We start from the raw sequence: 72,089 nt of genomic DNA on the forward strand, positions 1-72,089 counted from the left end.
AAAAACCAAAAACACTATGCTTTGCTTCCTTCCGATGAATGAATGAATGAATTATGGGAATCGATTAACCAATTTGCTGTCTATATATAAGTAAAAAAATAACCAATCTTTTTTAATTTTGTTTTTTTGATATACAATCTTTTTTTTTGAAGCAAAATCTTTTTTGATATACAATCTTCTTAAAATATTCACTAAAAGATTAAAATTTATTTTTATATCAAAATATTGCAACTAAATCTTTTTATTTTTTTTTTGGTGAGAGTAACTAAATCTTTTTATTGTTTCTATTTTTTTAGGCTAAACTTTCTATAAGTTTTTTTTTCTTTCCTATCTTTATGCGTATATTTAAAAAAATATGAGAAAAACTATTGTTAAATAATTTTTATGTTGTAATGGTCAGCATTGGCATGAGTAAGTGTTTATAAGCAAGAGACAATCCTCACCTTACAAGTCGATTTTGTAGGGTTGAGTTACACCCAATACACAATTCTAAGATGGTATCAAAGTCTATCCACGATCCGTTGGGCCACCTGCTATCAGGTTTCCGCTATCGGACCACCCACCATTTATTTCCGCGCACCAAGTCCAATAGTGCTTGGTGCGAGGGTGTGTGTCAAGAGTCCCATATCGGTTGAGAGATGACCTAAATAAATGTTCATAAGTAAGAGGCAATCCTCACCTTACAAGCCAATTTTGTAGGGTTGAGTTACGTCCAATTCACGGTTCTAAGAGTTTCTGGACTATTAAATTAGAAATTTGATTAAAAATATTAAAACTTCCCCTCTAGAAATACACAGATTCATGTTTGCTCGGATGATTTTGGCCATGTAAGTGGTTGTCACATTGACTTGTTGCATCTAAAATAAGATAGTCTTGTGGCATGTAACTTGTAAATGGATTTTAGGGACGAAACCGGTAAAATCCAAGTCACAAGAGTAGGGATTCAAAGATTTAGAATAGAATCCGGTACAATTATGAAATTATATGAAGATAAATTGAGAGTTTTTGAGAGAGAAGTGTTTTGTTGAATATTTTGATTGATTTTCAAATGAAGCACAAATGTTTCTTAAATATAACACATAAGGGCAATAAAGTAAAATGACATAAGATAAGCTATTATTTCAAATAAACTATTAATTGATACTTAATTCCTGTCACATGGTATTACCATATGTGTAAATTTTAGGTACTATAGGGATATTTATTATGCAATAAATTAGTGAGTTCAATATTGGAATTTTATCATTTTTGTTATGAATTTTCATAAGGGGAATCAGATTATATTTTGATGTTTGTCATTGACCTAGTCTTACAAGAGACATTTTGCTTATTCAGTTTCTAGTGTTGATACTAAACACAATGAACTTTGAATAACTCTTTTGCGGACTTGGATCCTCTCCATCTATATTTTTCTACATCTCTCTCCTTCCTCTCTATCTCTCACTTAATCTCACTCTCTCTCATGATTATTTTATTATTTTTTAATGACGAGAGAGATTGAAATTAAGAGAGAGATAGAGAGGAAGGAGAGAGATGTAGAGAAATTGGAAGGAGAAGATCCATTTTCCTCTTTTGCTATATGTTTGGCAGTTCACACAATGAGTTTTGTTTCATCAACTGAAACCTTGACTGATGATGCGATATCACAAATCATATATGTCCAACTTTTTTTTTTGTGTTTTGAGGGTTTTGTAGTGTATTCACTAAACTGAATTGCAAAACTATTAAATATTGAAATACATACGAATGTACGCAGTAATAATCTTAGTATAATGGTACAAAGATGATCAGAAGTGTGTTAAAAAGGTAGTGTGAATAAATTAGTCGTACATCAAGACCTTCGAGTAACAGCACATCTAATCAAAATGAGAGCCACATAAATAGAACCGACAGATGTCTTTAGGTCTTAGGAGGCCTGAAGTTAAGGGGATGTGTTTCTTAAATGGCATTTTCATCTTGTTTCCACATTTTTATGGTTTTGTCTGCTTCACATGATATAAGCCTCGTACCCGTGATATCATAGGTTAAAGCATAAATACCAGCTTCACTATCCAGTGAACCTGTAAGAGGGAAAGATGAAAACAGATAAGAACAATTAATATGCTTGTCAATCTTGTGTATATGGTAGAACTAACTAGCATCAATCTTAACATGTAAAAACAGTCTAATATGCATACCAGGTTGTACAATTGTTTGGGATTGCTGGGAATTGTGACCACTCTTCCAATCCCAGAACCACATACTGCCATTGTCACCTGAAACAGGAAAAATAAATCAGAAAATATAGTTGAATTCCGTATGACAAATCAATCTTATCACATGATCATGAAAAAAAGGGAAAATACCTCCAGTAACCATAACACCCTCCTCATTGACAGCCATTGCATTGATAATAGTTTTCTGTTGAGAGCTGCACATACATAAATTAATGAATACTTTCAAAAAAATAAAAAAAATGAAAATTTATCAATTAGCATCAAACCATATTTCTATAACTGATATCTTTGAAGCAATATGAAGTTCTGAGGTTTGACCGGGAGGTAAGTAATAAATACATGAAATTGACTTCTTTGTTGTCTAAAAAAAGTGCTCAGCAAGCTTATTCAAGTTATTCATGTGTTAGCGCATCATTTTACTAAGGGCCAAGGCTCTTTCTGCATCCAGATTTACTGTTTTCTATCCAAGCTAAAAATGTGTGGTCCAGCTCAAATTCTCAATGACTCACACCCTCTTTTAGCTTGAGGGGGGAGTATAGAGATGCCCGGTTAATATTCCTCTTTCTACACGTTCACTTTTTCTAGCATTTGCACTAGTTGCAGCTTATAATTCCAGTTTTATGTTTTTACTAGTTTCATTTGAAGCTTAGCTTATCCTAAAATAGTTGATCTATAACTAACTGTAAGCAACTCCGTGTTAGTTACAGTTATTTAGTAGCATAGTCTTTACAATCTACTAGCGGCCAGACAGGCGCGCCACGCCTGTCTGTGTGATCCATATTTTCTATTATACAAAGTTATGTCAAAAAAAGACATGCATTATGTTGTGGTGAGTTTGTTAATAAAAGATTTTTGCTGCTAAAGAATTCACGTATGTAACCTTGTTTTCATTTGCCTACTGTGTCTTCTACAACATTTCTTCTTCTCCACCGACTCTTCTCATTCTCTATAACAACAAGCCATTTCTCTAGCTCTTCCAATTCTTCCAACATACTTTGCCTCACTATCATCCTTTCATTCTAGCTTGGTTCTACACACTCCCAACCACACAGATCCTCTCCATCTCTTCTCACCGCCACGAACGCAGCCACCATACATCTCTTCCAATTCTTCAATTCTGGATCTCTTCCAAGACTTCGATTCCTCCCAAGCCAATTTCTTGCATTAGCTTTATTCTGGATCTAGAATTGAAAAAACAAGAGGTCTCTCAAAATTAAATATTGTCTTGACCGCCACCGCCGCCACCGCCACCGCCGCCGTTAATCCTCACTACAACACCAGCTCCCTGTTTCCGCATTCATATCAGTTTTCATTCTAATTTACACACTTTCACCACCGATACTTCACCTTAGATTAATTTTGGCTTCTGATCCTAAGTTAATTTTAACAGATCTGGAGTTGAAAACACAAGGGTCTTCATCTTAAATTGAGATAACCAAAACCATTGCAATGATTTTCAAGATATTAGTGTATTTTTTATTAGCCTAATTTGTTGAAAGAAATTATTGGGAAGATTCCAAAAGGACAGAACTTACGGCGATTCCGAGAGAGACCGAGGAAGGAGATGGTTGCAGGAAAATATCATGTGTAATTCAATTTGTGTGTGGTACTTTTGATCTGTACCGTATGATTTAATCCTCTCACCATCTTATTTTAACATCCATCCTATTTGAAAGTTCCCCTATATATATATATATATATATATATATATATATATATATATATATATATATATATATCGGAGAGTCATCTACATAATCTTTTCTTTCAGATTCATTTCAGTAACAGTTTACAATTACAATCCAATTTCATTTTTCTCTCTTCTACCATAAACAGTAAACCTAGTTAATGACCCCCCTCCCTAATCACACAAATGACAAGAATAAGTTTATGAACTCACAGCATATCATGACAAAATTCTCCGTTTGGAAGTGTGAACTTTTTAATATTATCAGCCGATGCAGATGCAAAAGCTTGCCTGCAGACAACAAGGAAGAAGGGGTGAGACTGAGAAGACAATAAAATAACAATTTTTTAAGAAAATCAACCATAGTTAAAGAGTTAATAATTCTCCAAGTAACAATCAACAGATATTGAACACATACTCTTTAGGATGTGGAGCCATGGCTCGAACAGACTTTTTATGGTTTGTAAGAGTTAACGTTGTTTTACCTGCATGAAAGCATTGTGTGTAAGCTTGGTAAAAATTCGTACAGGAATTGAATTCAAGTGCATGTAATCACAGCACAAACAGAGAAAAACAAATAAATTACCATATCTAAGGTCCCACATCTTGATCGTAGAATCATGAGAACCAGTGACAACTTGAGGGTCCTATTAAAAATATGACCAGAATAAGGCTCCAAAGTAAGGAAAAAAGAAGGTTTAAAAGTATACAACTATATTAAGACATGTTTCAAAGCTGCATTTGAATGATGGAATCTGTGTACGCAATTATCATATCAAAGAACCTGTAGTGGAACTAAGCTACGTAGAAAACCTATATGCCAGTTTGAAAAATAAAAAATATAGACAACGGGGGGAAAATGTGCATACCGTTGGCCGTGTAAACACAGAGCAGACAGTATTCTCATGACCTGAAAGAGCATGAATCTGCGTTTTACTACGTATGTCCCAGACCTGAAAGTTTAGCACCAAGCATAGTGATCACATTTCTATTTCCTTAACATATTTAATAAAAAAAAATTAGAAATAGACGAGCAGAAGGTATTGCTTCCACCTAAATCTAAAGATACCATCAAGTAACAATATCAACAAAGTCCATACCCGGCAGACAGAATCAAGTCCTCCAGTAAGTAAAATGCCAATTGTGGGATGAATAGCCAAGCAGTAAACAGCACTCAGATGACCATGATAAGACCTAATAACCTTGTTCTGTTCAAGATCCCAACATTTAACTTGTTTATCGTCACCAGCAGAAAACATGTAGGTATGTTTGTTGCTAATAGCAAGGCCTGTAGAGAAAGCACGCTGTTAGTATTAACCCAGTTCACAATAACTGCCAACACTATTAAATATTTATACCTTTGGCTTCTCACCTCTTACTTGTTCGATGTGACCTGTTAATGTTAGCTTTAGAACACCACTTGCCAAGTCCCATATCTGCCCAAATGAACAACTTAGCAAAAAAATAAAATCCAAAGATTTAAATAGATAGACAGAAAAAAAATTATAAACTCCACATGAATAAGTTAATAAACTATTTCAAATCATAGCTTCAATTTATAGAAAATATATGATAATAATGAGTCAATATTTAAAACTATATATTTAACAAAAAAAGTAGAATAACTCTAGCAAAAAGAATACAAAGAAACTTGAATCAGAAAGTAATTTAACAAAAGGAATAAGCATAGTGACAAGCCAAACATGCACCGCGCATGGCACAGGCTACTGCTCTAGTTACTTAAAAAAAGACAGTTGTTTCAGATTAAATTGCAAAGAAAGAAAGCAACCCACAGAATGAACAATTCAACATGGATCATCAAGTTTTCAGTCTTATCTACATGCCTTCTCATAACAAGAAACTATGACATGCATTTTGTGATCAAATACCTTGATAGTTCGATCTGCAGAACCAGTAGCAAACCATGTATTACTGGGATCAACTGCAACAGATCTCACCAATCCTGAGTGACCACTGATGACCTACAGAAAATAAATCATGGCGAAAATTCTCAGCTAAAATTATATCAGAGTATTATAGTTTAAAAGGATTTCAGAAAAATTATGTACACCAGACCTGATTAGAATGAAAGAATTACGACATTAGCAAACACAAACTAATTATTTTGGATATAGTGGCAGCATGTGAATAGCCAAGTTTTAAAATTGAAATTTGCGATGTTGGGTAGAATTACAGATGCTTGGAAATAGCACACCTATTTGCTGTAAAGCATTACCAGTTCTATGCATTAAATGGATTTTAAAAATCTCTTTTACTACATAGTGGATGCCAACACAGACTTCTCTCTCTCTCTCTCTCTCTCTCTCTCTCTCTCTCTCTCTCTCTCTCTCTCTCTCTCTCTCTCTCTCTCTCTCTCTCTCTCTCTCTCTCGTTATTATCCAGCACAAAATTTTGGTAAGCACTTACAAACAGCAAGATGTCAATCCAAATCCAGTAGACAAATTGAAATTCTGAATGTAACTAATCCAAGGTAACCTTGCACGGATGGTAAGAAAATGACTGCAATAGGATGATGGAACTAAACAGGTTCCTTGACTAAACTACTAACTAGTTCACCAGGCATCCCTAACTACATTTGTTTTGGTTTACATAATCTGAGAATGAAAAAGAGAACACCCTAAGCGGCTAAGCCATGTATTTATCATTAAATAGTTAAAATAGTGGTCAAGTAGTTCTCACCCTGTAGTTTTTCCATGGCACATGCCAATCAGGTCGTGGCCATTTACTTGGCATTCTTTCCATCAAAGCAGATGTTGAGAAATTCCTGTATATTGAAACTACAACAGTTTAGTCAAAAAGGTCGAATCAGCAGAATGCTAATCCTAGATACATTCATATTGAGCAAAAACAGAAGATGGTGTGCATAACCAACAAAAAGTGTATTGAGATAAAATTTTAAAATATAAAGGCATCGAGAGAAAGCCAGAACCTTTCAGATGAGCCAGAGGTAGAAACAACTACTGTATTCTTGCCCTGGAAACCGTGATCATTCCTGTAAAGAAACAAAAACATAAGAGCCAGTAGTAAATAACAGCTGTTCGAAAAATTTGCATGATCTGCATGTGACACAATCTATGTTTCATTTGGAACATATGGTGTTCCTTTCTGCTGAAGCACGGAATAGTAATGAAAAATGATTTCAAGATTTTGTATAAACATTTATGAACATACGAAAAAGGATAAAATGGAACAGAATATTTTCAAGGCAAGGAATCCATTTATTTTCTTTTTTTAAAAATAAAATGCTACACTGAAGCAAACTTCTAACAACTTCTGCAATCTTCTATCAAGTTTACATAATAAATGGTTTCATAAATTATTGAAAGCCAAATAGGCTCTTCGAACAATATTTTGGAATACTGAACACCACATGATTCATTACTAAGCTTTTGCAAGCCGGACATAAGATGTAATCCCAACTGTTAATATGTCAAAATATAATCATAAAAACTGACGAGTTAAGAATCAAAAATCTGATATCCATGACTCAACAGATTATTTGCTAGTAAAATATTGTCCATAGCCAACATATGTACATTTTGGGATAGGCCAGACTTTTCAAGATAGCTAACCAACCTAAAATAAAAATTACAAGGAATGCTATTAAAGGCCAAAATCCAAATGTGTGCATCATAATAACCATAATAAAAGAAAAGAAAAATCTCTTTTCAAAAAAAAGAAAAGAAAAATCAGGTTCAAGATTTGAGAGTTGTGTAAAAAGGAACATAGAACAAGAGTTGGCATTCTAAAAAACTATTGCAAAAATTATTAGCTGTCATGGACAATTTGGTCTTGTCTTCTGCAGCCCTTACCACAGAAGTAGTCATCCTGAGCAAGGTTTTAACAAAAGGTCGGCGACTGCGATATGGGCAGTAAAAATAATACTTTTTGGTCTCTAGAACCATAATTGATACCGCATTAGTCGCAATTCACCACTAGATATGTCACCATGACTGTTATTTAAAACCTTGGTCGTGAGACCTAAGGTCTGCATAAGCCGACACATTTTAGCCTCAAAAGCATATAACTAAAGTTTACATAAACCTACGTTGCATAGGTGCAGGTACGGTACCGGTAAGTGGTACAATACTTTTAAAAAAACTAAGGTACGTACGGGTACGTCCATATAATTTATTTTAATAGTTATATAATTAAAATAATAGAATTATATTTTTAAAATAAATAATTAATAAACATAAAAATTGCAGATTGTTTTTGTGAGTGACTTTGTGTTCTACTCTGTCAGTGCTATGTGCCCTTTGTTTTGTTGTAACTTATAAATTGTGGTTTAGACTTTTAGAAAATTAGAAGTAGTACTAATGTACTATACTACTACTTTTAAAAAGAAATAAAAAGGGAACTGAATTAGTTCTAATCTAAAGTGAATCTTAATTAAAAAAATAAACATTTAAAAAAATGAGATTGGGAACCGTTGCTTAAAGAAAAGAAAAATAAAAATTTGATAAAATCTATACTATGCGCGTACCCCAAGCGTACCACGCACGACCCCAGACGTACCACGCGCATACCCACGTCAAAGAAAAAAAAAAATTGGTACTTTGGGGGTACGGGGCCGGGGAAGTACCGTACGCATACCGGTACCCAGAGATACGAGAAACACTTACTCTACCTAATAAAAAACTTACTCCTACAAATTCAAACCCAGGGAAAAACTCAACAATATAACACTCTCACTGATGTAATACATATAACGTCAAAGAAGCCTAATGTTAACCACATAAGCAAGACGATACTGAGAAACCATAATGACCCAGATGTTAATTCATCAATATTCCACCAACTAGATAATCATAACCATATGCCAAGATGATAACTATTACTACGAGTATCATGTTCATACCTGGAAGAGCAAGCATGTTAGAACTCCCTGCTTGTTGAGACTGATTCTTTGTAGCAGAATTCGTCTGTTGCGGAGGTTGAGTAGTGCTTTTAATTCTACCACACTCAGCATTCACCTAATTTTCATTACAATTACAAAACCACATTAGCATACCTTCATCAGTTCACAAAAAACCCACAAAAAAAGGAACTTTATAACCCTAGACAACTTCATAGCAAACGTGTGTTCTGCCAAATCACTCCGCTACACCCCACTTCAATTCTATGACATGGAAAAGAAAAAAAAAAGTTTTTTTCTAATGAATGTCATTGTAAAACTGATTTACACCAGCAGAACATATCCATTAAACTATTTAAAATTTATACAATTCACATCTCTTCTTAATCAATTCAAGGGCATTAAGGTAACAAAATTAAAATTAACAAAACTCAAATCAAATAAAACCATAATTAAGATAAAACTAACCTTGTCATTAACACCAATTTTCTTGCTGCAAGATTATGAGGAAACAAAAAGGCGTAAGTTAACTAGAATAAGCATTGAGAATGGAAAAAAGTGAAGATTTATGAAAAGAAAAGAGAAAAATTTTAACCTTTCGGAATCGGGAGGAGCGAGTTGTTGATGAAGAGGAGAAAAGAGATCGAGGGCACGTTTGAGGGACTTGAAGCGTAAGCTTCTTGAGTGATTGCGGTTCAACTGCTTACGACGACGTATTGAAGGTGATGAAGTTTTAGGGTTTGTTTCCCAGTGAAGGATGATTTTGAACGGATCAATTTTCTCTAACTTTATTCCGGGAAAGGCACCTGCCTTTCTATCAACTGTGTCCATCAGATCAGTCTAATGGTCCAGATTAAACCATGTGTATAACTTTTTATTTTATTTTTTAATAATAATAACTTGATATCACACTTGCAGGAACAAGTTCAAATTGTGCTCCTTCTGCCACTCCTCCGCCGCGACGTAGACCGGCCGTTTTCGACCATCTCCGACCGCCACCACATGCCGGTAATCATCAGAATGAAGAAATCTATATTTAACTTCAAATCAGCACCAATTGCATCAAATGAAAATCAAAATCAGAGATTCAATTCAATCTCATGTCTAACTCTAAATCAAATTTTCTTTTTCTTCCAGAAATAACACATAACACAGCAAAAGAGAAGAGTTTGTTGCAAACAAGTTCTCATTACAGGTTCCATTATTAAGCAATTTCCAACAAAAAAGAGAAAACACATTGTTAATAACATGGCATACACAAATAATCTTCATCCTCGCAAAACAGAAGAAACGCCGGCATGGCGGTAGGTCAACAGTGGTTGACGGTGTGTGGTGGTGAGTCGGCGGTGGACGGCATACCACGGATAACAGTGGGTGGCGGTGGTCGGTGAACCTTTCAGCGAAGAAGAAAGAGCAAATAAATGAATAATAAAGCACTGAGTTTTAATTAAAATTAAAAAATAAAATGGTTAACAGGTGGCAAGATCTGATACATCTGATTAATCAAATGGCTGAGATTGTTGGGAAGTTATGTAACTTTCCCGGAATAAAGTCAGAGAAAATTTATCCGATTTTGAACACAGTGGAAACCGTAGGTTCAACGGGCGAAACTGAGTTTGAGTTTGAGTTTGGGTTCAATGACACCCAAATGGAATTGGATTAGATGCGGTCAAATGCATGCAGTCAAGTGCAGTCAGTTTCTTAGAGTCATCAGATCTTGAAACAGATTTTAACTATTTAAGATCAGATAGTCACAATCTGCTGACTGCATGCAGTCACTGATTTGTGACTGCAGTGAATCCTGGTCCCACCCAAATATATGTGTATTAAGCGTTCGTTTGGCCTCACTTTTTTATCTCTTTTTTTAGAGCTTTTGTAAATAATTTATGCAATTTTTATATATTAGTATAAGTTTGTCAACGTAGTTTATGATAGAAAAGTTTATAAAATTACAATTTTCACTAGTGTGAACTTATAAATTAACATAAAACCTAATTTATATTGCATAAGTTGTTTGCATAAGCTCTAAAAAAGCTCGGCCAAACCAGCCCTAAATACTGTATATTAAATTATATAATTACCCCCTATGTATATATAAGTGTATCCATAAGTATTTGCGATGGTCATACATGTTTGGGTATCATACATTATTAATAAATGGTCTCTACAATGTCATGTAATATCTATGCAACTCATATATATTTTGCTCCAATTGTGATATCACTTTAAAGGTATCATACATTAATAACAAATGATAATGTTTTAAAAAGGAAAGAAAATACAATCAAAGGTTTTAATAACATAAATAAGGTACAATATCATCAATTTTGATATCTTCAATGTCACATCATGGAACTCCAATGGTATAAAATAATAAGGTACGGATCATAAACTTATGATACTCCCTATGATACATTTATTGGAGATGCTCTTATGTTTGAATTTCTTTGAAAGACCTTAATATATTGAATTATAAATAATATATTTTAATTTTACTTTAAACTGAAAGGCTTAACTACACATTTGGTCTCTTACGTTTATTTTAGATTTTAGTTTGGTCCCTTACGTTTAAAAAATATCAATTTGGTCCCTTACGTTTCCATTAGGTTTCAATTTTGTCATTTCCGCTCCAAAGCAGCTTCCATCCGGCCGTCTAAGAACCCAACCTAGCTCCAAACGTCCCTCATCGCTAAGATGAGCATCGACGTTTAGTTTTAAGTAGGCCAGAGGCTGGGACTCCATCCATTAATGTTGTGACGAATGTTCGAGATAGGCGAAGCATGGTAACTGAGGCTACGCTTGCTGGAATGTTTTTTATACTCGTGTAAATTTTGAAGAGCTTTATCAACAGTTATTTGAACATGTATTTCTTTTCCTTGAAAGACTTTGTGATTCCTTGGATGCCATAAACTATATATGATACCAGTGATTGCTTGAATACATTCTCTATCAATAGTAGTAAGCGTGTGTGTATACCATTCACACAGATTATGCTCTTTGATGAAATTAGTGTTAATAGTGAGTGGGGAATAAAACCAAAGCTTTGTGAGCCCACTCATAGTGTAAAAATATGTGCTCCATGGTTTCAAGGCCATTGTGACATCTAGGACAGAGATTGTCACATAAGATTCCTCTATAAATTAAATTGGGTTTAATAGGTAGAGCATTATGAAAGATCCTCCAAATGAGGTGAATTTGTTTTGGAGGGTTATGGAGACCCCAAATTTTCTTCCATCTGTTATCAGAGCTTGACTGCCTATTAGACCGACCTTCTGGTTGATTGTTTCTAGTCCAGTTGATGATAGTATAGTAGTTTGACTTTACAGTATAAGACCCCTCCTTTGTGCCCTGCCAGCAAAGAATATCCTCGTCTGCATATTGATTAAGAGGAATTTTACATATCTTCTCTGCTTCAATAGGTAGGAAATTTTGCTTAACAATGTTTAATTTCCAGCACATGATTTGTTGGTCAATGAGGTCTGACACCTTATGTAGGGTAGTGCCATTAGGCTTTGAGGACCAAATACTATTCCTCATCTGTGAATGTATACATCTGTCTTCCCATATGTTGATATTGTTGCCTTTACCAACCACCCAATAACACCCTTTCTTTAGAATCCAACTAGCCTTTTGAATGCTCTGCTAGGCATAGCTTGAACCATTGCCTTGTTTTGCTCGAAGAAATAGGATAATACTTAGCTTTTAAAACCTGTGACACCAAAGAGTTTGGTTCAGTGAGGAGTCTCCATCCTTGCTTGGCAAGCAAAGCCTCATTGAAGGCATGCAGATCTCTGAACCCCATACCTCCCACCTTCTTATTATTACAGGTGGTTTTCCATTTAACCCAATGAATTTTCTTCTGGTCAACATTACTACCCCACCAGAATCTACTCACCATGTGTTCCATTTGATTACATAGCTCCTTAGGGATCATAAAGCATCTCATAAACATAGGTAGGGATTGATTGGGCAACAACTTTAATAAGAATACCTCTACCAGCATAGGATTGATTCTTCTCCTTCCAGCCTTTAAGTTTCTTCCATACTCTATCTTGAATGTAGTTAAAAGTCTGCTTCTTAGACCTCCCTATATGAGTGGGTTGGCCTAAATACTTATCAAAGTTGTGAACAATGGGCATGTGTATGATCTGCTGGATAGTAGTTTTTATGTCATTGTGCATATTTCTGCTGAAAAGGATTTTTTATTTGGAGTAGTTCACCATTTGTCCCAGATGCTTGTTCATATTTAGTGATAATGGCCTTCAGGTGAGTTACTTCATCTTTAGTGGCCATACAAAACATAAGACTATCATCAGCAAAAAATAAATGAGTAATTTCAGGGGCTCTAAGGGTAATTCTGACCTCATGAATTAAGTTTTCACTCCGAGCCTTAGTAATAAGGGCTGATAGAACATCAACACACAAAATAAAAAGATAAGGTAATAGGGGATCTCCCTGTCCGATGCCTCTATGGGGTTGAAAGCTCCTGGAAGGCTTCCCATTGATAAGGACAAAAAACCTCACAATAGACACATAATTCATTATGATGTTAATAATTTTCTGAGGAAAATTCATTGCTTCCATAGTTGCCTGTAGAAAATTCCACTCAAGCCTGTCATAGGCTTTTACCATGTCTCTTTTAACCGCTACAAAACCAGCTTTTCTGTTAGTATAAAGAGAATAAAAAAATTTCTATATGTTATGAATATTATTAGTGGATGTCCATATAGGTCCAACTCATGTAATTGGTCCACTATGTTTGCCTATATATTAATACCTTGTATCATTCTATTGTAACCCTAATCCTAATACAGACTATTGCTTCTCTCTCTTGCTCATTTTTATCACTCTTGTAAGCTATTATTGAAATTATATTCTTTTGAGCAATTATTAAGGCACTTGAAAACCACATCATCGTTGCATTTTCTGGCTTATATAAATTGAGTCAATTATTATAGTCGTTTTATTATGATATAACGGTTAGTCGTTGATTTGTGAGCTATTTGAGATAATACTGTCAAAGATCTTATGATAATGGTAAAGTCATCAATGCTCATTGACTCTATTTGCAAGGACGAAAGTTACACTCTTGGAGGTTAGTGATGTAATTATTCATGCCATTGTGAATTATTATATAATTGCGTATAAGAAGAAATTTAGTTTATGAATTCCCGTAGAATTCAACAAACCTAGTTCCTGAAGAACTTACGAAGTATCACCATTTATTATGAATTCTGGAAGAATTTTATTAACCATCCACTCATGATGGATTGCACATAGAAATAATTTTATTACTATATAGTTCTTGAAGAACTAATAAATAACTTCTCTTTCTCTTCAATGAATTCCAAATGAATTCAATATTCTTACATCCTTGAATGATTGTAAATTGATAGTGATATTCAGTTATAAAGATAAATGAATATCATATATTGAAACGAGGAATGAAGAGATGTCGAATATTTCTATATATTACGACACATGTATTGAATAAAATAAGTGTAATGAAAAGAAAAAAATTATAAACCATAAGTTTATACTACACTTGTATATATTACTGCAATTGAAGCACAAATTGTTGTAAACCAGAAGTTTACAAACTATGTGAAAATTTGTCTTTGGCAAGACCGGTTGGGTTATTCCGGATCCATTATGATGCGAAAAATAATATTATTTGATATGTATTGAAGAACCAGAAGATTCTTAAACCCAATAATTTTGTTATTAGTTCACAAAGGAAGTTGAAAATTTGAAAAAAAAAAACTGAGTCTCTCACAATTTGAGAATGTATATAAGGTGATATTTGTAAATCAATTCACCAATTACCATTTAGATATTTTATGACTTTAATTGATGCATCAACTAAATGATTAGTCAACTTACAACCAGAAGTTTGTGAAATTGATTTGACAGAGAGCTCATTTTCAGAAAGTATTTGATAAGTATCATATGTAAATCAAAATTGATATTGAATATCTTGCAGCATATGCTAATTAAAAATATGGACCAGAAGATATATTCTTTAGACGTCTAAAGTTAAATGTGTGATTGATACTTATGAAATCATAACTTCAAAATTCTACTTTGGGAACATGAGATTATTTATATCGAGTTTTTTTTTTTTTTTTTTGCTTCGCATCAAGTCAATAAATTATTATATGAAAGTTCTCCCTTTAATTTGCAATTGAATTTAGGATTATAACCTAATATTTTTCATATTAGCATTTTTGGATGTGTTGGTATGTTCCAGTTGCTCCAATATAATGCACTAAGGTGAATTATTAAAGAATATTGGGAAAATATATTTAACATGAATCTCCATCTATTATATAGTATTTTGAGCTAAAAAAATTGGAGACTTATTTACAGCCCTGTAGGCTGATAATTAAGTGATGAATTAGTTTTCCCAATATTAGGGGGAGAGAATAAGCAGCTGGAAATATGAACCAGAAGTTCAAATGAATAATTTGAAATATATTATTATCTCATCTTGATCCTCATATAAAATAGTTTGAACTAGATGTTCAAAAGATAAATCATTTGCAAGGTTTATGAAAACAACTATCAGCTGCTAATGCTCAAATCAAAATGGATGTCAATGTTAGACAATTTTATATTGCAAATGAGTATTAACCACCCTAAAGCGTGGTAGGTCAGTCGGTTCCAAATATAAAAATCCTCAAATAAGAAAATGAGCTAAAAAGAAAGATACCCAAATGAGGATATGAAAAGAATATTTGACATAATTGATTTTTCAGTTCTAGAAGAACTTATCAGGTACCTGAAACTTATGAAAATATAGAGATCACGAAAAATTATGTCATGAATGGAATACGGTGGAACCGAAATGAAGTCAAAGTTGACGATATTTTATATACATAAAAGCGCTATATGTGGTATGAGAAAATGAGGATCACGAATCAAAGTCTATTGAGAATTATAGAAAACACATTGATTGGCCAAATGAAAATATGCAATTACTAAGTATTTAAAGTCACTTTGCAAAGTGAAAGATTTTTGGACCAAAGTCCATACATCCGAAGATGTAAAAATGATGAGGTACAAATCAATTTTTGTGTGAATAGAAAATGTTGAAATACAAATATTAAATGCTTGACTTTTTATTCAAGCATATTGGTAAAAGTTTACCATTGAATGAGAAGAGAAATATTCACCTGAAGTGAAATCAAAATCATTTTCTTACTTGATTAAGTTTAGTAACACGTGAAAGATTCAATTTATTTGAAAAACGTGTTACGATATATTTGTATGGCTCACTTATTATTGATGATTATATGAAACTCCTTGAAGGGTTTAATTTGCATGAGACATACAATCCAAACTATTGAAGAGATGATTTAATCAAAATAAAAGTCTCTTTGTGCATGCATAAAATCAAGATGCATGTTGTATAATATTTTGAAGAACATTTCCCAATTGAGGAATATGAGAATGACAACATTTGTCCATTTTTATGGAAAATAATTTGTTATTATTTTGACAGAACTCCTAAAGAGTTCCTGAAATCTATTGATTAAAGAAAAGTTTGAAATGAAATAAGTTTGTTTTGAATTGCAAACTTAGTATTTAGTTAATAAGTTTTATGTGTCAAGAAACTTATATATCAAAGTACTAAATAAATGTGATATGGAAAGATATAAGTTCTGCGTGATGTCACTTAATGTGAACAAAGATTATTCCACGTCTCAAGAGAATGACGAGTTACTTGAATTGGTCTTGAAGTACCATAATTTAATTAGTTCAATTGAGGACACTATTCCATGTTACAGATTTGCATGTAGTGGTATTTTATCATTGTCAATATCAACAAAATCAAAGATATTGGAACAAAGTTAAGTATATAATTTGTACCTTAGAGATACAACAATATCATCCAATTATGTGGAAGATTTAGCACTACATCAAGGAAGTTCGGAATGTGGTTTTGTTAAAGTTTATGATGCTACACATACAAGAAATTTGAAGAAAATAGTATCGCATCTACAACTAATTCAAAGAAGAGTATATTAAAGAAGAAGAAGAAGAATCAGAACTTTTACAAAGTCATTGTCAAGTAAAGCTTCTGATCAATTATATAGAAGATTAATCGTTCTTATTCGTCTTAGATATAATTGTCTTCATCATGAGGGGGAGATATAATTGTGTTCTGCACTCTTTTTCCCTTAACCATGGTTTTGTCCCATTGGGTTTTCCTGGTAAGGTTTTTAACGAGGCAGATTCAAACACAAAGGATGATGTACTCTTTTTCCTTCACTAGAATTTTTTCCCACTGGGTTTTTTTAGTAAAAGTTTTAATGAGGCATATCCTGGATGAACATCCAAGGGGGAGTGTTATGAATATTATTAGTGGATGTCCATATAGGTCCAACTCATGTAATTGGTCCACTATGTTTGCCTATATATTAATACCTTGTATCATTCTATTGTAACCCTAATCCTAATACAGACTATTGCTTCTCTCTCTTGCTCATCTTTATCACTCTTATTTACATAAGTTTATAACACTATACTATATATAAAGAGAATACAAATTTTTTATTTGAACTTTTCATAATACCAACAATATCCTTAATTTTTTTTAGCAACAATTTTTTTTTGATGCACAAATTTTTTTTATTAACTCACTATAACATAATACACATTTTTTTTAGTTTAATTTGTATGTACTATCGGTGTAAAGATTTTACACATGCATCATATGATATGTTGCCACATTATTTAATGAATGTGACATATCATGAGTTTTTAAACACAATACATGATGTGTTGATATATTATTGAACGCAGGTAAAACAAAAACTTAAACTATCGATGCATATAAATTAATTTTTTTTTTTACAACAAAAATGTTTTATTAACAAACTCACCATAATATAAAGCATATATTTTTTTAACGCGTTTGCCTAGTCCGCTAGTTTAAAATAATAATAAAAAAAAAGAATTGTTTTTTTTATTACAAAAAAATAAAAAATCAAATCAAACTTAAATTTAAAACCAAATCCTCTTCTATAAACCACAAGCACACGATATACAATGCAGGTTCTTGGATCTCCTTCAATTCATTAAATTGAGCATCTATCTGTTTTTTCCGCCGCCATTCATATGAATCGTGAAAACTGAAAAGGCAGATCAATCGCAAATTTTCACACAAAAATGGAAGACACAAAACGAGGAAAAGCAGATGAAGAAGAAAACGCAGACAGAATCAGCAATCTACCGGACTTTGTACTGAGCCACATCCTCTCATTCCTCCCTATCAAAACCGCCGTTTCCACAAGCCTTCTTTCTCCCAGATGGCGCCACATTTGGAAGAAACATCTCTCAGTTCTCGACTTCTCTGACGACTTTTTCCAACCGAACGACGACCGTTTAGAACTCTTCAAAACCTTAGCGGTTTTTGTAAACGGCGTCTTCACTCTCCGCAAACCTTGCGAAGTTCGTAAGATGCGTCTCTCATGTACCCATTCTCTCGTCGACCACAAGGTTTGTACCTATTCTGTCAATACGTGGGTCCACTCCGTCATTGGGCCCCACCTCAAGGAACTCGACCTCACTCTCTATTCCAACGACGACGACGACGGAGGATATTGCTTCGAGCCTCCCATCAGCCTCTCTGCTTGCATTAATATAGTTTCCCTCAGGCAAGCAAGAACGTTTCTTTTTTATTTTTATTTTTTGTTATTATTTCTGGCTGGGTATATTTATTTATTTATTTATTGAGTAAGTAGTCTCTGAAATTGTAGGATTGCATCAACCTAGTCTTCTGCACTAAAAATATTTGTAAATGATATCTGAAATTGGAAAATGTTAATCCTGTTTGTCTTTGTCAATGATATCTGAAACTGGAGAATGTCAATCCTGTTCGTTTCTATTAGTTGGATTGATTTATTTTTGAGCTTATGCAAATATAATTCATAAACCTGCTTAATAGTTTATGAAAAAACAACTTATGAAGATACGATTTTAGCTAATGATAACTTATGAATTAACATAAAAGCTTGTTTATTTGACATTTTTTGGACTACTATGACAGTAAGTGAATTTGATAATAGATTTTACAGTTGTAGAATTATTTTGGGATTATTATTGATAATGGGGAGGAGTGGACTAAAGAATTACTTGTTTCCTAGACTCCTAGCAAAATCTGCAGAGTGAGAGTTAAACATATGATTATGGTAATGCAGTCACCTTTGTTTGTGTAACAGAATGCAGCCACCTTTATTTTTTACTTGTTCTTAATAATATGATGTGACGCTAACATTTAACAATTAACATGTAGTTCAGTCTCAACGGTGCAGTATATTTTAACTTGAAACGAGCTAAGGCGATTCGTTTACCATCACTAAAGAAGCTACAACTTCACATCGGTTATGTGGAAGTGTCTCCCATGAATGCCCTCCTCTCTGGCTGTCCTAACCTAGAAACTCTCGATCTTTGCTTTTATGCTGAGGACAGCGGCGGTATAATTCGTGTGCCACCTTCATTGAAGTGGTTGAAAATCATCATTAACAATTCAGACGCCGGGGCTTCCCTTGAAATTGATGTGCCTGTTCTTGAGTACCTCTGCATTGCAAATATCACAATCACTGATGCCAACAATTTGCAAAACGTGGTGGAAGCGTCTGTTGATGTTTTTCCTTCCTCGGCTGCTTCTGCCTTCACTTTTCTCAAGGTCCTCAGCGCTCTCACTGGAATAAAACATCTAGTGTTGAGTCGTTCAACAACAAAGGTATAATTTTATTATCATGGTTTATAATATATAGCTATGATGTTAATAGCGGTGCTATAGCGCACTATAGCGGGATAGCCGTAGCGGCAGACCCCCTCCTCGCTATGCTACAGGTCTGCTTTCCGCTATTTAGAGAAGCGGAAATAGCGGCCGCTATTTGCAGGTGAATAGCATATTTCACTTATCAAATACTAGTACTTACTTGCACATATATACAAGTCTTATAATCCAATCACTCCGCATGATATTCATAATATCACGCTAACAATAATCCTTAGATAACAGTGTCAAAGATATGTACATATCACACATAGATAAGCTTTGTAATCACAACCTAAATTTAGTGATATGATTGGATATATAACAAAGACAAATATAGGTAATTATGGTACAATATTTTCATCACCCCCCCCCCCCCCTAAAGCTGGTGGATGCCCAATTTTCTTATTAGAGGCTAGATTTGCTTTCTACTGAGGGCTATAATGAATATGTCAGCGAGATGAGTCCCAGTAGGTACAAGTTTTGTTTTTCAGCCTATATCTAAATAAAATCATTCTGTATGGTACACACATCTTGGTTGGAAGTAGTAAAAGTTTAGAAGTCTCATCAATCCACGTACATAGTTTTGGATTATAAGTAACTCAAAAGATTGTTCTCAAATCCTTCAAATGAATTAAAAGGAAATCTTTAACCTTTCAAAATCCTTCTAATGAAAGTAAGTATGAAGGTAAAGCTTGAATTGGTGAATGGTCCTAGAACCACTGCCTGAAATAATAAGATCATCTAGAATGGATGAACTTTCTCTTCTTCTCTTCATTTTTGAATTTGGAATACTGCAATTGCACCCCCCACATTAAGTAACACTATGAGACGTGCTCATAATTTCTTGACTCATCCCAAAGTGTTTTAGTTTCCCTTAGAATGCAAACATGGTCATTCCTGCTGCTTGCACTTTGCCAATTTTGCTTTCAGTTGTTGAATTGAATCCTTGGACCATTCACATGCAAGTCACAGTTGAACGCAAAGTGGTTTTGATGATATCCATTACACAAGCATGGACTTAATCGTCTACCAGATCTCTGTTGCGTTCAAACCACACAGTGTGATGGAGATTTCTTGGCTAAATGGATCTTGACTCTTGTTTTTTGACTTATCAGTGTGAAGTTTCTCCATACTAAAATATAAGTGACTAATGTATTTCACTGATCAAATACGTTCACATGTATACAAGTCTTAGAATCAATCACTCCACACAATTCTCATAATATCACACTAACAACAATCCCAAGTTAGAAGCGTCAAAGATATAAACATATCATATATAGATCAGCTTTCTAACCATTGCATAATATATTTAGTGTTATGATTTTGATATAACAAAGAAATTATGGTATAGTATCGTCATTATTTAGTTTTATACTAGCTAACATGACATCATTACTGCTTGTTGTGTACAAACAGTGGCTACTGGGTGGCCCCACTGATCTACACTTTCCAGAATTTCGCCATTTACTTCATCTAGAGCTCATTCTTCCATGGTTCAACTCGTATTCTCTGCTGAGCCTGCTTCAGACATGCCATCTGCTTCAAGTTCTCATAATTCAAAACGACAAGGTTTGTTGACTTCTTAAGTTTGTTTAATTGAAGTTGGTAAACTTAACTTCATGTACACCCCTTAATAACTTTGTTGTGAAATTTATCCATCCAATGTTTTTATGAAATAAATTATAGAAAAGCCTCGCTTTTTGCATACTCCAAATAGTGACAAGGATGCATAACATTATTCATTACTATATCTATGATTGCATCTTATGTAAGTTGCATTGTTGTGTCTTTTGTTGCCGGCAGGATCAGTCACCCTTACCAATATGTGCTACACAACCAAGTGTTCCTAGTTGTCTTGTATCACACCTGGCCTCCATTGAATTAAAAGGATATCGAGGATTTCCAGATGAGTTGTTATTTGCTGAATATGTTTTGCAAAAAGGGCTTGTTTTGAAAACAATGATTATTGTTGATATATCGGTGGACCCAAACAAAAAGTTCGACACTCTTAGAAGATTATCTAATGTGCCAAGGGCCTCTGCAAATTGCCAACTTACATTTGACTAAGTTATATCTGCCTAAGGTGTGATTTCTCACTAAAACTACTTTGTTATTTGTTTATTACTGAATCATTTCAAAGGTGATTCAGATTGGGTTTGGTCTGCATAATTAGTTGTCCCTTGTATTTTCTTGCATGCACTTCATTTTCAACTCTATTTGGTGGAATGACATGATTCAATACCTCAAAGTTTCTGAATTTCTTTGATCTAGCTATTTTCCAATAAGGTATAATAATATTAATTAGGATATGCCCTCTCTACTAAAAGAATTATTCAAGTTTTGCCTCTGTAACCATGTTTGTTTTAGAATTTGAAGCTTAGCAAGAGAGGTTGAGATTTGCTAGACTCATATTATAACTATAACATTGAAAAAAATGATGATATTTACTTACCGGCTTTTTGAAATTGAACGAAAAACTTTTGAATTTCATGCCACTTAGTAAATCAAGTCAATGAATTTCCACTGTGTGAATTTGTTATTATTGCAACTAAATTTTTGTTTATTTCGGGGTATTAGTTAGTGTTAACTTTGATGGATTGGCAACATCTTTGTTTATCTAGGGGTATTAGTTAGTGCTAATTCCACAACCTTGTATTCATGGGTTTGATTTTCTAGACAATCTAAACTAACATAACACATTATCTCTTTTTTACAAATATGTTTTCCTGATTTATTGAAAAAAGAAGAAATTGGCAATCTCTTTGTAGCATTTGCATTCAATGTTACTGGTGCAATATTACCATCTGCAAAACAAGTAGAATTTTCATGTTACGTGGATCAGTTAACAGTTCCTTTCTCTACAAGTTTATCATTTCTAATATGAATATCAGTTGGGAAATTAAATTATATTTTTATATTTTTGTCATAAAAAATCTTTTAGTAAAGATACTCCCAGTACATTTTGTGAAAGCATATTTTGTTTGCATAAAAAGAGAAGTACTATGTAATTTAAAATTGTTAAATTTTTTTGCCCCCTCTTGAAATACAAAGTAATGCTTAGAATGCATTTTACGGTTTTGGAGAAATCTCCATAAAGTTCGTGTTTCCTCAAACCCGTCCCGATTCGCAACAAAACAACTTTGCATTAACATGAAAAGTAGAACCAATATAAATAGAAAAAACAACTTTGTTTAATACATAACTTAAAAATAAAAACAAACAATTGAATATAATTTAAGACTTTGTTTAAGAGTTTATAATTTAAGAGAGGTAAAATGTAATTAGATATACGCGGAGCGGGTTTGGGGACGGATTCGCGGTGGGTATCATTGTATCAATGTCCCCATTATCCGCTCCACCCCCGTATTTTAAATTAAGGGGAAACTCAAACCCAGTCAAATCGGTTTTTCCCCGTCAACATCGGGGAGGGACTGGACTGGTGGGTGCCCGCAGGTATAGGTTATATTGCCATGCCTGTAGAGGTGGTCATTGAAGTCGTTTAATTGCTTTTTCTTCAGATTTGTGTACTGAAAAAAATAATTAGCTGTTTTAAAATTTGGGTCATGCTAAACAGTGCCCCCAAATTTTCCTTAAAAGGGTCATGCTAAACAGTGCCCCCGGGGTTGGGCACTTGTTAAGCATACCAAATATAGAAACAAAAGATAAAATTAATATTGATAAAATAACTTTTTACATTTTCGATGCATTGAATGCACAAGTTCCGAGACAAAATTTCCATATTTATATGCTTAAACAGTGCCGGGGGCACTGTTTAGCATTTTCCTTAAAATTTTTGGAAACAAGAAAAAAACTCTTGTTTTCATTCAATAGGAAGTGGCAAACTTTTGCTTCTTTGATAGGGAAATTGTTGTATGTTATGTTTGTTAACAAATAATTCATCATATGCTACTGCCACATGTTCAACTTGCTTTAGTTTTGATTATTTGATAACTTTACAGCTTTCAATTATTAAATAATGCTAAATGAGATAATTTGAAAGCCTAATGTTGTTTGTTTGTTGAATTTGCTTGAATTAGTGACGGTAAATTTATGTAGCACAAAATAGCAGCGTAGATTAGACATGTAAGTTCTGCTTATTCAATCTCCGATGGGTTTTTTCTCGGTATAGTCGGCTTTTGATTCGCTCTCAAAAGAATTGAATGAAGTGCCCCCTTTACCTCTTTGTGAGGCAAAAATCTTTTCTAAGATTTGGGAGAGTCCGGCTCCTTCAAAAGTAATTGTTTTTTCATGGCAATTACTTTATGACCGTGTGACTACAAGGTCCAACCTCCTCATGAGAGGAGTTTTACCTCATCAAGAGGGGGTAAGTTGTGTGTGGTGTAATTGCCGCCTTGAAACATCAACACATTTGTTCCTTCAGGCGAAATCAGGAGTATTAGGGGAAGTTTATAGGTTTTTTTTTACCTTTGATCACATGAATTTGAAGCGAGGTTTTGATCACACGCATAAGGGGCTGTGCATGTGAACTCAGAATGAATGTGTATTTACATATATAGTTCATAGTCAATGAAAATATCAAGTTTTTCCAAACATTGATTAGGTCACAGACTCACAGTTATAGCCAAGATGGCTTGTTGGCCTTGGCCAAGTAAAATATTTCTTCCTAGTTTGGAATCTGTTTTGGTCTTTTGAGGAGAATAGATAAGATAATGAAACTCGGTAATTTTGTAGGGACAAAACTAATATATTTAAGCCTACAATTTAATTTTGAGTCATGTGGCTAACAAAGTTCATCTATATCGAATCAATTTGAGTATTAGTGTCCCTGGATGTGTAACTTAGTGGTAAAAGGGTCGAGACGCTGGACGTTTAATGTTTGATTCCTGTTGATAAGTGCTCGCATACTAGAAAGCGAGAGGTTTAATTTGGTCATTTTAGGGGGCCCAAAAAGCAAATCTCTATATAATATATTGGATAAATTTTTTGGTAGATGGATTGGATAGATAATGGATTATTTTGACATGTTAATGCAAATATTATGACATTTTGGTATATATTATGTCTATATATCATGTTAAACATATATAAGTTCAAACAAATGTCAAAATTTTGCGCATTAAAGACTAAGAACAAAATAAAAAATTTAGTAGGGATGAAAACAATGATTTATTTTACATGGACAAAAACCAAAACTCTATAAAAGTAAGTACTAAAAACATATTTTATCCTATATAATATAATATTAATAAGAGTTCTAGATTGAACAAGGAAATAGTGTTTTGTTGCAATTTAAACTAAAAAAGTTTACAAAATTATAAAATTACAAATTTCAAATTTTGATAACTTTGGGCCTTGATAAACAGTTGCCTCTTAACACAAGTGCTTTTCTGACCCCCCCTATTTCTTCTTTACCCCCCAAACTGACGTTTTTGCCCTTGGGGGTATCAAACCAGCTCGGTTTTTAAAAACCAAACCAGCATTGCAACATGCTCGGTTTTTAAAAACCAAACCAGCTCGGTTTTTAAAAACCAAACCAAACCAGCATTCATCAGTGCGGTATCTCAACATGAACCCGACAAACCATGGTTGTTCTATATAAAGATGTGGTTCGGTTTTTAAAAACCGAGCTGGTTTGATACCCCCCAAGGGCAAAAACGTCAGTTTGGGGGGTAAAGAAGAAATAGGGGGGGGGGGTCAGAAAAGCACTCATCTTCAATGAATACAAAGTTCAAATTAGAAGCAATCTCCCAACATTTGTAATAGATAGAGATTGTGAAGCATAGCTATCCCCCAACATCTGTCATAGAGTAGGTTTTTATTTTATTTTTACACAAGTCATATAGTGGTTATTAGTGAGAAATACACCTTATGGTGATACAGCTCAATCAAATGTAAGTTGACAAAGTCTAGAGGCCCTTGGAACATTGGATAATCTTCTGAGGATGTAGTACTTCAAAATGTCTACAGAAATATCAGCAATACTCATTTTATTCAAAACAAGTCCATTCTGCAAAATATACTCTGCAAATAACAGCTCATCTGGAAATCCTTCACAGCCTTTAAATTGGATATAGGTCAGATGTGATAAAATACAATTTGGAACAGTTGATTGTGCAGTCCATTCTGGTGAGGTTGATTCTTTCTGTCAAAGACACAATGGCACACCATAAATAAGATGCAATCAATGGTAATTAATCATATATAGTTAAGTATGCATAAAATGAGGCCTTGCGTAATCTATTTCATAAAAACGTTAAATTGATACATTGCACATGAAAGTTATTAAGTGGTGTACATGAAGTTAAATAAAATCAAACTTGAATCAAACGAACTTAAGAACTCAACAAACCTTATCGTTTTGAATTATAAGAACTTGAAGCATAGGACAAGCATGAAGTAGGCTCAATAGAGAGTTTTGGTTGAACCACGGAAGAATGAGCTCCAGGTGAAGTAAATGGCGGAATTCTGGGAAACGTAGATGAACAGGGTCACCTAGTAGCAACTGCAAGTAGTAATAATGTAATATTAGTTAGTAAAAAAATCAAGATGATTAGGTTGTGATAAAAAAAAATTTGGAAATATGTGTAGGCATTTGATTAGTGAAACACATAAGTCATCATCTAATATTATATATATAAAACCGAATAAAACTATACCTTTATTGTTGAAATACTCAAAGATAGATGTTTTATTCCAGAGAGATCATCGAAGAAGTTGACTAATATGTCAGCTAGATAACAACCATCAGAACAACGAAAAACATCAAGAGACGCTTTCACCACGTTTTGCAAGTTGCCAACATCACTGAATGTGTTAAGATCATCAAAACCAAGCGAATACAAATCCATTTCTAGACAAGAACAGCTGCTGATTTTCAACCTCTTTAATGTAGATGGCACACGGAGTTTATTATAGTTAAAACCAAAAAGACGAGTATCTAGAGTTTCTAGGATAGGACAGCCAACGAGGAAGCCATTCATTGTATGAATATCCACATTATTCATGTGGAGTTTCAAGTAATTAAGTGATGGTAAACAAATTTCCTCAGCAAACCGTGGGTCAATATATATTGACGACAACATTCCTGTTTCCCCAATGAGACTGTAATTCATTAAATAAAAAATATGTTAGTAAAATTATTATGTTGTCCCGTCCCATAACGCTGGAATATTTCTAGTTACTAGACTACTTGACAAAAAAAAATCATTATAATTATGTTAAGAATATTAAAATAACTAAAAGGGTTTGCTTGCTTGCCTGAGGGAAACGAGATTAGTACAAGTGAAGAGGGTGATTGGAGGTTCAAATTGATATTTCTGAATGGGATCGATTTCGAGGCTGAATTCCTTGAGGTGTGGTCCAATGACAGAGCAAACCCATGTGTCGATTGAACTGGTGCATGATTCGATGTTGTAAAGAGATTTAACACATGAGAGACTCATCTTTTCAATTGGGTAAGGCATACGAAGAGAGAACACCCTGTTTACAAAAACAGAAAAGTTTTGGAAGTGCTCGAATAGTTTGTTGTTTCTCCTTGCCTTTTCGAATAACGATTCGTCCCTGAAGTCGTCGGAGAAATCAAGAACGGAAACATGCTTCCAAATGTGGCGCCATCTGTTCCACAGAATGCTTGTTGCAACGGAGGTTTTGGTGGGGAGAAAAGAAAGGATATGGCTGAGCACACAGTCTGGTAGACTGCTGATTCTGTCTTCTTCTGCTACTATTCGTCGTCTTTTGGAGTTCGACTCAGCCGCCATGAATGAGCACAAAAAACAAGTAGTACAAGCTTTTTCAATCAAACTAGTATGAATGAGCACACAAAATTAGGAATTTCGGAAAAACAAAAACAAAGAAAGAGTGCTCAATTTGCTAGAAGGGGAGAACAAAATTGGGGATTTCAGAAAAAAAACAGAGAATGAATGTTCAATTTGCCAGAAGGAGATGATGAATAGAAAGAAGAGGATTTGGTTTTAAATTTATGTTTGATTTGTTTTTTTTTTTTTGACGAATTGATTTGTTTTACTACTCATTTTAAATAAACTTGGAACAAATCTTTAAGTTTGATTTGTTTTTTGGTCCACAAAAAAAAAAAAATGATTTGTTTTTGGTTAAAATTTGGAACAAATATTTCATGATTTGTGCGGGATCCGCATGACTAGTGACTAGGCTAAACTCTGATTTTGTATCCTTTAATTGTGAACTCTGATTATTTTTTTGGTAAGGTTTGTGAACTCTGATTTAAGCCACTAGGTTGCATGAGGTCCTGAGTTTGATCTTTTGTCCCATAAACTAAAAAAAATTGTGAACTCTGATTTTGTATTCTCTAGTTGTGAATTTTTCTCGATTGGTCTTGACTGCAGTCTCCCACTCATCCATTCAATATAAAAGAGAAAAATAAAATTAAATTCAAAATAGAAAATTCAAAATATATCTACTTCTAAACACACACAATATATATATATATATCAAATTTACTAATTTATTCTTATTAGTTTTAATAATGTTGTAAATTTTGCATTGAACAAAATAGAACAATTTATAGCATAGAAAAGGAAAAAAAAAACCAATAAAAAGATCATAGCAAGATTATTTATATTATACTAGCGGGCCAGGCAGACCCGTTCCGCGCATGCCTATGTCTAACTTATGTCCAAAAACAATATGCCTTATATTATGATGAGAGTTACTTTTCGCATCTCCGATACACTCAGGCACCCCCTGATAAACCCATTGTACCACTCTCGCTATGTGTATGACGAGCGTGTTAAATTGAAAAAACTTAAACACCGTTGCTCGCTACGTGTACAGCGAGTGTGCAAATTTTTCAAAAACTGAAAACATTTTTATGCTCACTACGTGTACAGCGAGTGTGTTAAATCGAAAAAATTTGAATACCGTTGCTCGCTTTCTGTGTAGCGAGTGTCTTAAATTCTACAAGAAAAATGCTATAGTGCACGACACACTTTTTCGTCACACGCGCACGACACATGCAATTCCAATTAATGTGGTAGTTTTCGTTTAAAATTTTGTTCATCAGTGGCATATCTCATGCCATGCATCTTTTATTTAATAAAAATTTCTTTTTTGGCCTTTAAACAAAGATCATGTGATTACTGTTATAAGCAAAAATTTATTTTTTAAGTTTATTGAAAAATTGATATATCAAATCATTGTGTTTTTAGCATATCAAACGCATCCAAAATATCTAATATTTATAACTCAATGACAAAAAAACAAATACAAATATCTAAGAAAGCGTAAGCGAATTGATCTACTAATTTTTTTAGGAGTTAAACTAGTACTCCCTTCAATCACCATTACAAATAAAATTTAATGTATATGATCTATAATATAGTCTAGTGTTATACATTTGTTTTCTTATAATAATAATGACTAAAAAGCTAAAATCATTGTCTAAAATAAAAAATAAAATAAATAGTAACAAAGAGATATACAAGGCGTCGTGCATGTCGTGCTTATGGCTTGTCGTGCCATGTAGCACTACTCATTGTAAGAATACTAATGAGTAAAAACGGTTCTATTCAAATACATATTTCCTATTACACTTTGCATTGAATACAAATTATTACAATTGAAAATCATTTATATTGCATTTAATACAAACATTTTATACATGATAGAAATTACAGAATTATTACAATCCCTTTATTCCGTAAATTGTTTGTTTCCTATTAGATTCCATTGAATTCAAACATAAATTATTTTTGTTTGATTTTTTAAAAATTTGATCAAATTTAATTCATTATTAATTTGCTTTTAACTGTATTCTTTAATTATACAATTTTCAATGGTATTAAAATGGCAATACTTCCACTACTCAATTTGTTCCCTTATCTTTAATTTAGTTCTCAATTTGGTCTCTTATCTTTTAAACGTCTCAATTTGGTCCCTTATATTTTAAAAGTCTCAATTTGGTCCCTTATTTTTTCTGCAGTTCTCAATTTGGTCCCTTAAAATTTTGGACACGCAGAAAAGATAAATGACCAAATTGAGATCTGCAGAAAAGATAAGGGACCAAATTGAAACTTTTAAAAAATAAGAGACCAAATTGAGACGTTTAAAAGACAAGGGACAAAATTGAGAACTAAATTAAAAATAAGGACCAACTGAATAATTTAACCTTAATTCTATGTGGTGTTTGATCAAAAGGTTACAGCTTCTTTTCTCCAATTTTATTTGGAAACATTCATAGCATTTTTTAGCAAATGATTTGAACTTTGAAGGTATTAAAACACAACGCTAAGTTTAATACAGTAGCTTCTTTGAGAAAGTTTTGCATAATTTTAATATTAATAGAAAATTTCTAGCCATGATTTTGAGTTTGAGGGAAGAGAATAAGCTGCCGGAAAAATTAACAGTCGCAGAGAAAGCGGTGGTGGCTCTGCGGCTCGAATTCGCAGCAGCGATTTCACTTTCAAAATCAGATCTGGACAGACAACATTTTCTTTCATCTTCTTCGCAGATCTTAGAGGAGGTAAGCTACACTGTCCTCATGGACGACGAGGGAAGATGAGTGGGCGGAAACGGTTGTTGAACAGTGAGAAGGAATTAAGATGAGTGAGAAGAAAACATAAGTTTTGCTTGCATACAACAACTCACTTAAACAATGTTTTAATCACAGCCACACATGTTTGATCAAATGGCTAAAAATCATTCTCACCATTCTTACATAAAATAACCATTCTCATAATAGATGCCCCTATATATATATATATATATATATATATATATATATATGAATGGTAAAGTTATATGAGAATGTGAAAATGAATCATGACCCTTAGATTATAATGAAGGAGTAAGATTAGAATTCATGTGACTTAAGTGAGTCATGTGATTGTCATGTGCCTTTATCATTGACAACTTTGTTCTTCTTCTTCCCATTGAGTCTCTCCAGCAGCTGTTCTGCTTTCCGACCGCCGCTTCTTCTCAGTTCCGGCGGCCTTCTGATTTTGAGTTTTTGATCTGTGTCATTTAAATTTGTTCATACGAACATGATGGAAAAAAATAAACATAGAAATCAAAATCAGATGGATAAATTACTCATTTAGTCCGTTATCTTTAATTTAGTTCTCAATTTGGTCCTTTATCTTTTAAACGTCTCAATTTGGTCCCTTATCTTTTAAAAGTCTCAAATTGGTCCCTTATCTTTTCTGCATATTTCAATTTGGTCCCTTATCTTTTATGTAGTTCTCAATTTGGTCCCTTAAAATTTTGGACACGCAGAAAAGATAAGGGATCAAATTGAGACCTGCAGAAAAGATAAGAGACCAAATTGAGACGTTTAAAAGATAAGGGACCAAATTGAGAACTAAATTAAAGATAAGAGATCAAATAAGTAATTTAGCCAAATAACAATAAACAAAGGGAAGGAATGAAATCTAAAATCTATTCATTGGTTATATTAAACCAAACACCCGAGCCTTTCTTTTGTTATTTTCAATTCACGTAATCTTTCTATTTTAAACGAGTGTTGCAACTGCATTTTCTTTAGATTTTTTTCTTTAACTTTTATGATAACCTAAAAATATTGAAAAGTCAATGCAAAAATGTTTGCACAAAAAATATAACTAGTGACCAACTTACCGACAATAGAAATACTTTGTGAAAGTTCATGTGAGTCTTACCTCAGTTAATAGGAGCAGTTTTTGTGTAAACTTGGGTCAAATAAGCAAGGGTGGAAAGATAGAAGCAGTTTTTGTCCGAGTGTTCGGAATACGATGACCGCCGATGTGTTAACATTGTATGATGGTAGTAGCATCCGAGATTTACTTCGCTTCATAAGTAATTTTATTATACACAGAGACCATAAGAGATGCCAGGTAATTAATGTTTTTACCATTATCGTTTATATCCCCATTGTACTAAATTGTTATATAGATTAGTTTGTTAATTAGTTGCATATTTTGTTAATATAGATTAGTTTGTTAATTAGTTGTAATTCTTATGTATTAAATATATCTCTTGGAATAATATATCTAAATGATCAAGAACACTATCGACCAACTATGACACCACTAATACATTACAAAGTTTAATTACAAAAAATTAAATATTAATAAATCATATAGAGCATATTTTTTCCTCATTTTCATGTATTAAATATGATTATTCGAATCATGCATATTAATTACTAAGAATACCACGAACCAACTACAATAATTTATAACACCGCCAATATTTTTTTTTGAAGAATTCTTTCTCTCTAATTTTGCATGTATTAAATGACTTTTGGATTCATACATGTTATGTGATAATAGTATCTCCGTCCCTAAATATAAGACTCATTTTGAGATTTTTTCTTGTCCCTTTTTATAAGATTCATTTCAAATTTTTAAAAGCATTAATTATTTCTTTACCAATATACCTCTAATTATAGTGCAATTTTTTCTACGATCTACAATAAATATTTCTAAAAAATTAAATCATTATCTCTATAAAATTGTAAAAAGAATACTCCATCCATTCATTTTTATAAGCAGCAATAGATTGACCAGAGGATTGTGAGATTAATATAAAAAATTTAACCAACAATAGTGTTGGAATCATATTCATATAGAATTTCACTATTATTAATAATTTTATTATTATGTTTTTCTAATTAGGCATGGAAGCTATGGTTAGAGGATAACATTATATCTCTAATAGATCCAGAAGTGTGGGATGCATGCTTTGAGAGCAACATGTTGAGTTGCATACAAATAGGACTACTTTGTGTGCAAAAACTTCCAAGAGAAAGGCCAAATATATCAACTGTTGTTTTGATGCTTATAAGTGAGATTATACATCTTCCTCCTCCAAGGAAAGTTGCATTTGTTTACAGACAAAGTACACAATCTTCTCAAAAAAGTCATCAATCTTCTCGACATTGAAGCATGAACAATCTGACCCATCCAAGCTTTTGTGTAAACTTGGGTCAAATGAGCTAGAGTGGAAACATAGGAGTAATTTTTGTCCGAGTGTTCGGAATGCAATGACCGCCGATGAGTTAACATTGTATGATAGTAGTAGCATCCGAGATTTACTTCGCTTCATAAGTAATTTTATTATACACAAAGACCATAAGGGATACCGGGTTATTAATGTTTTTACCTGCATTATTGTTTATATCCCTCATTGTACTAAATTGTAATATAGATTAGTTTGTTAATTAGTTGCATATTTTGTTTACAGCATATCCTTGGCGGGTCGTCGGGTGAGGCCTATGATTATATTATGGAGTCATGTCCACAAATGATAAAAATAACCTTTGAAGTTTTCCAATAGCACTGGTACGATGACTACCACTTAGGGAAATTTGTGTTTAACGGTTAGTTATTTGTATATTAATATTTGTCCAAATGAAACTATTAACATTTTATATTTAGGTCTACTACGTATGCACATATAGTGACAGTTTAAGATTCGGTATTATGTTTTGATAAGACAAAAAAGATTAGGCATTCGTAATCTTTTTACTTTTTTGTTGTTTAAGAGATTGATTAATTAGGCATTATGTTGAATTTAATTTTCTTTGACTCTTATATTAAATGGGTTGTGATTCGGTCACTTACATATTAATTTATGAAATTGTAAAATATTTTGGTTTTAGTTTTTTGAATAAGCATATCCCTTATCCAAATTAGCTATTGTGCTTCTAGATAAAATAAAAAAATTTAAACTCACCTAAAAGCGTTTAGATGAATCGACACATGTGTCTTCTAACTTAATTAAGATTATAACTTAATAAAAATTGATGCAACCGTACAATTTCAAGGAACATGCCGAATATTTCCTCCTCAATCTACCTGATTCAACAATTCTTGTATGTTTTAAAGGTGATGCAATGCAATCAACGAAACTTAGTAAACATCGTTGAGAGATATTCTATATCAGTGACTAAAAACAGTCATACAAAATAACCAAAAAAAGAACAAAACACAAGAAAGTTGTAAAACATCTAGAAATCTTTATCCCTAAACTTACCTGTACAACGGTTGTGTTAGGAAAGAAAGATTGAAGTGTGAGATGTTGAAGAATGGTTCAAGTGAAGTGAAACAAGATGGTTTTTCTGTGAAACATAATATGAAAGTTCTTGATTTTATTGATTCTATTCTATTGACAGCTCAGTCCATAATCAAAATAAGTGTGAAACAGATTGTTTGAAAAATTGTTCTTGTTTGGCACATGCATACGATCCTTACATAGGTTGTATGTATTGGAGTCGAGAGTTAGTTGATTTGCAAAAAATTTCTTATGGTGCTAGAGTTGATCTCTTCATTCGTGTACCGGCTGAATTAGGCATGATTTCTCTCTTTCTTTCTAAGAATCTTTTGCTTTTGTTTCGAGTAAGATTATCTAGTTTATCTTCTAAAAAGAAATTAATTTTTTTTGTTGGAACATTTGTAAGATTTTATTCTAATCAAAATTAAATATCAAAGTTGCATCAAAATGTTTGATACTGCAGACACGAGACATAATTTTTTTTAAGTCAGAGTCTAAAACACATTAGTCAGAGTCTAATATGTTGAGTACAGCTGCAGTTGCAGATAATAAAAAGAAAAAAGGGCACAACAACAATTTTATAATCATTCCTACTGTTAGAGGGATAAGAGCACTTACCTTAGTTATATGTGCTTATCTTTTGTGGAGCAAATGTTCTGCTAGACATAAAGGTAGATTTGCATTATTTCTATTTCTTTCTTAAATTCATGAACATTGAGTCATTGACATTTTGCAAGTCCAATAGAGTAAGTTTAAGTGTGAACAAAATCGTTTTTTAATTTATTTATATAAAGAGTTATTTATTTTTGTAAATTTTTACATTATTTTTTGTGCTGACTATATATACTCATGTTAACAAACTGACAAACGTATTCAGAAAGACTCTCAAAACTCGATTATGAGAGGACAAAAACAAATGAAATTGGATGAGCATGAGCTACCACTATATGATTTTAAAAAGCTCGAAACTGCCACAAACAATTTTCACATTGATAACATGCTTGGGAAGGGAGGTTTTGACCCAGTATACAATGTGAACTTTGTCTAAAATTTTGTATGTAATTTTTTGCACTGTATACTATAAATTCAATACAGTAGTAAAATATTATTCACGCTATCTAGAAAATAATGGAAGATGGTCAAGAAATTGCAGTGAAAAGACTCTCAAAAACATCTGGACAAGGAATAGAAAAATTCATGAATGAAGTATTGGTGATTTCAAAACTTCAACATCGAAATCTTGTAAGACTTCTTGGTTGTTGTGTTGAAAGAGGCGAGCAAATGTTGGTTTATGAGTTGATGCCAAATAAGAGTTTGGATGCTTTTCTCTTTGGTAAGTTATTTTGCTTCTTTTGTATTCTTACTTCAAATTAAAATTGTTAGCTCACTTGGTGGTAGTTCGAAACAATGATGAATAATTTCTTTGCTTGTTTTCAAAACCTCTTTGTTAAGATAGGAGCAGTTTTTGTCCGAATGTTCGGAATGCGATGACCGTCGATGAGTTAACATTGTATGATGGTAGTAGCATCCGAGATTTACTTCGTTTCATAAGTAATTTTATTATACACAGAGACCATAAGAGATCCTGGGTAATTAATGTTTTTACAATTAACGTTTATATCCCCATTGTACTAAATTATAATATAGATTACTTTGTTAATTAGTTGCATATTTTGTTAATATAGATTAGTTTGTTAATTAGGGTTAATTCTTATATATTAAATATATCTCTTGGAATAATATATCTCAATGATCAAGAACACTACCGACCAACTTCGACACCACTAATACATTACGAAGTTTAATTAAAAAAATTAAATATTAATAAATCGTATACAACATATTTTTCCTCATTTTTATGTAGTAAATATGATTATTGGAATCATGCATATTAATTACTAAGAATACCACGAACCAACTACAACAATTCATAACACCGGCAATATATTTTTTGAAGAATTCTTTCTCTCTAATTCTGCATGTATTAAATGACTTTTGGATTCATACATGTTATGTGATAATACTATCTCCGTCCCTCAATATAAGACCCATTTTCAGATTTTTTCTTGTCCCTTTTTATAAGACTCATTTCAAATTTTTAAAAGCATTAATTATTTCTTTACCAATATACCTCTAATTATAGTGCAATTTTTTCTACGATCTACAATAAATATTTCTAAAAAAGTTAAATCATTATCTCTCTATAAAATTGTAAAAAGAATACTCCCTCCATTCATTTTTATAAACATCAATTATGGAAAAAATTTAGTCCTTTTTATAAGCAACCTATAAATAATTACACTTTTACCCTTATTAAATTCTATAAATAAGACTTCTCTCCAATGTTATGCATTAAATAATAAACATATTCCAAGGTTAGTTTTGGAATAGACTATAAACTTTTAGAATTTTTAATAAAAAAAATAGGATCTTTGGTATGTGTTTTTTTTCTTTCTTTTCAAATTGTTGCTTATAAAAAGGAATGGAGGGAGTATTAATTTGTCAACAAATTTAATACCATAATTCACTTTTTTAATTTCCGTGATTTTCTCAAAAAGGTCTAATATTTAGGCTTTGTTTGGCAAAAATAGTAGATAACTGATAAGCTAACTGATAGCTTATAGCTAATGGCTGATATTTGATAGGCTAATGACATATCGGAATGCGATGACCTTCGATGAGTTAACATTGTATGATAGTAGTAGCATCCGAGATATACTTCGCTTAATAAATAATTTTATTATACACAGAGACCATAAGAGATAATGGGTAATTAATGTTTTTACAATCATCGTTTATATCTCCCATTGTACTAACTTGTAATATAGATTAGTTTGTTAATTAGTTGCATATTTTGTTAATATAGATTAGTTTGTTAATTAGTTGTAATTCTTATGTATTAAATATATCTGTTGGAATAATATATCTCAATGATCAAGAACACTACCGATCAACTACAACACCACTAATACATTACGATGTTTAATTAAAAAAAATTAAATATTAATAAATCATATACAACATATTTTTCCTCATTTTTATGTAGTAAATATGATTATTGGAATCATGCATATTAATTACTAAGAATACCACGAACCAACTACAACAATTCATAACACCGGCAATATATTTTTTGAAGAATTCTTTCTCTCTAATTCTGCATGTATTAAATGACTTTTGGATTCATACATGTTATGTGATAATACTATCTTCGTCCCTCAATATAAGACCCATTTTCAGATTTTTTCTTGTCCCTTTTTATAAGACTCATTTCAAATTTTTAAAAGCATTAATTATTTCTTTACCAATATACCTCTAATTATAGTGCAATTTTTTCTACGATCTACAATAAATATTTCTAAAAAAGTTAAATCATTATCTCTCTATAAAATTGTAAAAAGAATACTCCCTCCATTCATTTTTATAAACATCAATTATGGAAAAAATTTAGTCGTTTTTATAAGCAACCTATAAATAATTACACTTTTACCCTTATTAAATTTTATAAATAAGACTTCTCTCCAATGTTATGCATTAAATAATAAACATATTTCAAGGTTAGTTTTGGAATAGACTATAAACTTTTAGAATTTTTAATAAAAAAAATACGATCTTTGGTATGTGTTTTTTTCTTTCTTTTCAAATTGTTGCTTATAAAAAGGAATGGAGGGAGTATTAATTTGTCAACAAATTTAATACCATAATTCACTTTTTTAATTTCCGTGGTTTTCTCAAAAAGGTCTAATATTTAGGCTTTGTTTGGCAAAAATAGTAGATAACTGATAAGCTAACTGATAGCTTATAGCTAATGGTTGATAGTTGATAGGCTAATGACATATCGGAATGCGATGACCTTCGATGAGTTAACATTGTATGATAGTAGTAGCATCCGAGATATACTTCGCTTAATAAATAATTTTATTATACACAGAGACCATAAGAGATAATGGGTAATTAATGTTTTTACAATCATCGTTTATATCTCCCATTGTACTAACTTGTAATATAGATTAGTTTGTTAATTAGTTGCATATTTTGTTAATATAGATTAGTTTGTTAATTAGTTGTAATTCTTATGTATTAAATATATCTGTTGGAATAATATATCTCAATGATCAAGAACACTACCGATCAACTACAACACCACTAATACATTACGATGTTTAATTAAAAAAAATTAAATATTAATAAATCATATACAACATATTTTTCCTCATTTTCGTGTAATAAATACGATTATTCGAATCATGTATATTAATAACTAAGAATACCACGAACCAACTACAATAATTCATACCACCGCCAATATATTTTTTGAAGAATCCTTTCTCTCTAATTCTGCATGTATTAAATGACTTTTGGATTCATACATGTTATGTGATAATACTATCTCCGTTCCTCAATATAAAACCCATTTTGAGATTTTTTCTTGTCGCTTTTTATAAGACTCATTTCAAATTTTTAAAAGCATTAATTATTTCTTTACCAATATACCTCTAATTATAGTGCAATTTTTTCTACGATCTACAATAAATATTTCTAAAAAAATTAAATCATTATCTCTTTATAAAATTGTAAAAAGAATATTCCCTCAATTTTTTCTACGATCTTCATAAGTAATTTAATTATACACAGAGACCATAAGAGATACCCAGTAATTAATGTTTTTACCTGCATTATTGTTTATAAAACTAGAAACTGAACACAGAGAAACCGAAAAAAAAAACTAGAAACAGAAAAACAGGAAAAAAATCAGCAAAAGGGGAAAATAAACTTAAAATTTATACCTATTGTGCGTTGTAATGCTGTGACCCTGTGTCCTCCGCTGTCTCAGACTGAGTCGTCGCCATGTGAAAGAATAGAATGAACAAAACTGAGAAAACGAACAACCAGAGAATGATCTCTGAGAGAGAAGAGATGGAAGTGGAAGAAGGGTTTGGATAGGGAAATTCTGTCGGGGTTGGAAATAGATGCGGGGAGTTGGGGTGGGGAGAAATTGGAGATGGTGAGAAAGGGAAGTGCGTGATTCAGAAGGAGGTTGATCGTGAAACACCAGTTAGGTTTAGGAGTGGATGAATTTGTTCTTCAATTGTGTTGATGATGAAGATAAATTGATTTTTCAAATTATTAAATTAAATATTGAAATACAATTTGTATAATTTATGGGGTTAAAAGTTAATTTTCTATTGGTTGAATTGACTATTGTATCGGTACATCAAGTTTTAACAAAAGCACCGTAGAATTTGCCAATGATTAAATTGGTTGAGTATGCCACACATAAACAGAGACCCACATAAAGGATAAAATTGAAAAAAAATGACTTTAAAAGTTGTATAAATCATTTATTTTGGGACAAATTAAAGTTAAAAAAATGTCATTTAAAATGAGACGGAGGGACTACCAAAGAGAGTAAAATTGAGCCATGATTGGGTAAAGCAATCCTTATTGGACATGTACCTTTGACCATTTTTTGTTTTTCTAGACCGACTATCACTAGTTGACGACACAAAAAAATCTAGAAAGGGCGGAATGTTTGGAAGCATACGCGTGGAACTTTATGATAAATATTGAATGTGTCACGGTATAAGCCACTTAGCGTATTTAATTTAAGCTCAAGCTCAAATTTAAACAAACAACGTCTTACACTTTCCTTAACGCGTTTATATCTAACACGTCATTCCAAATGAAACTTATATATATACACACATTTTTCCTTCTTCAATAATCATATAACTTATACTAATTCTTTCATACTCTTTCATTCTTCAACAACTATTTGATAATACTACCGAAGCAACCAACTTCATCATCAATCAATATGAGTAGTCACTTTAACAATCAACAACAAGCCCCTGGTAAGTACTCTTTCTTATTCTTATATTTAACATAATCATAATACTATATGCATTACCCATGTTTAATTTCCATGTGAATTATGAAATTTTGTAACTGAAATTAATGACATAATCTATTATATGTGCAGTATCATATCCACCAACAGGTGAAGCCTATTCTTCAGCTCAATATGTAAGTGCCCCACCACCTATGGGTTACCCTTCAAAAGATGGCTCTGAAGGGTACCCCCAACAAAGGATTCAAGACCAAACAACTAGTAGGGGTGATGGTTTCTGGAAAGGATGTTGTGCTGCTCTATGTTGTTGTTGTGCTCTTGATATCTGCTTTTAAGTCATCTGATTCAATGATTATTATATAGCACAGATTGTGTTTATTGTTACCCCATGTGTTTCCTATTGTATTCTTTGTAGTTTGTAGAAAAATAAGGATTTTTAATCATTTTGGACATTATGTATTTATTTGTCCATTTGATGGATGCTATTTGTTTGTTTCCCTTGTATTTGAGACTTCTTGATGTACTATATATGTATCTTAAACTCCAAAACATTTTTTCACATACTCTTAATTTATGAGTTAAATATTTTTTTTCCTATAAATATTTTAAATTTTTATTTTAATTCCTCCAAACAAATTCACAAGTTTTTGTCTCCAATTATTTTCTATCACGATTTTTATCGCTTTTAATTTAATTTATGTCTATTCTTTGATATTTTATTACGGAACAGAACTGATTTTCACTGAACTGATTTTCCACTTAAATATTTGTAAAGTGGATGGAACAGAATGAATTATAAATATTTTATTTCAATTTTAACCTTTGAAAAAAATTCAAAATTTACGTGAGTAAAAAATAAATATACATTAGTAATAGGTTACTTATATTAAGTGATTTCATTTTATACCTCCCAAATTGGAGGGAAACAAAATAAAGGGAGATGATAGAATGAAATGGAATAAATTTCATTCAATCTATTTTCGAAAAATTCAAACAATAGAATGTTATTTTATTCCATCTCATACCACCATACAAACATAGTCTAAAGGACAAGTGCAACAACTAGTTTGACATTACTTGTTGTCCAAGTTCTTCCCAATCACCTTGGTTGCTATAAATAGAACATCATTTAAAGAAAATAGTAACAGACTTGAGATCTTAGATTTTACAATCTCATTTAAGCTAGATGTTAAGAAACATGACATCCATGAAGAAGAAGTGAAGAAGAGAGAAAAATGTGAAACTTCTTATCGATGATAATGAAACTGTATTACAATAATAAGAAAAATCAAAGAAGAATATTACATCAAAGCCTACTTATATATAACCAATAACTACTAACAAGTGCTCCTAATTATCAACTAACTATATATATCTTCAATACTAAAAAAGCTTTTGAGATCCGGAAAGAGAAATCAGGGCAGCGACTCAAACAAGGACTTTAGACCTCAAAATTTTGGATTAAAAACGGTCACCGAAAAAATTTAATTAAATTATAAATACATACTATTATAATAAAATATTAATAAAAGTTTATATAGTATATTTAGTCAAAATGGGTCTTGTCTTCTAAAAATCTCATCATATTCAACAAATTTAATTTAACAAGTAGTATTATTCTTTTGAACATTATAAAAAAAAAAAGTATTATTATTTTGAAGGTGTCGTTATAATTCTTTAGAATCTCTCATTATAAAATTTATTTTAGGTCTCTAAATTTGTCAGACCAATCATGATTGAAATAAGGGATATTTTTCAATAACACATAACAAAAAAAATTTGAGAGATTAACACCCCCAAATCAAGTAGTAAATAATAATGACTAATATTTCAACATTGAACCAAATTTCTTGTAAATTAATACTGTTAACTTGATTTTAATTTTTCATGTTCTCGTAGAAATATGATCAATGTCATTCTTCTTGTAAAAAAAAAAATCAATGTCATTCTTCAACGTAAAGAATTCTCAAAATAAAACAAAAAATCAACAACATTAAACAAGTCTGAATATAAAATCAAGCACCAACAAAATTTAATATGATTATTAAACAAGTCTCAAAGTAAATTCAAACATTTAGTCAAAAAAAAAAAAAGTTAATTCAAACACCAAAATAAATTAGATTAGAAAAGAAAGCAACATGAACATAGCTCACTTGATAGAGACATTGCATGTAATATGTAGAGACGAGATTCGAACTCCGGTATTCCCACTTATTCAACTTATTTAAAATTCTATCCACTACAAAAAAAAAAAACAACGCAAGTAAAATTTCATTTGACTTTTTTTTTTTTTTAAAAAAAAAGTAAAGAGAAATAAACAAAGTGAATTAAGTTCAGAATTTTTTTTCTACCCCAACATTTAACACTTTACCATTACAAACAAACCGATATTCCCATTTTACCCCTTTGGAAAATTTTAAAAATGAGTTTTAAACAATTAGCCACGGTTAAACCGTGGCTAACTTGAAGATTTTCCGGAATACTTTCCATATGTTTTCCGGTAATAAGTATAAATCGGAACAGTTGGAAAAAAAAGAGTTCAGGTAAGATTTAGCCACGGTTAAACCATGACAAACATTAAAATCTGAAAAAAAAATCTTAAGTTCATCAGTAACTTATAAAATTTATTGTCAATTAATATTTGAGTATTTTTTATTCACAATTAATGGTAGTAATTAGTTGCATTTTGTACTTAATTATATGTAATAAATTATATGTCAATTTACAAACGAATCACATTTTTAATATTAATAAAATAGAGAGCAAATCTTAGAGAAAAATTGAAGGAGAAAGAAGGAAAACAAGGAATCAAACATTAAAGACTACTATTTAGACTCAACACGGTTAACCCTAGTCACCATCTCCATCAAATTGAGGGCAGTAATTGTTTCACGATCTCTCTTCTCCAAGATGGTTGTCATCTGTCAACACAAACAACCATGATAGTACAATTTATATTGTTATTTGATATTATATGTTGTATATCGTATCTATGATTTTTAGCATATTGGTTTTTAACAACACAAAAGGTTTTCTTAATTTGACAATCAAAATGTTTATTTTTTATTTTTATGACAATAAAAGGTTTATTTTTTTATTAAAGTTAAATGGTGAAAAAAAAATTAGAACGGCATAAGAGGATATTCCATAACGTAAAAACATATTATAATTACTAATATTTAATATTAATTTTTGTTTTACTCAAAAATATAGAAACGCTAGAAGGAGGGCTTGAACCTCCGACCTTGTGGTTAACAGCCACACGCTCTAACCAACTGAGCTATTCCAGCAATTATATTAAATAATTATGAAATGTATTGTCAAATTCCTATTGAAGCAATGTTTATTGACATTAATAGTAGAGAATAATAAGTTGTTGTACCAAAAAAAAAAAAAGTTGCACATTGTACTTAATTATGTATTGTAAATAATTAAAATTATATTTAGAACAATTAATTCGGGACCCAAAAATAGTAAATGATAATCAATTTGGAATTACATGTTATTTAACAATTTTGATATTTCTGTCAGTTGAGCTAAAATTTATGGACGAACTGGTCAACTTAAAATACCAAACCTAAAACTCGATGTAATCTGCCAAAAATGAAGGGGTCCGATCCGTTTTGTCGATGCTCTTAACTGTTGAGTTATTTTGAAACCGACTATTGACGAGTTGACGACAAAATATAATCTAGAAAGAAATGCATGAATGTTTGGAAGCATAGGCGTGGGAAAAACAAAATTTGTTTGGATTGGAAGGATAATAATAAATACAAAAAAAAAAAGTGTCACGTTGCAAAGCACATAGCGTGCGTATTGAACTTCAATTACACTTTCCTTTCTCTTTCGTTTTCTACCCGTAACGCGCTTATCTCTTTCCAATAATCCAATTTTGTGTTTGCATTAAGTAACCAACTCCCAAATGAAACCTATAAATATATATACGTACACATTCTAACTTCTATATACTTTATTCAATCACATAACTTCTATCAATTCCATTATCTTATCTCATCCTTCAACAACTCTTGAAATAATTAATCATCAACATGAATCACTTTAACAATCAACAACAAGCCCCTGGTGAGTAATCTTTCCTATTTTTATCTTTAACATAATAGTACTCTATGCTAGCAACATGTTTCTAACATGGCACAACAAACTATGCTTTCCTAAATTTTGTAAAAAAAAAAAAAAAACTATGGTTTCCTTAATGAAATGATTATGGGCCCGTTTGGATTAACTTATTTTTGAGCTTATACAAACAGTTTATGCAATATAAATTAGGTTTTATGTTATTTTATAAGTTCACACTAGTGAAAATTGTATTTTTATAAGCTATTTTTTCATAAACTACATGCCTCACTAATTTTGACTGTTTTTAAAAAAAAAAATAGTACATGTCTAACATTATTGTGATGCTGCAGTATCATATCCACCAGCAAGTGAGGCATATTCTTCAGCTCAATATGTAAGTGCCCCACCACCTATGGGTTACCCTTCTAAGGATGGTTCTGAAGGGTACCCTCAACAAAGGATTCAAGACCAAACAACTAGCAGGGGTGATGGTTTTTGGAAAGGATGTTGTGCTGCTCTATGTTGTTGTTGTGCTATTGATATTTGCTTTTAAGTTATGATTGAATTATTAGGATGTAGCTTAGATTGTGCTTATTGTTACCACATAGTTTATCCTTTTTGTTTTCTATTGTATTCTTTGTAGTTTGTAGAAAAATAAGGATTTTTTTTTCTTGAGAGATTATGTATTTATTTATCCATTGATGGATATTACTTTGTTTCACTTGTATTTGATATTTGATACTTTATACTTTATGTATCTTGTTTTTTAATTATAGTGACTTTATGTTGTATTTAGACGTTATATTGTGATATAATTTTTTAATCAATAATTATTACTTATCGAACCTTTTGTATAATGATGCTATAATTCAAGGAAAATAATGATTATACACATAATTGCTCTAAAATAAATGGTTATCACATAAAGTACATGGTAATTGTAGGAGAACAATTAAAATCAAACTAAAATAGGCTTGAAAATATGTTATTACTTGCAAAGTTATCATACATGGTGACAAGTAATCATAATCCTTCCCTTATTATTAGCAACCATTTTGTTTCTAAATTTCTTGCTTTTTTCACCCTCTAATCTTAAATCAACTATAAAAATTATTTAAAGGTGACCCGCTGAAGCGTAGTGTAACCCGAGCGATCTTAGAATGATGAACGACAAAACAAAACACATCCATAAGTTCCTTTCAAGGAAACAACAATCTGGTCCCAAAAGTGGTCTATAACCTTTATCAAAGTCATCTTTCCAAGTAAAGAACACAAATATATTCTCTTGAAAACATGATTTTCTAGGGATGTTCATCATGAAAATTCAACTTCACTATAAAGCACCTTTTTATTCTAACAATAGTTATGCATTTAATATTTACTTATAATAATTATAGGAATGAGAACCTTTAGATTAAGACTCAAGTTCCTCTCTTCCTTTTTTTTTCCTTGCCCTGTAGGTGGGGTGGATATCTTAATTTGTGTTTTTATCTTGCACAAGAAGCCAACAAAAACATCATCCTCCCGGCCGACGCAAGCAATTGCAACCACCACCCTACGCACCACCATGATGCCATCCCCAGAATGAACTCCCAAACCTTTGTTGTTTCGGCACCCTCAATTGTGAGCAAGACCATCACAAAGACATTGTTTGATCTCCTTCCTTTGCACTCTTTCATAACTATCATTGTTTCGATCAATGAATGCAACTACTCCTTATCAACAAGCCGCTCCATCACAACATAATGTCTTCCAATGCTCTCACAAGACCACCAAAGAGCCACTGCATTTGTACAACATCCATCTCATGAGCAGTCACTCAACCTTCACACTAGAAGTTAAGTCCCCGATAAAATTTTAACGCCAAAGGTCCACACAGTTTTGTTAACGCATTCCAATACTGGAAGAGCTTAATAGTAACAAGGACCAGACGAAGTGTACCAGTCTTAAAATTTCAACAATTGCTTGGATATGTTGTTTACAGTATTAATCATGAAATGCCTCACTGTATAGCAAGATTACTGGATTAATTATTGGTAAGGTGACCAATGAATGAAAACAAGTGATGGCTGAGACATATGCTCGCATTCTAAACTCAATCAGAATAAGATACAATTTCAACAATAGGTAACCAACAACAATGAGAAAACAAAAAATTAACAATCTAATCCATCTCACAAAAATGGTTCCCAACAGTTTTTTCCCTTCCCACATACCTAAATTCATCTCAAGATTTTTTTATAAATGGTGTTTTCTTGTAGTCTTTCTCTTAATCTGTCTTTCAACTAAAAACGGGGGCAGGAGGGACTTCAAGGGTGATTCCAGCTTGGATTTGTCCCCAACCGATAAGACGCCAATGCTTCTCAACACGTCTACTTAGAGCAATCTTCTCACCCTTGCTGGTGCACACAGGGGAAGTAAGTTGCAACTTTGCCAAATCATTCTTCACAGCAACCACTCTGGCACCTGTTGACATAGAACCTATGTTCAACATTAGCATTTCTGCTTTCACCAGCTTTGAGACCTTTCCTTGTCTCTCGGAACCTTTTGTCCGGACACCAAGAAGCCGTCGAAGCAAGAAAAAGTTTACCTGCAAGACCATGTGCATAGTTCATTTCTAAATAAAAAAGTTTTCCAGCATAACAGAGAAACTAAATGTCATCTTTCATGAGTCACAACAGAAAAACGATCAACACTATTGATACTGAATGAGTACCAAGTGTAATTTACGTATAGATTTCAGATATGCTTGTGAATTGATAAATCAAGCCAGACCAGTATCACAGTAACCTACCTCAAGCTCCACAAAAACATCAGGCAGTGATCCAACCTCTCCGAGAACTTGCCCTACCAACCTGTCAGCACGGGTCAGAGTGGGATCCATTGTTGTTCCAACACCAATTAAGCCTCCAGGAACTGCAAATTGAAGCTCATTCTGTTCAGCAAATAATGAAACTATTCTGGAGTAGATGGGTGTGCATCGGATATTTCCACTCTCGTCTTTAATAACTATTCCAGGTCGAACTTCAATGAATTGGTTGACCCTTAAAACACCCTGCATATAATAAATTGTATGATTTGTTTAGAAAGAATGTGTCAAATGTCTAATCCCAAACTTGGCCCATGATCAACGGGTACATGGTCTCAGCCATTTGAAAATTCATCATAACATATTCAATTAGTTTAGACAAAAAAAACATAACACAAAGTTCATTCCCTTTTTCTTGTTTGGAAATAGAAAGGCATACAGAATCTTCTATCATGTTGTTTTAAAATTTGCATGTATAAGGTTTTCTGGAAGACCAGAAAATAGATGTAATAAATTAGAAGCTATTTGTTTCAAACTTATCGAGCATCCATGTCTATCATATTGCACATTCTTAACATTACTTGCACAACCCTTTGAAAGTCTAGAATAAATTAAAATGTTTTAAATAATGACAAAGTTCTGTAAATTATACAGGCAAAGATCTGTCCAAACAGTAATAGAATTAGAAATACTAAGAGCCTGCTTGGTTTAAGAAAATACTGAATATTTTCATTTCCAGTTTTCATTTAATTGCAAAAGCTACCCCTTGTTTTCACTCTGTTTCCACTTTTCAAATATTTGTACACAAAACAAGGTTCAAAGTGAAAACTACTGAAAGCAACATAAAAAGTGAAAACAAAGGAGCAGTTCTACAATTAAAAATGATATCAGCAACTGCAAAAATATTTAATAAAACCAAACAGACACTAACATCTGAATGTCAGGTTGGTGAAAATTAAGCATGGTTTTTGGAATATTGACCAAAGAAATACTCACCCTCAGAATACTTCCACCAGCTACACCTCCTTTTATTTCATCAACCTCATAACCAGGTTTATTGACATCAAACGACCGAATTACTATCATATTAGGTGGAGAAATGAAGTTCCGTTCAGGGATTGGGATCTTTTTCACGATGTACTCACACACGACATCAATATTATACTTCAATTGTGCTGAAATAGGTACTACTGGTGCACTATCAGCAACAGTTCCCTGGAAAACGAAAAAGGGAGTATCATTTATATTGATGAAAAGGGTTTCACTTGTATACATAAACTGCTTCATATAGAAAACTTACTTGGATAAACTTCTGAATTGCTTCGTGCTGATTGATTGCCACATTTTCTTGAATCAGATCTACCTTGTTCTGAAGGATTATGATGTGCTGCAGACGCATAATTTCCACAGCAGCTAAATGCTCAGAGGTTTGAGGTTGCGGGCAGCTTTCATTAGCAGCAATGAGTAGCAAAGCTCCGTCCATAATTGCAGCTCCGTTAAGCATAGTAGCCATGAGAATATCATGTCCCTACACAAATTGGAAAAGAAAAACGAATATCACACAGATGTAAAAGAAAGACAGCTAAACATGTATATATTTTATGATATATAGCATAAATTCGAGACCTGTAATTATCTGCCTTACATAAAGGATACCCATAGAAATATGAAAAACCTCACACCATATGGGAAAAAATAAAAGCAAAATATGTGAGCAATTTTAATTCTCCAACTCTGTACAATTGAATGCAAACCACTTCAATTGATTTAAAATGAACTTTAGAGAAAAACAGCATTGATCTACATAGTTGGTTCGGGGACGTTTAATAGTACATATCTTACAGGGATTAAATAATTGAGAGATAATAATGCTATGGAGAGCAAACAATTACAAGGGCAAACAAAACCAAATGTGCAGGCATATATAAGAGTAAATCCCCCTACATAAATAACAAATGGTTCAGGACCTTACTGGGCAATCAACAAAAGAAACATGTCTCAGCAATTTCATCTTGGAATTTTCAAACCCTGGTACATCACACATAGGATTATCTTCCTTTCCACTTCCATAAGCCCTGCAGGAAGAAATAAAATTGATCACATCACCAAAAGATGAATGACATAACACTAAAATAGAAAATCTAAAATAATACCCACTTGTAAGACATAGGCCTTGGACACCGTTCATCTTCACACTTGTATATTTTTGCGTTTGCATAACCAAGCTTGATTGTAATGTTACGTTCCAACTCATTTTTAAAACGCACAGTCTGCAAAACATTTATGGGAAAAGAGAGGTCAACAGTTTAACTATCCATTATCGAAGCTCAATATTGTTATCTATAAACCTTTACCAAAACTGAAAGTGCAGAAGAAGAAAAAGGTAGAAAATTGAATTGATCTTGAATATTATAAAACAACTATGTAACCACTAGGAGAAGATATCTACTTTTGTGGGGAGGGGGTTTCCATAAATGAGAAAGTTAAACAAATGAACCTAATTACGTAACTATACATACAATGCATCTGTGACGCACTTAAATCCATGTATTGAAACAAGCACACTTCATGATTCTATGGCGACTATGATTTCACAAATTTCATGTACCCACCTAGTAATGGGATTGAGAAAAATATAAACAGTTGGCAATGCTACTACTTGGATTGACAAAAATATAAATTGTTGCCAATGATCTTCACGAATTACGAAAATGAGTATATGCTAAAACTAAATTTTTGTATGCCACGATTCACATTGGTGTAAATAGGTCCGTCATTAAGAATTTACAGAACACCACATACCAGAAATTTCGCATACAGTTAAACACCGTCATTAATATCCAAACACCCCTAAAAAGTAGAGAAAAACTTGATGCAAAGCATACCTGAACACCTGATATTGCTTTCACAACTGTTGACTTTCCATGTGCCACATGACCTATGGTGCCTGCCAGGATAAATTTCAGTACCCATCAGCATTAACAGTCATCAATGAAAAATTAACCTACACATTTTTTGTTGAAGTTCTAAATTCTAATGTGATTGATTGCAGCAAATTTGATAATATACATTACCAATATTAATAGTAGCCTGACGGGATATAACTTCAGGAGAAAGTGGATGCAATTTTGTCACATCCAACTTACTCAGGTCTTGTTCCATCAACCCCCTACGAGTCGCCATTTTCACTTCTGCATCCAGTGAAAACTTTAATTAAGTAACAGAACTAATCTATGACAAGAAACCTCAATCAGAATCTACATTTTTGTTGTATATATGACAAAAAACCTATAAGCACAAACACTCCTCGGATTATGCATGTCCCAATGTCTGAACAGCAACACTTATCAGATTATTATCAGTGTCTCGGGTCAGTGTCGTCACGTGTCTGTGCTTCATTACAAAACCTATTTATCTCTATAGTATCACAAGACATCATCAGGAAAAGTATCTATACTTACAAGTTTCTATACAATTAAAAAAAAAATCAGAGCAACCATAAATAGACATTGATTATTGTTCTGTAATCAATTATCATTACCTAAAACTTTCTTATACAGATTTCAGAGATTTATAGATTGATTTCTCAATTTCAATTTTTGGAGTAAAACCCTACAACTATAGTAACTTTATGGAAATGATAATGTAATTTTTCATTCAAAATACAACAATTATATAAAATTAAAATTAAAAATACACATATTCAGCTCAAAAAACAGAAATCAATAAGCATAAATATAACAAAATCCAAAATCATTAGATTGGAAAGAAACACAAAATAAAATAAAAAGATTAATTAAGGGTTACCAATTAGTGGGATTTGAAAGTGGATGAGTAGAGAAGCTACAGTGACGGAATCTGGTGTGAGAAAAAAGAGTGAAGAAGATAGGGTTTGTTGTTTACGGTGAGAGATAGAACGAAGAAGAAGAGGGTTTCGAAATCGAAGGTAGGAGTGAAGATTTCTTGGATGGGGGTGGCTAGCTAGGTTTTTTTTTGTTGCTTTGCGTTTAGGAACAGCAGTGAGTGAATAAATGGGTTTGTGGATCTTTTTTGGTTTTATGGGTTTCGGGTTATTTCTTCATGGGCCAGACATGTACAATTTATATCCGGTAAATATTATTATAACCCATCATAAATACGTCTAGATAGACGAAATGACAAGTTATTGAAGACTCACATTTTGACATTTTTGTTAGTTGAGTTGGAATTTGTGAACATTTTTAGGCTTTTAATTTAAAAAATACTAGTATGTTAGTCTGAGTTATGTACCAGATTATTTTCGTTTTTAATGTTACATGAGATTATTTTAAAATATTATTTAGGTAATTTGGTTTAAAATTACACGATGAAATTGAAATAGTTTTTGCATGATATATATGTTTAAGGATGTTACATAATAGAATGAGATGGAGAGTATTCTTTTGTTTCCACGTCCTACATATTTAGGATATTATTCCTCTTGTTTTCATCTTTAAAATTATATAGAGACCTATAAATATAAAATAATTATAAACTTCATCCATTTGCTTATGTTCTTTTTCCTTTTGAATGTTGTTTATGTTCTTTTCATTTTGTATTATTTCAAATGTGATCTATGTTTTCAATTGTTTGTGAGATTGATTTTATTCAATTTATTTGAGTACGAAAATAAGATATATGTTTAAGATGTTACAAGAGGTATAGTATGATATATTTATATCTATCTATCTATCTCTCTCTCTCAAAAACTAATTACTATTTTTTTAATTGTATTAAAATATAAATTATTAGTATCTTCTATGTTTAGGCTAGTATCATTGTATAAATTATTAGTATCTTTCCTATTTAGATTAGTATATGATGACAGTGGTTTATTAACACTAAGAAGTGATATTTTTGCACTCCAACAGAATGAACCCAACGTGCAATCTAGGAATTGGATTAGATTCTTCATTCTTCGTGGGTTCTTAAGATAACAAGTTTACGGCCGTTTCAAATCGTGGTTTGATCGGCGTGTTTGAGTATCAGCAATCTAGGCGTGTATGAACTTGAACTTAAAAATAACACATAGAAAAGGGTAAATTACTGAAATGTAAATTGAGTTCATACATCAATCGATAATTTACGGCGTGTATTAAAAAGTGTATACTTTTTTTTGTTTAAAAGAAGTGTATACTTACGTTGTTTGTGGGTTAAAGCATGCAGATGTTTTTGCTATTTTAGGCTGTGTATTTTTCTCTTTTGGAAATGAACTCCCTATAACAGACTAAAGCTCTCCTATTTATAGGAAAACAAGAAAATTTGAGTAACCGTCTTCGAAATTTGCTTGGTGCCACGTTCTCCTTTTGTGTGAATAAACAATTGAAATGGCGGTTGTGAAAGTGCTGAACCGAAGATGATAATTGTTCTGGACTAGACTAATGCTAGTCCACCTAGACCCTCACAAAGTCCACATGGCTTGCCCAATCACCTCCATGTCAGCATGGCACAACCTCTCCACCAAGATAGGGTAAAATTACTACTCTACCCACCATCTAAGGGTGATATCTTGGCAGTCCCTCTTAATGGGCCTTGGCTAGTCCAGCCCACTAAGAGGACCTTTGGCCCAGAGCTGGGGGCTATAAATACTCTCCCTCTTGGGAGAGCAAGGTAGACACTATTCATTATTACAATTACTCTCTCTCTCTAACTTCTCTCTAAGTACCTCTTTGCTCTCTATATTCCTTGTCTGACTTTGGCATCGGAGCACCTGCAGGTACAACCCCCCCCTCCGTGGACCATCTGCTCGGATTGCTGCCTACCACCTGTTCAACGGACTTCCAGCTGGCCTTCTACCTGTTCTGATCAACAGTTAAGATCAGTGGCGCCGACTGTGGGGATCTGAGTTCTCCCCTTCTTTGTTTCGAGCAAGTAAACCAAAGAACAAAACCAATCATTCACATTTCCATCATGGCCAGTTCATCTCATTTCAACAATGACATTGAGGACGCTGCTCCTCCCGCTTCTCCCCGCCTGTCTCCTGCTCTCATCCCTGACCACCAGGCCCTCCCCGAGTCTGACCCAAGAGACGGGCAGGAAATTTCCTGGACTTCTGAGGACGGCGACCTGGTCGTCCTGACTGAGAAACAGGCTGGGAAGCGCCCCCAGTCCGAGCAGGGCAAATCAGCAGAGACCGATTTGTCCGCTGCCTCAGTTACCAACGCTGAGCTTGCTTCGCTCATAGCTGCCCTGAAGCAAACCACTGAAGCTCTCCAAGGCCAGAATCGCCGCATGGACGAGCAGAACGCAAGACTTGATCGCTTGGAGAGGAAGCAGCGATTTTCAAGGAACAACTCTCCTCCGCGGAGAACTCCTGCTTCTCAATCCCCTCCTCGTCAAGAGGTTGTCAGACAACGACGACCTGCACTTGAGAGGATTGAGCAGCCTAGCAAGAAAAGAGACCATGTCTCCCCTCCCCGCGAGGGTATATCTTCTCCTATTGTGAAGAAAGGAAAAACGGTGGACCGAACACCTCCTCGCAGCCAATTCTCCAGGAGCCCAACTCCTGATCGTGAGGACTCACCTCCCCTAAACTCACATGAGAGTGACGAGGAGGATCCTCGCTGCCCCTTGTCTCATGACATTCTCCAAGCACCTGTGCCAAAGGGATTCGAGCGACCACCTGCTCTCCTAGCCTACGATGGACTCACAGACCCAGATGAACACATTGCTTCAATCAACGCTACCCTGAACTTCTTAAGGGTCAGCGGAGCTATAAGATGCAGAATTTTCCCAACTACCCTCAGGAAGGGAGCTATGGCCTGGTATCACAGCCTACCTCCTCGTTCCATTGTCTCATGGATGGACCTCTCCGACCAGTTCCGCAGACACTTCACTGCTTCCCGCAAGCAGCCAAAGACCGAGGCAGTCCTGGACGCCATCTTCCAAGGTGATAATGAATCTCTCCGTAGTTTTATAGAGAGGTTCAACAAAGAGGCCGTCCAGGTAGAAACAACTGATGATATGAAGAAATACCTGCTCCAAAGGGGCCTCAGACCGAATACTGACTTTGCAAAAGCCGTGGGAATCGAAAAAACACGCACCTTTAGCGACCTCCTCCTCAAATCTCAACCATACATCCAATATGAAGAGCAACAAGCTGCAGATGCTGCCCGCTATGGGCGAGCAGGAAACAGTCAACCTGCTCCTCATTCAAATGCTGAACAGTCCAGCCGGGGAGGAGGAAGACGAAGAGGCGAAAGGCCTAGAGAGCCCCGTGGACCTCCCAGCACATTCAGCAACTACACTCCCCTTAATAAAAATCGGGAAGAAATTTGGAAAGAGTGCAACTCAGCTGAGTTCACTAAAGCAGGAATTAAATTTCCAAGACAACAACCCACAAAGCCTGGCCAAGACAAGAGCAGGTACTGCAAGTACCACAAAGGTTACGGCCATCTGACTGACGACTGCATCCAACTGAAAGACGCCATAGAAATTTTGATCAGAAATGGGCAAATCAAACAGTACGTGAAGAGGGGCAATGCTCCCCGGGCAGAAGCTGCTGAGACCAGCAACAATGAAGAAGCTGCACCAGAAAAATCCGGGCACAAGCCAGTTGCCCTTGCCATCTCCAGAACTGAAGACTTCTTTGTCCCTGACTACTTGGACGACACCTATGTTGCTCCCACGCTGAGCAAATGGGACGCACTTGCCCACGCTATGGTGATCTCCGCTGGGGGTTTTGACAAACAGACTGTGGGATCAATCAAAAGGAAATTTGAAGAATTACTGGATGGCCCCTCTAACATGAGTGCAACCTTAGACAAACCAAAAGGGCAGTCAAGGCCCATATCTTTCTATATGGAAGAGCTGCCCGGAGGAGCTGCAAACTCCCAGATACCCCTGCTCATCAGAGCGGACATGGCAAACATGGACGTCCGCAGGGTACTGGTCGACCAGGGAAGCTCCTGCGACATCATGTACTCCCAACTCTTTAAAACTCTGCAATTGGATGAAACCTACCTCACTCCCTATTTTGGATCCGATCTTTCTGGATTCAATGGGGCAACAACCAAGCCATGGGGCTACGTAGACTTGCTAGTCACCGTTGGCTCCGAAGAAACTGCAAAAACAATCAAGGTGAAATTCCTGGTAGTGGACTGCCCGTCTCTCTACCAATGCATCCTGGGCCGGACAGCCATTGCTGACTTAATGGCTGTCCCATCAACCGCCCATCTCAAAATGAAGTACTACACGCATAAAGGCCAAGTTGCAACCTTACATGGAGACATTGAAGCAGCAAGGAGAGTCTTCAATGCCTCCTCCAAGGGAAACGAGTACATCGGGCAGCTCCCCGAACCAAAGAAGTCCAAGGCAGCAGCTTCACTGCCCTTGCCAGAAATCAGCTCTATTGACCTCGACAGCCGCTTTTCCAAGCAGGAGAGCAAGGATGAAAAGAAGCTCCGCAAGGAGATGAAGGAGGACGACGAGGCGAGCCAAGAGCACCGTCGTCCAGTGCCGGATGGAGAGTTTGAGCTGATGCCCTTCGGAGAAGACCCGAACAGGGCAGTGAAAATTGGGACTGGGCTCCCCGAGCTTGCAAGGAAGCAACTTGAGGCCTGCTTGAAAGAAAACGCAGATCTGTTTGCATGGCACGCTTCCGAGATGCCTGGCTTGGACCCCAACGTAGCATGTCACCAGCTGACCATCGACCCCGCTGCACTTCCCGTAGTTCAACGTAGGCGTAGGCAGTCTCCCGAGAAATCGGAGGCTGCAGAAAAATGTGTAAAAGACCTCTTAGAGGCAAATTTTATTTCGGAGGCCAGGTATACAACCTGGCTGTCCAACGTTGTACTCGTCAAAAAATCTAATGGAAAGTGGAGGATGTGTTGCGACTATACCGATCTTAACAGGGCTTGCCCTAAAGACTCTTATCCCTTACCTTGCATTGATAGACTTGTTGATAATTCTTCTGGCTTTAAATTATTGTCTTTTATGGATGCTTATTCAGGTTATAACCAAATTCCAATGGCAGTAGCAGATAGAGAAAAAACAGCTTTCATGACCGACTCGGGCAACTATTACTACAAAGTAATGCCCTTTGGTCTCAAAAATGCAGGAGCTACATACCAGCGAATGATGAACAAAGTCTTCCGAGGACAAATAGGAGACATGCTCGAGGTATACATGGACGACATGATCGTAAAATCCCCCGAGGAACTCGACCATGTCCTGCACCTTCGAAAGGTGTTCGAGCAGGCCAGGAAGCACAACATGAGATTCAACCCAGAAAAGTGCACCTTCGGGGTCCGAGCAGGTAAATTCCTGGGATTTTACCTAACCGAGCGAGGAATTGAAGCCAACCCTGACAAGTGCAGAGCTTTTGCCGAGCTCCCCACTCCGAGCGATAAGAAGTCCATACAAACTCTTAATGGAATGCTAACATCGCTTTCCAGATTTGTATCCAAATCAGCACAACATGCACTCCCCTTTTTCAAACTACTAAAGAAAGAAGCAGTCTTCGAATGGACAGATGAATGCGAGCAAGCTCTCCAACATCTGAAAAAGGCCTTATCAGAGCCACCTGTCCTCTCACGACCAAGTGACGAGGAGGTATTATACCTGTACCTTTCAGTCGCCTCAGAGGCCGTAAGTGCAGCTCTTATTCGTGAGACAAACGAAGGGCAGAAACCAGTATACTTTACAAGCAAAGCCTTGCAGGGTCCTGAACTAAGGTACCAACAAATTGAAAAAATAGCCCTTGCACTAGTTTATGCTGCAAGGAGACTAAGACATTATTTCTTGGCCCATACAATTGTGGTCCGAACAGACCAACCAATCAAGTCTTTGCTTGGCCGACCAGATATGGCGGGCAGGATGCTCAAATGGTCCCTCGAACTCTCAGAATTCGACATTCGTTACGAGAGCAGAAAAGCTCTAAAAGCCCAAGTCCTAGCTGACTTCGTCGCAGAGATGACGAGCTCCTCCCCTACAGTGGACGGAGCAGATAAGTGGACAATCTTTGTGGATGGAGCATCAAGCGCTACAGGAGCAGGTGCAGGCATCATTCTTGAAAACGAGAATGGCTTACTAATCGAGGTGTCCCTAGCACTATCCTTCCCAACTTCAAACAACCAAGCAGAGTATGAAGCATTCCTCGCTGGACTACGTTTAGCCGAGGACCTGCAGGCCAAGGAGATAAAAATCTACACAGATTCACAACTAGTCGCCTCGCAGGTGCTAGGAGAGTATCAGACCAAAAATGATAACCTCTCTGAATACCTAGCGCTAGTAAAGGAAAAAATCACCAAGTTCAACTCTGTTTAAATATTGCATGTTCCCCGCGAGCATAACAAAAGGGCAGATATCCTGTCCAAGCTGGCAAGCACAAAAAGGAAGGGCGGAAACAAATCTGTCATCCAAGAGATACTCCCTCGTCCAAGCATAGAAAAACCAAGCAAGGTTGTGGACATAAACATCATTGGCGATAAAGACTGCTGGATGACTCCAGTATACAACTTCCTCGAGCACGGAACTCTCCCTGACGACCAGAAACAAGCAGCTATAGTTAGACGAAGAGCCTGCTCCTATGTCATCCTTGATGGAAAATTATACAGGAGAGGATTCTCCATTCCTCTCCTAAAATGTGTGGACGAGGACACAGCAGATTACATTCTGCGCGAAGTCCATGAAGGCATTAACGCCCAACACCTGGGAGGAAGGTCACTTGCCAGGAAAGCTCTACGAGCAGGGTACTACTGGCCTACTATGCAACAGGACGCCAAAGACCACGTTAAAAAATGTGACAAATGCCAAAGGCATGGGGATATGCACTTAGCTCCCCCTCGAGAACTAAAATCTTTGTCTTCCCCCTGGCCCTTCGCCTGGTGGGGCATGGACTTACTTGGACCTTTTACCAAAGGACTTTATCAAAATCGCTACCTAATAGTAGCAGTGGACTACTTCACAAAGTGGGTGGAAGCCGAACCCCTCTCCGACATCACATCACTCAGAGTCCTGCGCTTCTTCAAAAGAAATGTGCTAGCTAGATTCGGAGTACCACAAGTGGTAGTCACAGATAATGGAACACAGTTTACAGACAAAGATTTTCAAGCATTCCTTGTTGCCCTGGGCACCAAGCAGCACTTCACATCGGTCGAGCACCCCCAAACCAACGGGCAGGCTGAAGCAGCCAACAAAGTAATCCTGAGAGGGTTACGAAGAAGACTTGACCAGAACAAAAAGAAATGGGTCGAAGAGCTTGACAATGTACTCTGGGCCTATCGAACAACCCCACACTCCACAACTGGAGAAACCCCCTTCCGAATGGTATACGGAACGGAGGCAGTTATCCCCGTAGAGATTGGGGAACCATCTCGTCGGACTGAGCAGCCTCTTGACGAGGAGCAAAATGACGAAGCACTTCGAGAGGAGCTTGACCTCGTCGAAGAAATTCGAACAGGAGCTTCTTTAAAGGAAGCCACCCTGAAGCAGAAAATAGCTGCCCGTCATGACACCAAAGTCATCAAAAGAGAATTCGAGGTGGGCAGCCTCGTCCTAAGACGCAATGCAGACTCCCAGGATGGCAAACTTGCACCCAATTGGGAAGGACCATACCGCGTCATTGACAAAACAGAAAATGGTGCATACTATCTCGAGGACCTTCGAGGGAAGAAACTTCCTCGACCCTGGAATGCCCAGAAATTGAAACAATATTACAGCTAAGTTATTGCCACACCAAAAAAGGCTGCTCGCACTTCAGAACACAACGAATCGAGCACCTTAAACAACGGAGGGCACCATGGCACACGTGCTCATCTAAAACCATAGCAGGGGAACTAATTCACCATAAGGGAAATGGAACTCTTGCTAGACGAGGATAACTCTTGAAACGAGCCCATCGTCCCCGTGCCACGACCTAGCACCCAGCTCGCGATGGGAGGTTCAGGTTGCGAAGAAGGGTACACTAGCGTGCTTGTATTCGCGTAACTTAGAAACAACTCTAAGTGCTTATACAGTTCCCTAAACTGTTTAAGTCAAAACAGAGGAGACTACCCTCAATAAAACATGCTCAGTATCAAGCAGGGGAGACCTCCCCGGCGAAACAACAACGAGCGCAGCATTCATACATGCAAAAATATGACAAGTATACAAAATTGGCATAAAAATAAACAGGCAAAACTTAGCACACCAACTTGCTCGGACGGGGACACTAACGTGCCCGGACGAACACACCAACTTGCTCGGACGGGGACACTAACGTGCCCGGACGAACACACTAACTTGCTCGGACGAGCACACCGACGTGCTCGTACGAACACATCAACCAGCTCAAACGAACACATGACGTGCTCGAACGATCAAAACAGGGAGGGGATACTCCCTAGTTCCAGTTCGAACAACGAAATTTCAATCATGCCAATAACGGGGAAGAAAACCTCCCCGGCCCAACGTTGGCAGACAAATTAGCATAAAATTTCGCTAAGTTAAAAATGGGGAATAAAACTCCCCGGCTCAAATCTCAGGCGAAATTTTATCCAAGTTAGAAACGGGGAGGAGAACCTCCCCGGCTCAAGATTAAACAACGAAATTTCTCCACAAATTTTCTAAGTTAAAAAGACGGGGAGGCTCCCCGGTTGAAATTTTTAACAACAAATTTCATGAAAAACTTTATAAGTTAAAAAAGGAGGAAACATACGTGCGAGCAGATATAGACGAGCAGTTATAAACGAGCATAGATAAATAAAACGGGCACCTGCCCGGAATTGTCATAAAAACCATACGGGGACAAAAGCCCACTTGTTCCAAAAATACAAACCATGGCTCAAAGGCCCCAAAATTCAAAAAGACAAAATAAATTACAAAAGAAAGGCCGGGGACATCTACTCCTCGTCCCTATCCTCCTGCTCATGCCCGTCACCTTGCTCGTCTTCTTGACCCTCCTCGAATGCCACGTCAACATCTTCCTCTTCGTCAGAGTCGGCCAGGCCAGCAGGGATAACAATCTGGCCATCCTGGACCTGCCCGTTCACATGCATTCCTCGGGTCACCAGATCCACATCAGGATTGAGACACTTGATTTGCTGCACGGCATTCTCGAAGGCGTACTCAGTACCCTCTACAAAGTCATGGGACAGCCGAGCAATCACCTTGACCAAGTCTGCTCGGGTGGTCAACCCCTCGGCAGCCTTATGCTCGTTCTCGCCCGGAGCCATGACAGCATTAAGCCTTTCAATTTCAGCCCGAGCAGCATCCAAATCCTCTCCCCTTTTACGGTGCTCGTCCAGCTGGTCACCCCAATGTTTTTGCTTCTCCCTGAGGTCATCAACAACAAGTTCGAGCTGGTTGATCCGACCTTTGGCCCGCTCGTGCTTGGTCCGGGCAGTATCCAGCTGCTTGACTAACGTTTCCCGCTCGTCACCAAGGACAAGGCTGCTCGAGACCATTCGCACCATAGCAGCCATGTCACGAGCATGCTGCTGCCGGCGAACCTCTGGTTCCTGGTCAAGAATAGCAGCCCGTTCAGTTTCAAAGACCTCCGGAGGATACTTCTCAAAAAATCTATCCACGGTAAAGCACCGAGGAACTGGAAAATTTATGCATCCTCCCATGCCCGCATCTTCAACCGGGGAATCTTCTTCTCTTGTCCTCTTCGCTGGAGGAGGCCGGGGAGCTGAGGTAGGGGTGCCCGAACCAATACCCGAGGTCCCAATCACCTGCACGGAAGGGGTCCCCGGCCTCACTTCTTGGGAAGCTCTGGCAACAATCTTCTTTTTTCCTCGGCCAGACCTGCTCGCCTTCTCATCCTGCTTGGCCTTCAGCATGCGCTCGGCAATGGTTTCCATTTCGTCTGCAAATAAATGACGAACACGTTAGTAAAACACGAGGAATACACACAACAATAGCAGAAATTTTTCTAAGTTAAAAATAGAAAAGAAGCAATACCCAAGCACAGCCTAACCTCCCCGGCATTCTTACACTTGAGGAGGTTCCTAGTATTTATAAAGCGGGGAGAGACCTTCGCCTTCCCGTGCTCGTCCCTTAGTGTGACTCCCTTACGAGTCGTCCAGATGCCCGGAGTAAAACCGGCCACAAAGGCCTTCAAATTTTCAAAGGCAGCCATCTCCTCGGGAGACAAGTCTGCGTCCCCGGTAGTATACTCCTTAGGTTCCTTCCGGAAGTGATCGTACGACCAACTAAGGGGGAACTTAGGAACTGCTCGGAATATAACTTGCCCGTTGTCATCTTTACGAGCAACACCCTGTCCGTCCCTATCTTCTTCCAGTTCCAACAAACTCTCCCGGGCAGCTGGAGACTCTGGCCGGATGATGAAATACCTCTCCTTGAAGTCCTTGATAGAATCCACAAACATTTTAAACAATTTGACATCCTCGTGATGCTTTAAGGAAACCCAATTCTGACGAGGGGCACGCCCAACTTCCCTCGTCGGCTTACGTTGAATCTTGAAAATTCTAAAGAAAAGAGGAAGAGTGGGACGAACACTCCTATACGTGCAGAGGTGCTCGAACCCCATGATAAAAGACCATGAGTTCGGATGCAGCTGCGACGGAGCCACCTGCAAGGCTTTAAGCACGCTGGCCGCAAAGGGGCTGAACGGCAGCCTGAGCCCCATCTCCTTAAAAACAAACTCGTACATAGCAAAGTCGTGCCCGGCAAAGGACGAGCACACCCGTTCACCCTCCCCGGGTATACGGGTCGACCAATTCTGAAGCCCGTCTGCTCTCTGCTGCTCGACGATCATATGTAATCTTGGGTCCTGGGAAGTAAGCGCCGAGGCTATCCCCCGGGGTTCTGGAGCAACCCAATCCAGCGCAGGATCGGTTATGCAGTCGACCAATGTATACTTCTCCGCACCCTGGCTTTCCACAACCTCCTCGGACTCTGACATTTTACAACCTGAAATGCAGCAAAAACAAAGTGAATTCGATGATCAAATCCACCCTTTCACCGCAATTCAAGTGAAAGGGCGCAGGATAGGACGAGGACGCTGTCCCCGACCAAAGCCCTTTTCAAATGGCAATTAAAATCAAACCGAGGAGGGTAGCCCAGGTGAAAGACGGGGAGATAAGCTCCCCGGCATGAAATTTAAACAACAAATTTCATGCAAATTTTTCTAAGTTAAAAAGGGGGGAGCTAGGCTCCCCGTCACGAAGCAAAACTATCTAAAGTTTAAAACGGGGAGATAGGCTCCCCGTCACCTAAACAAACTATCTAAAGTTTCAAACGGGGAGATAGGCTCCCCGGATCTTAAAATAAACTATCTAAAGTTTCAAACGGGGAGATAGGCTCCCCGTCACTAGTTATCTAACCTAGAGTTTCAAAGGGGAGGAAATCTCCCCGGTACCAAGTTCATATGGTGCCCGGCACATTCATCCTAATGTTCATAAATTCATACAATCTTCATGAAAAAACGCCCAAAACTGGGCAGAAATGACAAAAAACGGATCTAAAGAGGAAAATTTGAAAGAATTACCTTGAATATGAATGAGATCTGGAGAACGATTTGACTAGTAAGTTGAAACTTCAGAGAATTCACAATTGAAGAGAGAGAGTGAAAAGTAAGAATGAAGTTCACTCTCCTCTGTTATATAGATCAAGCCAGGGGAGTGAAGAGACGTTTTGATCCAATGGTCCTTACACTCCCTCGTAAAAATCAAAGCAGTAAATGCGCCCTTTCGCATTCCCAGTAACAAAACCTCCTCGTTACTAACCTCCTCGTCATAGTAACGAGCAATAAAACCCCTCGTTGATAACTTCCTCGTCATAGCAACGAGCAACAATGCTTTCTTGAAAAATCATCTCCTCGTCATCATTGCGAGCAACAAAACTTCTCGTTGGTATCTCTTCGCGATAGCAACGAGCAACTGTTCCATCTTGTGCAATATCTCCTCGCAGGAGATACGAGCAACACATACTTCCTCGTAACCATAATCACGAGCAGGGTATTAAACACCCTCGAAAAATCGATTCGAGCAAAACATTGCAGATACTTGCTACGAGCAAGGCTTTGACGAGCAACTTCCTCGTCCACTTTTGTTCAAGAGAGGTTGCAAGGAGATTTCCTTCTACACTTGGGCACACATCTAAAGTCATCACTCCTATGCCTAGGAGCAACGACTTGGGGGGCTCCTGTTCTGGACTAGACTAATGCTAGTCCACCTAGACCCTCACAAAGTCCACATGGCTTGCCCAATCACCTCCATGTCAGCATGGCACAACCTCTCCACCAAGATAGGGTAAAATTACTACTCTACCCACCATCTAAGGGTGATATCTTGGCAGTCCCTCTTAATGGGCCTTGGCTAGTCCAGCCCACTAAGAGGACCTTTGGCCCAGAGCTGGGGGCTATAAATACTCTCCCTCTTGGGAGAGCAAGGTAGACACTATTCATTATTACAATTACTCTCTCTCTCTAACTTCTCTCTAAGTACCTCTTTGCTCTCTATATTCCTTGTCTGACTTTGGCATCGGAGCACCTGCAGGTACAACCCCCCCCTCCGTGGACCATCTGCTCGGATTGCTGCCTACCACCTGTTCAACGGACTTCCAGCTGGCCTTCTACCTGTTCTGATCAACAGTTAAGATCAATAATTTTATTTTAGATGGAGCTAGGACTATTGAACAAGTAAACTATTAAATAACCTTGAGATTAATTACCCTATTACTGGATATTATTGGTTGCCGGGGAAATTTTATTTTGGATAACTACGAACAAGTAAAAAATTGAATAACCTTGAGATTACTCACAACACAATATAATACTAGTCGAGTGATGCTTACCTACACCAGATGGCAAACAATATAATAATAATATATTATTATATATACTATTTCAGCTTCCTATTGTGATTATAGAGTTGATCATTGTATGTATATATGCCACATGAATTCATGCTTTCCTTTTCCTTTAAGCTATATACTACATGTTTTCCTATAACAGAGATGGTGCTTGTTTGATTTTAGGATAATTTTCAACACACTGTTTAGTTTTAGTACCAACATATGGATAATTGTGACCTACAGATTCCTTCTTGGATTCTTAAATGGCATAGTTGAACCTACGAGGGTGATTTTTTCTAAACCTTAGTAGTTTATTATTATTTTTTAAACAAAACCTTAGCAGTTTAATATTAAAAGTTTGAGTTTGTGTCATTTTAGGGTTTCACTACAAGAAAACACCAAGTTATTGGGGGTCAAAAACCTGTGGCAAAAACCGCCACAAACTTACTATTTACTGACGGCCAACTAACGGTCTCAAAACGCCAATAAATAGAATGTCAGTAAGTTTTGTGGCGACTAAAACCATAAAAAAGTAGTGTGATGGAATTTACTGGTGGCCTAAACCGCCACAAGTCCGCAACAATCATTTCAAGTCTGCAGACACTTAGGGTCTGTTTGGTAAAAATAAGTTATAAGCTAGCTGATAGCTGAAAAGCTAGCTTATAGCTGATAGCTGAAAAGCTAGCTTATTGAAATTAAAGTGTTTGGTAAAATTAGCTTTTAAAGTGGTTATTAAATATAAAATTACATAATTGATAGTGGGTAGTTTATTTTTTAGAGTGGGTAGTTATTAAATTAAAGGGTAAAAATGGAATAAAGTGTAAAAAGCTATAAGCTATAAGCTCAAATGCTACTTGAAATAGCATCTGAAAAAAAGCTATAAGCTAGTACAAAAAGCTTGTTACCAAACACCTCTAATTTTTTGAAACAAGCTTATAAACTCATATAATAAGCTATAAGCTAGCTTATTTATGTTACCAAACAGAGCCTTACTAGCGACCAAGACCGCCACTAAGTGTATGTTTGGTTTCAATTCTGGAGCAGCCAGAATTGATTCTAGACCCGTAGAATTGATTCTGGCTTGTTTGGTTTCTCAAAAGTAGAATTGATTCTGCCTCCAGAATTGATTCTACTTGAAGCTAGAAATTGTAGCTTCTCATTCTAGAATTGATTTTTACACTCAAATTTTTTGTTCAACTCACTTTTGTATGAATATATACAAACATAAATCAATTCTATCAAACTCAATTCTATCAAAATCAATTCTGTCAAACTCAATTCTATCAAAATCAATTATGTCCACCGCAGAACCAAACACATACTAAGTAATGTACTATTTTAAAAAAGAAATTGATATTACTTATCTTTTACTAGTAAAAGGAAGGTTGAATTGCTCATAGGCCTTCATTGTGATGATGTGGCACCTCTAAAAAAACTCCATATTTTTATTGAAAATTTACCAAATTCTCTTAATTATTAAAAATATCTAAAAAAAAATTTATCCTCCACAAATTAAATTTCATGTCTAATGATTAATACATGAATAGAAAAAGAAACCCCCATAATTCCAAAAGACTATATTTTGGCATATATAAAATGATAAATATGGATTAATAGAAAACGTAAATGACTAAATAATTAAGAGTAACCTAAATATCCATATACTTGCCCAAATAAAAAACTTAATTCGTATATATGGATCAATAAAACATTCATACGTAAAAACCAAAAAAATATATCCATATGTCACTAAAATATGTACATATAAATTATATGTATATATAATTTTTAGTATTGTTATTAAATATATATAATCTAATTTTCTAAAAAAACCAAGATAAATCATATTAATATATTATTACACATTGCAAGAGGTTAAATCAACAATCAAACGATTAGCTTATCAAAAAAAAAAACAATCAAACGATTAATTACAAGGAATAAAAACAATTATGATTGACCCTTAGGTATTCATATGATGCAACTATAACTGCAAAATTATTATTATTATATTATACAATTAACTCTCATGATTGTTGGAGTTCCTTTCAATAATTATATATAAAAAAAACTGTATGTTTTACCACAATGGTCTTTATAAATATTGATACTCACACATCACTACTTGCCCATGGTCTCATATTTTGTAATCTTATTTTTTTCTTTTTTGTGTTTTCTAACCTTCTTTGTAGTAATTTCATCAAGTCATGTCTACTCTTGAGTAAATCAACTACACTATCTTATTGTTTCAAGGAAAAATGTAATTCTATTTTCAAATGTATTTTCCTCATTATTTTTTGGATAGGTTCTTTTTTTTCTTTCAAATATAGCAATGAAATGTATATTCAAGAATAACATTGCGACAATGAAAAATATATATAACTGCAATTTCTTAATTTTTTTTAGTGGTACTTGGTTTTAATAGAGAAGATTTGGAAATGTAATACAAGTTGGTCGTATAAAGCAAATTTGGAAGAATTTAATCTCTACTTGGATAGAGGTGTTTTCATATGCTTAATCATCTTGGTTAGGATTCAAATTAGTGAATTGGGCTGGTACGAAGGTTTTCAAGTTTGCAATTGAGCTAAGTTGTATTTTAATTTCTTTATTACTTTTAGAATAAACTCATTTAAGTCACTAAGAAAAATCGTAAGATTCCATTTAGTTTCTAAGACAAATATTAAAAGTATCTCACTATCTACCTTAAATTTTGTTTGATTGATGAATGAAAAGTGGCGTAGCAATTTAGTCACTACTTTACAATTTATACTTTTTTATTACACCAACATTTTAACTACTAATTTTGATATTCCATTGCTTAAAAAGACACATAAAATTAAAGATGCAAACAAATTAAAGAGAGGATAGTGGCATAAACCTCACTAAGAAAAATAAAATTAAACCAAAATAGAAAAGAAAAAGAATTAAGCATATGGTGAAAATGATAAACGAAACCACTAGCTAAATAATTCTGACAAATAAAAGGCAAAAAAATCTTAATAAATAATATAAAATGTTATATTATATTTATCTATTTTATTATTTAAATTACTCTCTAAGCATAATAGTATTTAGGAGATAAGATATTATAGTTATGAGTGAGTACATAGTGAGATAATCTTAAGAATAAGATGACATGTTGAATGTTAAATTCTTATAATATCATGCAAACTAAAAAAAGAAGAATAGTATTTCTTAATCTTTGTACTATCGAACAGGTGGAGGGTGTTGAAAAAACTGTTATACTAAAAAAATGACCAACCAAAAAAAATGTAAAAAAACAATAGACTTAAAAAATTGGGAATAGTAAAGTCCGGATAAAATTCCACCAAGTCAATATGTGAAAAGAAACTTCAAAAGAACGAGAGGAAAGTTTGTAGAAAAGCTACTTGATACCTTGAATTGCATAGAAGGAAATAAACAGTTACGCTATTCGATATGTAATTTTCGAAAAACGAGATCACGCGGTAAATAAAAGTATTTATATATGCATGCCTCCAACTCTATTGAAATAAATAAGGGTTACATCAAAAATAAAAAGCAAGGCCACATTTTACTATACAATTGCAACTCATATAAAGAAAGCTACGATTACACTATTAAAATAAAATATAATGCATTTTTTCAAACTTATAAAATATTATAAGAGATCTATTACATTAAAATATAAAAAAAACTACGATATAAATCAATGAAAAATATCATTTCTAAACAACTTTTTTATTTATTTGTAGACACGGGCCGACCCAAGGGTAAAGCGGCCCAAGCCCTAGATTTAGACCCCCAAAAATAATTTTTTTGGTAAAGGATTTAGGCCCCAATTTTTTTTTTATCACCTTTATACTATAAGAAAAGTTTACAATCTCTATTAAAAAACCTTTTCATCATCTCCTTTATTTAAATTAAATCATTTTAATTTTAATTATCAATATATCAAATTATCACTATATAACTTCTTACACAAGAGACCAACTAACTAAAATGAAAAATTAAATTAAAAGGGACCAACTAATATATAAGATTTATATAACCACAAAATATTCATGACTATTGAAATTCTTTCAATACTAATAAAAAAAAACGTGTGTCTCTCTTCATTGCATAGTTAATTGGTTCCTAAATGAAAAATTTAATTAAAAGGACCAATATAACCACAAAATATATTCTTTCAATACTAAGAAAGAAAAAAAAAGTGTCTAAGACTATTGGAATTCTCTTCATTTCATAGTTAATTGGTCCCTAAATGACAAATGAAAAATTTAATTAAAAGGGACCAACTATCGATATCGATTTATACATATCCATTAGAATTATCAAAAATTGGATGGATTTTCAAAAGAAATTGGATGTGGCACTCTATAAAAAAAGTTTCGATCTCTATTAAAACTTTTTCATATTTCATATAATAGAGTTACTCTAATAATAAATAATAAGTAATAATAATATATTAAAAAAAAAACTAACACAATTTATTGTTGTTTAATTGAGACAAAAATGAATTGAAAGGTGGAACGATGCATCATGTTATTGTTTTATTAATTGCATTGCAATATATTATTAAAATATATATTGTATGTTACAATTCCCTATTAATGCAATTGAAAACAAAGAATTCTTGGAGACACTAATATTGAATATGTAAATTTAGCTAATTATCAAACACAAGCTCTATATAAAGTTAACCCAAAAGCTAATTATCACCACCATATTGAATATGTAAATTTACATTGAAGTCTAGCTTCTATGTTTTAACAAAATTTTAATTTATCTATCTCATGGCAAAAACTCTATGGTTTCTTTGTCTAACATCTCCATGAGAAAAAGTTATGCATCTTCACCTTCCATATGTTAAAGTTACACATTATAGTGTCTTGAATTGATTTAAAAACTATCGTGTGCATATATATAGTTACATCATAAGTATATTGGTTTTTGTCCTTCGTAGGTGATAGTGTCTAACCTCTTAGAATATCAGGTATGTCTACATGTGATTGATTAAGAAATTGATATACATATATGTGATAGTTGCCTATTAATATCTTTGTAAATTGGAATTTTTCTACTACTCTGAGTTTAGAACATCTCTAATCATTTTTTATATTTATTTTTTAGGTTGGATATTTTTTTAAATATCAACCTGTGTTTTGTTCGATGATTAATTAAACTTTGAGTTGAATCGATTAATATGAATATGACTATTTTTTCATGTGAAGGAGGAGAACAGGATAAAACATACTTCTATTTTTGCTTACGTTGCATCCTTGCTCCTTATAAAGCCTATGAAATGACACATCATGTAAGGATGTGTATTTAACTCTAATGGGAGTTTGTAAACCATCATTTTTTTTAATTGATATAATGTTTGTAATTAGACAACTTTTCTTTTTCATTTATTATTTTATTAGTCTAATGTTTTAGCTTATTTGTTTCTTATTTTCTTTTTCATTTATTATTTTATATAAGGTAGAAGATTTGTATAAAAAATTGTTGATTAATAGGAATATAATTAATTTTTTTCATGTGAATATGTTGAAGAGGATAAAAGAGACTTCTATTTATTGATTTTGAAGTGCCTTAAAATTTATATAGATCGAGGGTATATTGATGTTGGAGGCATTCAATTAAAAGAGGACAATCCAAATAATTTAGAAATATAAATATGTGTCTCATTTTTAAATATTATATTGTCTACAATGTGTAGGTGATCTACTTGATCTCGATCAAGAGAAATATAGAAACAAAAACAAAGTAGAAATTAAAATAAGTTTTTTTTTTTTGTAGTTGACACTCAAGTCATGCGGTTCTTATAATTGTAATACATGCAAGAAGTATATTGATTCAACTTGACTTAGAGGTTGTCCAAATATATAATCTTCATGCATTTATCGTATAACATTTGCCTAATTCTGGATGGTTCAATATGAATATATATGAATTTTAATAGACGGTCCTATTTTAATCTACGCATGTCATCTTATTCTTACAACCATAAAATGAATCGATGAAAAGAATTGTGTTAAATACTTTTTCCTCCCACTTAGAATTGTACTAAAAACTTTCTAAATTAAATTAAAAAAAGACAAAAATTATTAAATAAAAATTGTTGATGCTCATTTGTCAAAATAAATTTTAGAAATTATTAAAACCGTAGATGTTAAAATATATTTACATATATTTAGAAAATATAATCACACATATATGTAAACATATTTACACACAACTAAAATTCATCAATAATTCAAAAATTATTAATTTAATTTACATAATAATATAATTTTTTGGATAAATTAAGTACATATTCTAAAATATTATTTACGTTACGGCTGAAAATAAAATAGTGGAATACTTATAAGAATAAGATGACATTTCTTTAAGCAAATAAGAAGATGACACATGTTAAATCTTAAATTCATCTATAAGACTTTCTTTACCTTAACCAAATAATTAAACCTAAATTCAAATATATAAAATCTTCGTCCAAACTTATATATTAACAACAACAAATATTCGAGTTTATATAATATAATAAGAAAAAATAAAATAAATGTTCAAGAAAATATTAAATAAGAGGGACAAAAACTAACAATAATTTTGAAGAGACACAAACCTCGCCAAGTAAAAGAAAAACAAACCAAAAACAAAAGGACCAAGCAAAAATAAATGTGAACCAAACAATAGACTAAAAAATTGGGACTAATAAAGTTGGAATAAAATTTCACCAAGTGAATAAGTGAGAATAAACTCCAAGAGAACGAGAGATGAGTAAGTAGATAAGCTATTTGGAACCTTAAATTGCATAGAACGTAGTAAGCAAATACACTATTTGATACATAATTTTCAAAAAATGAGATCATGTGGAACAAATAGGCAAAACCACCATATATGAATCATATTCTATAATCAAAACTTATTTTAACATTTCTCATGAGCAATATTGTCTACAAGTATAATTAGGTATGCCTCAAACTCTTATTGAAAATAATAAAATAAGGAATACATCAAAAATAAAAAACAAAGTGACATTTGACTATAAAATTGCAACTCATATAAAGAAAACTAAAATCTTATATGATTACACTAATAAAATAAAAAATGATACATCCTTTCAAACTTATGAAATATTATAAGAGATCTATTACATTAAAATATAAACAAACTACGATATAAATTAATAAAAAATCTAATATTTCTAAACAACTTTTTTTTTTACTCATATACTAATATTAAACATAATCATATTTTAAAATAATATATATTATTTAACTATATGTGATTATAGTTATCACAATGATTATTTTTTTATTTATAAAAATATTTTAATTATATATTTTAATCGAACCCGTGCACGGGTTTATTCCTAGTTAATTAATAAAACATTGGTCGCTCTTTTGTCAAAAAAAAAAATGACTGCTATGTTAAAGAAAAACATAACATTGGTTATTGCTGAAGAAAAACTACCGCACAGTTCATAGTCTCTTCTTAAATCTAATCGCACAGTTCATAGTCTCTTCTTAAATCTAAAATGAAATTGAAGAAAAATAGTATCAACTTTGTTACTTCTTCATTGGCTCTTTGCTTTTCTTTTTTTCATTGCAACTATACATAATTCAAAAGTACCAATTCAAATATGAGAAGAAAAACAATTGATATAAGAAGAGGCAGTGAAAAACAACACAGAAGAAGAAAAACAATTTCAGATCTAAGTTTTGTTACTTCGTCTTCTCCATTGCCTCCTTCTTCAACCAAAGCAATTACACAAACCCAAATAATTTTTCACAAATTCTATGTGTTGTGTTGAGAAGCACCGTGTAGATCTAGCTTCTTTGGTGTTTTTTTCTCTCTCTTTGTGTGTTGTGTTTTTCACAAAGCTTCTTTGTTGTGTTTTTTTTTTTTTTTTTGGTGTGTTGTGTTTTTAATTTGTGTTTGTTGTGTTTCTTTCACATAGTCTTAGTTGTGTTTCTCTCCATGTGTTGTGTGTTGTGTGTTTTTTTTTTTTTTCAAGAACTAGTTATGAACCCGTGCTTCGCACGGGTTGAAATTGCTTGATAATTTTGAAAAAATTAACAACCACATATAAAAATGAAAAAAACTTATATGAAAATTGAAACTTAGTTATTTGAAAATGTTTGAAGAGATGAATCGTAAATACGGAAATGATTATTATAAGTAGAATGTTATAAACATTAACGATGTTAGTAATTGACTTTCGTATGATTTTTTTTTCATGATGTACGAAACAAAAGTAAAGACAATATAAAATATTTAATATATTATTCTTGCTTCGCACGGGTTTTAATTATTTAAAATTCTAGAATTACAATTCAAAAACATTATATATCATGATGGAAAATATATATTGTTGTGTAATTAAAGTAAGAAACACTATAATAGGTGCACTCATAATGGTTTTTGTCTATAATGGTTATTTTAAATATTCATTTTTAAGACATGTTCATGATATCCCGTCCCGTGACAAACTTAAACTTTAAGACATGTCTAACGTATCTTGTATATTGGTCAGTAAAATATGAAAGTCCGTATTATTAGTCATATATATATATATATATATATATATATATATATATATATATATATATATATATATATATATATATATATATATATATATATATATATATAGAGAGAGAGAGAGAGAGAGAGAGAAGACTCATTCATTTTTCAATTAAAAATGACTATAATAGGTGCACTCATAATTCTTTTTGTCTATAATATAGTTATTTTAAATATTTATTTTTAAGACATGTTCAAGATATCCCGTCCCGTGACAAACTTAAAGTTTAAGACATGTCTAACGTATCTCGTATATTGGTTAGTAAAATATGAAAGTCCGTATTATTACTCATATATATAGACGACTTATATTCTTCATAAAAGTAATGAAAATATTCTACTGTACTATTTTTAATTAAAACATTACTATAATAAGTGCACTCATAATATTTTTTGTCTATAATAGTTATTTTTAAAGATTCATCTTTAAGACATGTTCAAAATATCTCATGACAAACTTAAACTTTAAGACATGTCTGAC

At 34.0% G+C, this 72,089-nt stretch overlaps 7 protein-coding genes and 1 non-coding gene across 8 annotated transcripts in view; 3 read left to right on the top strand and 5 right to left on the bottom strand.

Moving 5' to 3' along the window:
* The window catches only part of LOC123900129 (protein pleiotropic regulatory locus 1-like), a 1,380-nt gene extending 1,361 nt beyond the window's left edge, over window positions 1–19 (bottom strand). Inside the window, exon 1 of the mRNA XM_045951458.1 lies at window positions 1–19. This exon is cut by the window's left edge and continues 1,361 nt beyond it. The gene's annotated coding sequence lies outside the window, so the exon portion shown is untranslated.
* A 1,694-nt stretch (window positions 20–1,713) lies between these two features.
* LOC123898216 (protein pleiotropic regulatory locus 1-like) lies at window positions 1,714–9,544 on the bottom strand. Its single transcript, XM_045949117.1, has 15 exons — window positions 9,378–9,544; window positions 9,251–9,275; window positions 8,786–8,900; window positions 6,854–6,916; window positions 6,604–6,688; window positions 5,793–5,885; window positions 5,276–5,339; window positions 5,004–5,191; window positions 4,773–4,856; window positions 4,490–4,550; window positions 4,322–4,388; window positions 4,117–4,194; window positions 2,346–2,410; window positions 2,178–2,255; window positions 1,714–2,060 (listed from the first exon to the last, which is right to left on the bottom strand). The coding sequence occupies exons 5-15, from the start codon at window positions 6,664–6,666 to the stop codon at window positions 1,939–1,941; spliced, it is 963 nt and encodes a 320-aa protein (XP_045805073.1). The 5' UTR covers window positions 6,667–6,688; window positions 6,854–6,916; window positions 8,786–8,900; window positions 9,251–9,275; window positions 9,378–9,544; the 3' UTR covers window positions 1,714–1,938.
* Window positions 9,545–17,818: 8,274 nt separating this feature from the next.
* On the top strand, window positions 17,819–21,834 carry LOC123898639 (F-box/FBD/LRR-repeat protein At4g26340-like). The gene is made up of 4 exons (XM_045949653.1): window positions 17,819–18,444; window positions 19,088–19,532; window positions 20,994–21,146; window positions 21,381–21,834. Exons 1-4 carry the CDS (start codon window positions 17,957–17,959, stop codon window positions 21,642–21,644), a joined length of 1,350 nt encoding a protein of 449 aa, XP_045805609.1. The 5' UTR covers window positions 17,819–17,956; the 3' UTR covers window positions 21,645–21,834.
* A 3,362-nt stretch (window positions 21,835–25,196) lies between these two features.
* LOC123896404 (F-box/FBD/LRR-repeat protein At4g26340-like) lies at window positions 25,197–27,295 on the bottom strand. The gene is made up of 4 exons (XM_045946795.1): window positions 26,796–27,295; window positions 26,195–26,639; window positions 25,888–26,040; window positions 25,197–25,680 (listed from the first exon to the last, which is right to left on the bottom strand). The coding sequence occupies exons 1-4, from the start codon at window positions 27,293–27,295 to the stop codon at window positions 25,420–25,422; spliced, it is 1,359 nt and encodes a 452-aa protein (XP_045802751.1). The 3' UTR covers window positions 25,197–25,419.
* Window positions 27,296–39,240: 11,945 nt separating this feature from the next.
* Window positions 39,241–39,976, top strand: LOC123897781 (cysteine-rich and transmembrane domain-containing protein B-like). The gene is made up of 2 exons (XM_045948561.1): window positions 39,241–39,397; window positions 39,526–39,976. The coding sequence occupies exons 1-2, from the start codon at window positions 39,361–39,363 to the stop codon at window positions 39,726–39,728; spliced, it is 240 nt and encodes a 79-aa protein (XP_045804517.1). The 5' UTR covers window positions 39,241–39,360; the 3' UTR covers window positions 39,729–39,976.
* Window positions 39,977–42,609: 2,633 nt separating this feature from the next.
* On the bottom strand, window positions 42,610–42,683 carry TRNAN-GUU. Its single transcript has one exon. It is a non-coding gene; the product is annotated as a tRNA-Asn (tRNA).
* Window positions 42,684–43,325: 642 nt separating this feature from the next.
* On the top strand, window positions 43,326–44,227 carry LOC123897782 (cysteine-rich and transmembrane domain-containing protein WIH1-like). Its single transcript, XM_045948562.1, has 2 exons — window positions 43,326–43,476; window positions 43,821–44,227. Exons 1-2 carry the CDS (start codon window positions 43,443–43,445, stop codon window positions 44,021–44,023), a joined length of 237 nt encoding a protein of 78 aa, XP_045804518.1. The 5' UTR covers window positions 43,326–43,442; the 3' UTR covers window positions 44,024–44,227.
* A 1,229-nt stretch (window positions 44,228–45,456) lies between these two features.
* On the bottom strand, window positions 45,457–50,345 carry LOC123896787 (eukaryotic translation initiation factor 2 subunit gamma-like). The gene is made up of 9 exons (XM_045947158.1): window positions 50,087–50,345; window positions 49,354–49,470; window positions 49,165–49,226; window positions 48,437–48,549; window positions 48,252–48,354; window positions 47,580–47,807; window positions 47,276–47,494; window positions 46,265–46,525; window positions 45,457–46,060 (listed from the first exon to the last, which is right to left on the bottom strand). Exons 2-9 carry the CDS (start codon window positions 49,460–49,462, stop codon window positions 45,752–45,754), a joined length of 1,404 nt encoding a protein of 467 aa, XP_045803114.1. The 5' UTR covers window positions 49,463–49,470; window positions 50,087–50,345; the 3' UTR covers window positions 45,457–45,751.
* Between the last annotated feature and the right edge of the window lie 21,744 nt (window positions 50,346–72,089).

Source organism: Trifolium pratense, linkage group LG7 (genome assembly GCF_020283565.1).
Source record: "Trifolium pratense cultivar HEN17-A07 linkage group LG7, ARS_RC_1.1, whole genome shotgun sequence".
Lineage (NCBI taxonomy): Eukaryota > Viridiplantae > Streptophyta > Magnoliopsida > Fabales > Fabaceae > Trifolium > Trifolium pratense.

Coding starts and splice junctions, on each gene's coding strand:
- LOC123898216 (XM_045949117.1), bottom strand. CDS start 6,666: ATGGAAAGAATGCCAAGTAAATGGCCACGACCTGATTGGCATGTGCCA. Junction 5,340..5,792: donor CTGCAGATCGAACTATCAAG/GTATTTGATCAC, acceptor TCATTTGGGCAG/ATATGGGACTTGGCAAGTGG. Junction 2,411..4,116: donor GAATTTTGTCATGATATGCT/GTGAGTTCATAA, acceptor ATGTATGTGCAG/CTCTCAACAGAAAACTATTA.
- LOC123898639 (XM_045949653.1), top strand. CDS start 17,957: ATGGAAGACACAAAACGAGGAAAAGCAGATGAAGAAGAAAACGCAGAC. Junction 19,533..20,993: donor TGAGTCGTTCAACAACAAAG/GTATAATTTTAT, acceptor GTGTACAAACAG/TGGCTACTGGGTGGCCCCAC. Junction 21,147..21,380: donor TCATAATTCAAAACGACAAG/GTTTGTTGACTT, acceptor TGTTGCCGGCAG/GATCAGTCACCCTTACCAAT.
- LOC123896404 (XM_045946795.1), bottom strand. CDS start 27,295: ATGGCGGCTGAGTCGAACTCCAAAAGACGACGAATAGTAGCAGAAGAA. Junction 26,640..26,795: donor ACTAATCTCGTTTCCCTCAG/GCAAGCAAGCAA, acceptor AATGAATTACAG/TCTCATTGGGGAAACAGGAA. Junction 25,681..25,887: donor TTATAATTCAAAACGATAAG/GTTTGTTGAGTT, acceptor TGTCTTTGACAG/AAAGAATCAACCTCACCAGA.
- LOC123897781 (XM_045948561.1), top strand. CDS start 39,361: ATGAGTAGTCACTTTAACAATCAACAACAAGCCCCTG. Junction 39,398..39,525: donor CAATCAACAACAAGCCCCTG/GTAAGTACTCTT, acceptor TTATATGTGCAG/TATCATATCCACCAACAGGT.
- LOC123897782 (XM_045948562.1), top strand. CDS start 43,443: ATGAATCACTTTAACAATCAACAACAAGCCCCTG. Junction 43,477..43,820: donor CAATCAACAACAAGCCCCTG/GTGAGTAATCTT, acceptor GTGATGCTGCAG/TATCATATCCACCAGCAAGT.
- LOC123896787 (XM_045947158.1), bottom strand. CDS start 49,462: ATGGCGACTCGTAGGGGGTTGATGGAACAAGACCTGAGTAAGTTGGAT. Junction 49,227..49,353: donor TCAGGCTACTATTAATATTG/GTAATGTATATT, acceptor TTATCCTGGCAG/GCACCATAGGTCATGTGGCA. Junction 48,550..49,164: donor AAGCAATATCAGGTGTTCAG/GTATGCTTTGCA, acceptor AATGTTTTGCAG/ACTGTGCGTTTTAAAAATGA.